The following is a 56982-nucleotide window of genomic DNA, read 5'->3' on the forward strand; positions in this document are numbered from 1 at the left end:
TCAGATAAGGGCCTGGTATGGAATTTGGAGAGGGGGCCCCATGCAATTTCTTTTTATTTTGGCATGAGGGGTTGCCTCCGAATCCATAATAGACCCAAAAGGCCTGGTATGGACCTGGGGAGGTCCACACTGTTTGTTTTTTTGTGCTTTTTTTTGCCGCCATTTTTTTTTACATTCAGTTGTCAGCGGAGAACCCCACTGACAGCTGATGACTCATCGATTGTTAAGGATGCAGTGACCGATTTCCCTGCCCCTTCCTTAGCAAACTGCTATATATAGTGTCACTTCTTTTTTTTTTAACGGATGTCAGCAGATATAAAAACGGATGTATAAGTTTACATCCGTATCCGTGACTGAAATGAACAAAAAAACAGAACGCCCGTGTGAAACCAGCCTAAATGATTATGTTGCAGTATAGAAATGAAAAAATTACCATTGTCCTGATGAATATTCTGAATTATTTGTCTTTTTCTGTCATCAGAACTCTCTTGAATGCCACATGCATGTGTCAGGAATATAAATGTGAGTGATCCCAGGTGTTAATCCTTAGAAAGAGAAAAGGTTTTTAAATTCTCAGTGGTCTTGGGATTAGTCCAGAAGCTAGCTCTCAAGAAATAGTTATCTAGTTGCTAAGCATCCAATGCTTGAGTTAAATGGGCTGCAAATGGGATTTATCAGCACAGTTGTTGCTCATGTATAGAAAATGACAAGCCACAAGAACAGTGTGACAATAGACTCTGATTTCGGATTGTGGAGCAAGACCTTTTTATAAAACCACAGGTATGTTCTCTCCACTGGCCTAGATTCACTATGAATATTGCAGCAACTAATTCAAATTTTCAGGCAAGCAAGGTTTACCAGTCTATAGTAAATTGTAATTTTATTTTTGAAAATTAGTGCTCAAGAGTGTTGAAGAAAGAGATTGTTTTTTTTTTTTCTTTCTTTCTTTCTTTCTTTTGGTTTGGTTTGATGAATTCCTCTTAGCCTTTTAGTCCAAAGGACCTGACCAACCAAAACTGGTAGATTCTTGCAGGTAGGATTTTCTCACGTTTCTTTTATGTTTTGGAGGACCCAGTTTTGAGATATCTGCACCCATTCTCTCCAATTATGTAATTATAATGGAAACAGGCTTTTCACCTACCACTAACCTTAAAAAAAAATAACAAGTGCACGAAAATGACTTATCAGTCACAGAAGCAGGTAACATACAGTAGGAGAGATTTGTAATTTAAATCTCTGTATCCGTAAACTGTACAAACTTTTAGCATGTGTGCCTAAAAGTAGATGAAAACCCTAACTGAATGACATTTAGTTTGCCAAAGCATTGTGTAGTGTAAAAAATACTGTTTTTTTTAATACTTTTTTTGTAAATTTTATTATTTTCATCCTTTGTTGAATTTCAGTGCTGCTGATCTCTTGTCATTTCTTGAGAAAGGGAGTTCCTAATGATGACAACAGTGGGCCATGCTTTCCTAATTTGCCTTGATTTGGCTGCTGGTAGTTTCCAGAAAAGCAAATGTGAAAAGGCGATAATGCAGGAACACAGCTGGTAGACTGAGAAAGAACATTGTCACCCCATAAAAGAAAGTGCCTGAGCAAATACTTTCATGTTAGGGCCATTAGGTATTTCTTAAAATAAATATTGAAAATTACTTTTGGAATTACATTGCAGCTTATATGAAACCTTAGTAGGTGAGTTGGTTAAACTTTCATTCTAATACAAATGAAAAATACAGTTGTGACATAGCAAATTAGGCTAATATCCTGCTGCTGGTGAGTCCTGGTGGGCATGCTGTGGAGGACACAGCAAAGAATGTTCCCCAGCATATTCTAAAGTTCCTAACAATGACAACTTCTTGCCAACAGCAGGATCACAAGTGTGACTTTTGTCTTAATCAGTTGGAGAATTGTTCATTGGAGTGTGTGTATTGTGACTGTATAATTCAAGTCTCTATGGTTGACAGTAGGGTGGGTGTACAATCATGGAAGTGGGTGAAGGTGGAATATAATCTTTTTTTATAAACAATTACCATTCGCTAGTATAACTTTTAATGCTATTTTTGGCATTATTACATTCAAAATATTACATTTTTAATATGAACACTATAATATACCTAATTCTTTTTCTTTATCAGGCTATTCCCAATATTTAAGGATATACTAACTTCCTTCACAGAAAACAGCTAATTGAAATGGCCGATATACCAATAGATATTGCTTTTTACATGGTCTTGGTAGTCTTTGGAATTTTGGGCAACTCATTGGTGCTTCTGACAATAATAAGCAATGCTGTAGAGAACAAGACCATGCCAGCTTCTGATATGATACTTATGAACCTCACTGTCATTCACCTTTTATTATCTGTCTTTCGTAATGTCCTGGTTGTTACATTCCAGATGGGGATAGATCTTCTCTTCTCCACCTCTTGGTGCCGGGTCTTCATGTTCCTTTGGACCCTGTTGAGGTCCATGAGTGTCTGGGGCACATTCTCCATGAGTGTATTCCATTATATCAGCATCAAGAGCCATTATTTGAAACTGAGAGCAAACTCTTTCATCACCACCATTAAAGCCCTAGCTGCACTATGGATATTCAACAGCTTGTATTATATACCAGCTTTGGTATATACTTCCCGTGGGGAATCTAACACCACATTTTCAGTACAACTGATAAGCACCAGTACCAGACCTGTGATGGGCTGTGTATGGAACTTCCCAAGCCCTAATGCAAACCTTTTGTTTGTCACCACATCATTGGTTATTCATGAAATCATACCTGTTATTCTTATGGTGGCTACCAATCTAGGTACCCTGTACACTTTGCAGCAGCATTCAAGGGCCATAGCTGCACAAAAAACTATTAATCGTGTGGCTTCTGAGAAGAAAGCAGCCTTGGTAATCACCACTTTGGTTCTTTTGTTTGTCATCTGTTGGGGAACCAACGTGGTGGCTGTTAACTTCTACAACTTTACAAAAGGGGCATCTGCTTCCACCTTCTTGTTGCCCATGGCTAACTTTGCTGCCTATATTTTTATGGGCTTTAGCCCTCTGGTGTTGTTGATTGGACATAGCAAGCTGCGTAGAAAACTGATTAGCCTGATATGTAAGCAGTTTAAACATCAAGTTAATCCAGTTGGCTCTTCACTTAAGTGTACTACAAATGTGACTACTGACAAGAGTTAGATAGACTTTTAGATAGACTAGTCCTTCTCATAAATGGATTATTGTATAAAGTTGTAAGTTATATAAAAAAAAAACACCAAAAGTCCAATCATATTTATTAACTGGCAATGGATAACACAGGGTAAATGATATTTCATGAATTATTTATATGTAATAAATTGTTTCTTGAGGCATGTTGAATGCAGACTATTTCAGACAATTTTTAATTTAACTTTTTTCATCCAAATTAAAAGATGAATCACATGCCTTCTGTGAGAAATGTTTGCTGTCAGTAAAGTAAAAATGTAGGTGATACCTTTTGTGTGACTAACTGAATATAAATAAATGTGCAAGCTTTCTTAAACACTTCATTTCTGTCTTCAAAGCATGCTTGGAATCCATGCCCGAAAAGGTAAAAGCTTGCGCCTCAAAATATATTTAGCTAGCCACATGAAATTTATCATGTACATTTTTACTTTCTTACTCCTGTCTAAGGCTAACACAGTTAAACACATTACTGCTCTAAGTGTCTCACCTTATGCATTGTGTGTTTCAATGCCATAGCAAGAGCAACTGCAATAAACTACCAATGTGACCAATCTGGGCCAAGCACAAGTCATAGTACATATTGGGAAAATTCCATAATTTCTTGGTTCTTGGAAGCATACTTAGCATGCTGTGTGTAACTAGATAAGCTGCTATTATGTAACCATGATAGAGATACATGAAACATTGAATGCATAGGTAAATATACTGTATAGTTGCATTACAAAGTGGAACGTTAGATTCAACCCTGTTTTGGTTTTCTGTGCTGTAATAAAGACAGTTCTCATGCTGACTATTCATATCAATGTTATACTAGTTTATTTTTATATTTGATCTTAAATATAGAATATTTTCTTTTACTGAATTGTATTGAGATTTTACAATAAAAAAAATAAAAAAACAAGAGGTAAAAGTGGTACATAAACAAAATGGAAACAAGAAGTATCAATTCACCTTGTATAAATATTGCTCCCCAAATGTAAATTAAGAACGGCAATGGTCTGATATTGTGAAATTACATAGGTAAAGCAGGACTCATTAAATACCTATTCGTAAACTTAAATTGAGCATTTGTAACAGAAGGATGTTTGTTCACAAAAGCTGCTTATAAGGACAATATCTAGGAAATCAAATCAATATCAGGCAGCCCATATCCTAATGCTTCTATAACTCAAATGAACAATATGAACAAGGGGCCTGGCACAAAAAAAAAGAATAATATATAGAATAGTTGATTGCAACTAAAATTACATTTATAATAATTTTTCTATAAATTGTTGTGATCATTTTTTTTACCTGTTCAAAAAATATTGAGTTGTAAAATGTTTGGATATACCAAACATACCAGAACCATGCAGCAAATAATCAAAAGCTACTCATCCTGATTGTTTCCTCTTTGCTCCAATCTTAAAACAAAAATTAAAGAAAGTAACAAAAAAATACCCACATGACTACAGTTTTTGTCAGACTAAAACATTCATGGGTACCTTCAGTTTTGACACAGAAGGCCATAAGGTCTTTATGTAATATATTGGGTTGTCTGTGGTGTCAATGTACATCAGGGCTTTATGTAAAGAAGTTAAATTATTATTATTATTATTATTCAGGATTTATATAGCGCCAACAGTTCGCACAGCGCTTTAAAACATGAGGGCAGACAGTACACTTACAATACAAATCAATACAGGAGGGACTAGAGGGCCCTGCTCGTTAGAGCTTACAATCTAGAAGATTATTTGAAGTGCTAACAGGTAATCTTATATAAAATGCTACCATATACTAAGAAACTAATTGTGTCAGAAAGCCTTGTGTTTTTCTTAATGTAGGTATAACCCTAGTCGTTTTTGTTTCTCTAGTTGTGGGGAGTCATGTATTTTTTAGTTGTCTATATTTCCATTGGGTAGGATTTCCCCTCACTTCTATGCTAAATACCAAAATGGGAAATGTCTCCAATGGCACACACACAACAAAAACACATTTTTCAACTGAACAGGGGAGGAGCAGAACATCTGTCAGATTTTATTGCTATCTTCATTACCCTTGAGAAGTTTCGCTTTCCATTGATTTCATTAGTATTTTGAAAAAGGCAAAAAAATAATTGAGTACTAGCAGCAAACATTCCTTGCATGCTCTTAATCATACAACAAGAAATGGTACATACGTTTGGGGGGGGGCACCCCTTGAGAGATTTCAAAGTATGTGCCCTTGACAGTGGTCCCTGGCACAGGATTGGAAATCTTCCCTGAGGAAGAGCAGACAGCAATAAAAATCCATGGTTACATTCTAACCTCCCTTACTCTATAAAAAAAAAGTTTAACTAGTTTATGTTACAGCAAGAGAACCATATGTTATTATAGCAAGATATACCTTTATAGATATAAAGCAATGATATTACCACTTATATTTGGAGATGCCAGACCTTTAAAATATGTAATTATATTTTACAATTGTGTTGTAAATGAAAACTTTTGGCAATATTGTTTAGCAATATCAGCGCTATGCTGTCTGTGGAGTTTTAATAATTTCTTACTGTTTGTTTGCATAGACTTTTGGGTATTCAAGTTTTCACCCATAATTGCCTTTTGTCCAATACAACCCTTCGGTATTACTGTTGAGGAAAGTAAACTATAATTTATAAATGTATTAATTATTATTATTTTGATAATTATAATTATTTATTATATAGTTATATATATTTTGCACACTGTATCAAATGGATTTATCATGACCTCCAGTGCTATCTAAAGTATCATATTACAGTATTTTTTAACATATGTTTTAGTGTATAAAGAACTTCTAAAACTAAGGCCTTACTACTTCAAAAGTGACTCCAAGGAATCTATGACATCAAAGTTGTTTCTGATGACCACTTAAAGTGGTTGTAAATCCATTTTGTTATCTTCCTAGAATTGTTATGTTCCATTCGGTTATATGCCCCAGTGCATGTTCTATGAAGCACCCTCGTCCTAGAATAGGGCTACAGGTAAATTTAGTTATGGTGGATGGTAGCCAGCCTGGCTAATTTGTAGTGTTCAGTGGTCAAATGGCTTCTGTGCTAATCCTGTTTAGCTGTGATTTCTACCTTTTGTCAGTAGATGGTGCTGTTGCCTTTGACATTAGTGTGATGAGCTACAGTGAGTTCAGGCTATGAATAAACATACCTTTCTCAGCAAATCAGACTAACAGCTTTGCATGCTGGAAAAGAGTATTTATTTGGGAGAAGTCAGGTGATATTAGTCTTCCCGCCCAGGGCTGCGGCCTAGGTGGACGTGTGTGAAACAGCTCCTGGCTGCTAGGCCTGAAGCCTTAGGCCTATCCAGGTTGTCTCCTGGCTACTAGGCCTTTCTGAGGTCTATTCGGGTGTTCAAATTTCTGTTGAGTAAAGCCTGCTAAAGATCTGGAAATGCTTTGGGTGGGATCGAGTTCTAAGGAAGCACCAGAGGTGGCTCTTCATGAGCTGGAGGCTATGAAGTGGCTGGGAGGACTTCAAGAGAGAGCTCATCCAAGGGAATCTGTGTATGACACTGTGAGTAAAGTTCAGTTACTAGAGGAGACAGCCTATCTTACAAAGTACAGATGTGCTGGTTCAGCTTAAAGGCTATTTTTCCTATACTGCTGTCTACCTTATCTCACCTATTTTTGCCTAAGGAGTCTGCCAATCTGCCTGTTGCTGATCGTTACTAAGGGTGCCCTGTGCCCTATCCCCTCTCTCCCACATTTTTCCTGTTTGAGAAATAAACTTCTCTCTTGTTTAAAGCAGACCTCCACCCTAAAGTGGAAGGTCCGCTCATCGGAACCCTCCCCCCTCCGGTGCCACAATTGGCACCTTTCAAGGGGAAGGTGGTGCAGATACCGGTATAATCCAGGTATCTGTACCCATTTCCGGGACAAGCTAGCTGCAGCTAGCCGCAGATGCCCCGCCCCCCACGTTGTGTTCTGGGAAGCAAACAGTTCCCAGGACACAGCGGGGACCAGTGGAGACGTGCAGTGCGACTCGCGCATGCACAGTGGGGAACCGGGCAGTGAAGCAGCAACGCTTCACTTCCCGATTCCCTGACAGAGGATGGTGGTGGGGGCAGCTGAGAGACAAGCGATTGCTCGTCATCTGCTGCCGACATCACTGGACCCTGGGACAGGTAAGTGTACATTTTTTTTAAAGTCAGCAACTGGAATATTTGTAGCTGCTGACTTATAATATTTTTTTTTGAGGTGCAGCTCCTCTTTAAGCATAAAAGTGACTGGTGCCCAACTTTCTTTCTTGTTCATCACCCACCATGCCTAGTAACCTGCACTCTGAGGAATTATGTCAGCCCTCCCTACCTCTGGTAGTCACCACCAGGCTTCTGTAAAATTGTGGTAGGCGATACATCTATAGAAAAAATATGCTGCTTTATACCTTATTTCAGAGTGCCACTCAGAGCTCAGGTGACCGGCCGCCAATCTCCTCCCCATCTAACAGCTACAGTGGGAGGGGCTGAAAATCCCCTGTTGACATCAGCCAGGAGGAGAGGAGAGGAGGAGAGAGGCAGACGGTCACCTGAGTGCTGAATGGCACTTTTAAATAAGGTATAAAGTGGTGTATTTTTTTATTTAGAACATACACAGGGGCACATAACTTAATAAAACATAGGGGAATGAATCGGGTTGAAACACATCAGTTTCTGTCTTAATTGACATGTTTGCTATGTAATAGGTTTTGTCTTAATTGACATGTTTGCTATGCAATGCTATGTATGTTTCATGTTTTAATATTTGCACCTCATGGGTATACCCCGTGCCGAGCTCATATCTTGACTTTCATGCTCTACTAGATGCTTATAACCAATAAAAACTTTTATCAAATCCAATATCTTCTTTGAATCTTTTGATAATCACACAGTTTGCTGTTAAAAAAAACCCTTTTGGGGGAAACTTCCCATATTATATTATCCGGGGTATGCAGCAACCTTATCTCTCTGTATATGTATCTTCCCTATGCTAAAAATCTAAGAAAATAAGTTATTGTAGCAGCAGGAGGGAAGGGGCGGGGAGCAGATCAGCAAAAACTAGCTGACAGGCAGGGAGGGAGGGGGAGAGGGGGAAAGAGCAGAGACAGCGGGATGACAGAAGCATGTAAACTGACCACAGTAATCATGGATCAGCAGTCTTGGTAAACATGGTCAGTTTACAGAAGGGTGGGTAGCACCAGGCAGGATCAGCCAGGTATTTTAGATGATAGAAAGGGACAAATTACAAAATACAGGTACTGTGCTATTATTTATGCTTTAAAGGAACGGGGATCCATTTTTTTATTTTTAATTTTTTTTAGGGTTACTACCACTTTAACTTCCAACCAAGATTTACAATGCATTGTTTCCTGAAGCGCTGTCTGCATTCAAGCAGCTTCCTAAGTAAGTGCTCCTTAGCTGCTTATTTAGCTTAACTGCTGGTGATTTACATATTGATTAAAATCAGAACATTGATTCTTAAAGATATTTTATAATGCTAACAAAATTTCAGGAAAGTTAGCCAATTAAATTGTGTCTACTCATTTGCCTTTTCCTCTTGACTGTTTGGAATACAAGTGCTGAAATATTCACTGTTGTTCATTTCCTTCTTAAAGAGCAGAATGTAGCATTTCGGGAAGAAAACAGCAGACAGAGCCCCCAGACAGCTGCTCAGAATAAAAACCATCTGAATGAGAGATTTGTAGTCAATGTCTGTGCTTACGTAAGTGGGTATAAAAATGATCCAGGCAAGAATCACAGTCAGCATGGCTATGGTGATATCTCTTGCCATGTGATACTGGTGGATGGGTTGTTCAGCCATGAAAGAACAAATAAAGGATAACAAGACCAGCAGCCCATTATAGGCAAACATCAAACCAAACTGGAGCAGTGGCTCACATTCACAACTAAGATAAATGGCCAGGGAACTCACGTCAAGTGATGCCAGCTTTACCGAGAAGGGCTGGGAGGACTTCACATACAAGGCACAGAAGAAAAACTGACCCAGGAAAGTACATATTAGGATGCTCCATCTTCCTGGATAAAGTAACCAATACAAACAGGATCCAGTAGACAAGGAATTAAACTGAAGCTGCATCGATTTGGTCAGTATTGGCCCAAGAAATATAGAGAAGCTCAAGGAAAGCATGGGCTGCTGTAGAAGACACATTTTGTCAGAAGGTTTTCCAATATAAAAGAAAATGGAGGAACACATACATACCAGACCTAGCAGAGTCATAAAGCTCTCAAATTTACCAGAAGCAGCAAGCAGAGGGGTGTTCCAATTCTGGAATAAGATCAAAGCCACTGTGACAATAATGACCATGATTAATCCCATAAATATAAGAAGGGCAATCACATAATAGTTCCTCCATGTTAGAAAAAAAAAGGCTGGATCTTGGCAGGCTTTGCTTCCTGACTTGGACCACTGGCCAGAAGGACATGGTGTACATTCTGTAAGAATTTGAAGAGGTGAACATAGTTACATGTCAGAAAAGATCAATGATGATTTTCAATAAAAAAGTTTTTAGCTAGAACACTTTAGACCCAACTGTACCTTAGCAGGGCCTTTCTTCTAACCACCCCTCCTGCTGTTGTCAGAGGACTGACTTTTGACCATTCTGAAAAATGGCCTAAATGTGTAAGTGGCCTGTGTAATATAAGCTGTTTTAGGATATGATAAACATTGGAACTCATTTCTGGACTTTGCATTACAGTATTTTGCCAGTAAAGATGGACTGGAGCCTTTACCAAGCACCAGTGTTTACTTGATTCCCATGGCCTGCTCAGGTACAGTAGGTACAATGTTTATACTTACGAATGTAAGGCCCCATTCACACCTAGCATTTTGCAGTGACTGGCAAGCTTTTTTGTCATTAGACAATCACGGCAAAATGCGCTACACACGTTTGGGTGCCATTCATTTTCAATGGTACCTACAACGCGATGGAATTTTTCTGCGAAAGTTGAATGACAAAAAAGCATGGCAATCACTGCAAAACATGCATAAATATGCACACAAAGCTCATCACCCACAATGGTGTGTGAGCTTCTTTGACACAAAAAATATGCTTAGGGTAGCCCTCTAGGCTTGGTTCACACCAATGCGTTTTTGCATACTTTTTGCAGAAACGCAGGACATTTTTTTTACCATGGCTTCCTATGGAACATGTTCACATCAATGCATTTTTGTACCTCTGAATAGGTGAAAAAAGTGAGCTGCGCTAAAAAAACACTAAAAAAATCTCTAATCACAAAAATTCATCAATAATCACAAGAGAAAATAGTGAGAAAAAGGGATACAAACAATTAGCTTGAAAAGTTAAAGATTTAAATAAATTGTATCAGTGAGTAATATCTTTTAAACATATAAGTGACAAAAAGATTTAGTCAGTGCCCATAATATAGTTAGCATAAATTACATATCCCTTATATATAAATCACATAAATTGTCAATATTAAAGAAAATAAACCAACACACCACCAATTTGTTGTAATAAATGAACAAAAAAACCAACAAAAAATTTTGAGAAAAAAATCAGAAAAAGTCCCAGAAATAATGATCCAAAGGATAGTGTTAATTCTTCCAAAGTGAAAATATGGAATTGACACCCACAATGCTCTGTGTTAAAGGGAATCCAAGCAATCACCTCCACCAGTGAGAAGGGAGGCCGCTTACCAGAATTATAGATCTCAGTGTCAATGAGATCAACAGGGCAAAAGCACAGGAGTTCTGGATGAACCGTCACATGAGCCACACAGCCTTTATCCTTGATGCAAAGCCTCCAGACAAGGAACGAGGATATCGTGTATCATATAAAAAATCAGAAAGGCACTCGCATAGCGTAAAACCTCTTATTTTAATGGAAATAAAAAAAATAAACAACATTGCACTCACATGTACACAGAAGAATACGATCGTATAATACAGAAAAATGAGCTGGCCGGCTCTCGTGTGCCGCCCGCACTTCCTGGTTGGGCGTAGAATGCGGTGACGTCAGCACGCCATACCTCCCTACGCGCGCTTCATCACGAACGGACGTGTTCACGGGATGCGGGACGGCGTTCTGACGCACCGCCTATATACCAAAACATAAAACAAGCAGCCTCGGTCTGAGCTCCATACCGTCTCCCAGTCCGCCATATTGCATAAGGGAAAGAGGACAAAGAATGCCCCTATTATCTCCTAATCCGCCATGTTACATGAGGGAAAGAGGACCAAAATTACCCTACTACCACAATAGGTTAAACCTCTGTCAATAACCAACAGAGTTAGCTGGGAACCAAGAGTTAGAGCTATGGGTCGCATACATTAATGAAACATATAAAAAACATGCTAAAATAAGTTCTCTTTCACCTAAAAAAATCTTTTTTCCTTTTCCCTTTTCAATTCATCAAATATATTATAGACCATATACATATAGAGGTTCAATCAAAATCTCATACATATATATATATGTCCAAAGGGGGAAAAAAAAGGAGAAAAAACTTTCCCTTAAGAAAATTTATTTTTGGTTAATTAAAAAAAAATTATATTTATTTAAATGATATATAAAAATAATACATAAAAAATTAAATATGAATCAACGCGAGCAGAACCATCTAAATAGGTAAGCAAGGGGCTTATACTGCAAAAAAAAATTTTTGGTTACCAGTTGTATATATAGGGATGCCACCATCATAAAAAAAGGGATGTAATAATAAACTTGGGTAAAAATCAACCTAGGTGGAAACAAAAAACCCCATAAAAATCGTTTAGCAAAGACTCATGGAACTCACACCAAGTTTATAGCAAAAAGAAGAAAAAAGCCTAAAATATACAGACTTTTCCAGAGAGTTATATATTGTATGTAAAAAAAAAATTCAAAGAAAAAGAAAAGGAAATATCATGCATTGTCAATAAACGCATTTACGTCCACTTCAATATTGAGGCCATGAGGGGTATAACTCTTTAGTTTGTGTATCCACATCATTTCAAGTTTCGAGATGCTTCTCACCATGTGGGTTCCCCTCCAATGGGGATTGAACTTATCAATCCCCAAAAAAATTGTGTTAGTGGGGTCCCTATTGTGCACCAAGAGATAATGTTTGGAAACCGAATGTTGGGTGTACCCCCTACGGATATTCCCAATGTGTTCATTCAGGCCACAAGGGCACTCCAGCAGGTAGACCACCGCCTCGGAAAAAAAAGGAGAAAAAACTTTTTTGTTGGTTTTTTTGTTCATTTATTACAACAAATTGGTGGTGTGTTGGTTTATTTTCTTTAATATTGACAATTTATGTGATTTATATATAAGGGATATGTAATTTATGCTAACTATATTATGGGCACTGACTAAATCTTTTTGTCACTTATATGTTTAAAAGATATTACTCACTGATACAATTTATTTAAATCTTTAACTTTTCAAGCTAATTGTTTGTATCCCTTTTTCTCACTATTTTCTCTTGTGATTATTGATGAATTTTTGTGATTAGAGATTTTTTTAGTGTTTTTTTAGCGCAGCTCACTTTTTTCACCTATTCAGTCTATTATCGGAGTATTACGATTAGGGTTGCTGCTTGTAGGGAATTTATTTATATATTTTTTTAAATTTTTTGAATAGCGCGGTTTACTCTTTATATCATTTTTGTACCTCTGCATTTTTTAAAAGGTCTAGGGACTTTTTAACCGGTTGAGATCCGCGCTATAGCCAAATGACGGCTACAGCGCGGACCTCCTTTGCCGGGACTATGTCTATTGACCCCGACCCCTTACCACATGATCAGCTGTCAGCCAATGACAGCTGATCATGTGATACAACGGAGCCGGCAATCGGCCATTATTCCTCCTCGCGCTGACAGCGCGAGGAGAAAAAAAAGAGCCGATCACCGGCGGACGTGATCAGGACATCAGTCCCGATCACGGCCAGCCCTGCCAGTGCCCACCTGCCCCCTGCCAGTGCCACCCATCAATAAATAAGTGCCCCCCATCAGTGCCACCCAGCAGTGCCCATAGTGCCACCCAGCAGTGCCCACAGTGCCACCCAGCAGTGCCTACAGTGCCACCCATCAGTGCCCACAGTGCCACCCATCAGTGCCCGCAATCTGCCTCAACAACGGTGCTGCACTCCAGTGCCACATATCCGTGCCCATCAGTGTCATCTACCAGTGCCCATCAGTGCCGCCCATCAGTGCCCAGCAGTGCCACCTATCAGAGCCACCTATCAGTGCCACCTATCAGTGCCCATCAGTCCCATCTATCAGTGGTACCTATCAGTGCCCCTTAGTGCCACCCATCTGTGCCACCCATTCGTGCCACCCATCCGTGCCACTCATTAGTGTTACAAGGTCTCAGGTGTGAATGGGGAATAGGTGTGTGGCAAATTTGGCATTATCGCTCTTACTCTCTCCTACTGGAAGTTTAACATGGCACCTCATGGCAAAGAACTCTTAGAGGATCTGAAAAAAAGAATTGTTGCTCTACCGAAAGATGAGCTAGACTATAAGAAGATTGCGAAGGCCCCAAAACTGAGCTGCAGCATGGTGGCCAAGACCATACAGCAGTTTAACAGGACAGGTTCCACTCAGAACAGGCCTCGCCATGGTCGACCAAAGAAGTTGAGTGCACGTGCTTAACGTCATATCCAGAGGTTGTCTTTGGGAAATAGATGTATGAGTGCTGCCAGCATTGCTTCAGAGATTGGCGGGGTGGGGTTCAGCCTGACAGTGCTCAAACCATACGCCGCAAACTGCATCACATGGTCTGTATGGCTGTCGTCCTAGAAGGAAGCCTCTTCTAAAGATGATGCACAAGAAAGCCTGCAAACAGTTTGCTGAAGACAAGCAGACCAAGGACATGAATTACTGGAACCATGTGGTCTGATGAGACCAAGATAAACTTATTTGGTTCAGATGGTGTCAAGCATGTGTGGTGGCAACCAGGTGAGGTGTACAAAGACAAGTGCGTCTTGCCTATAGTCAAGCATGGTGGTGGGAGTGTCATGGTCTGGGGCTGCATGAGTACTGCCGGCACTGGGGAGCTACAGTTCATTGAGGGAACCATGAATGCCATCATGTAACGGAAGGTGGAGGAGCGCAAGGTCTCTAACATCCACCAGCTCCGTGATGTCATCATGGAGGAGTGGAAGAGGACTTCAGTGGCAACCTGTGAAGCTCTGGTGAACTCCATGCCCAAGAGGGTTAAGGCAGTGCTGGGAAAGAATGGTGGCCACACAAAATATTGACACTTTGGGCCCAATTTGGATATTTTTGTACACTTAGGGGTGTACTCACTTTTGTTGCCAGCGGTTTAGACATTAATGGTGTTGTGTGTTGAGTTATTTTGAAGAGACAGCAAATTGACACTGTTATACAATCTGTACACTCACTACTTTACATTGTAGCAAAGTGTCATTTTTTTAAATTTCTTCAGAGTTGTCACATGAAAAGATATAATAAAATATTTACACAAATGTGAGGGGTGTACTCACTTTTTTGAGATACTGTGAAATTATTCTTTTACTTGTCTTTGCATATTTGTTATATATTCCAACATCTATTTATGCTAATAAACATGTTTTTTATACTCCAACCTCCACAAGTTAATAGCCTCATCCAAAGTCCCAATTTCTCTTTTCTTATTTAAAGGTCTTTATAAGGAAGTCATTAAATTTCTGCAATTGCTGGTTGATCTTCATCTCTTCCAGTGCGTTTGTTCCTGTGATCCCCTTGCTTCTGTGAATTCCTATTACCAAACTCAGCTTGTCTTGGACCTTCTCTTGCCTCCTGATCTGACCAAGGCTTGTTTAATGAATTTTCTCCCTCTGCTCTCCTATGCATGGCCGACGGCTATTCACCTGACTACACTTGCTCTGATCCCCACCTGGCAACTGACCTTGGCTTCCAACCAACTCCTCTCCAGTTCTCTGTGCTACTGTAGACTTGCTGCTTTTCACGGGTGCCATCTGTGTGCAGACACCATTCCAGTGCATCAGCTGTACTCCTGAGTGTTCCTCTGACAGGCATCCTAGTCATAACATCTCTGCAAGCCTTCCAGCAGGTGACTCATGCTACTTTGGGGTTGACACCTCCTGTTCCACCGTAAAGGGAGTCTGGAACTTAGCTGAAAGAGAAGCCCTCTCTCCAGCACCAGGTACGCGATAGCCTCCAGCACTCACTGGAGTACTGAGCTGTGCAGAGGGAGGGAGTGGCTGGCTCAGTCTCCCAGAAGATCACTGAGAGGCTGAGCCAGCTGGCGATTTAGGCTGTTGGGTGGATCCAGACTGTAATGCACAGATCCATTCAGTGCCTGGACTGTCTGAGTGACATCATCTAACAGCAGGCTTTAGCGTGCTGTTGACTAAAAACAGGTCACAGGAGTGCAGAAGGAAATGCACTCCTGTGATCTATAGGAGAAGTAGGGCCAGGAAAGCTTTGGCCATACTTCTCCTTTAAAGTGATTGTAAAGGCAAATTTTTTTTTGTTTTTGTTTTTTTAAATAACAAACATCTTATACTTACCTCCTCTGTGCATTTGGTTTTGCACAGAGCAGCCTGGATCCTCCTCTTCTCTGGTCCCTCTCCGCTGCTCCTAGCACGTCCCTCCTCTGAGTGCCCCTCAGCCAGCAGCTTGCTACAGGGGTCACCCAAGCCGAATCACAGCTCTGTGTATCCATTCAGATATGGAGCCCCGATCTGGCCCCACCCCTCTCTCCCCTGATTGGCTGACTGACTTTGATTGATAGCTGCAGGAGCCAATGGTGCAGCTGCTCTGTCTCAGCCAACCAGGAGGAGTGTCCTTGATGGCTGATGGGATCGTGGACATCGCTGGGGAGAGAAGGGGCTCAGGAAGATAATAAGGGGGGTGCTGGGGGGGCTGCTACGCACAAAAGGTTTTTTATCTTACTGCATAGAATGCAATAAGATAAAAAAACCTTCTGCCTTTACAGCTCCTTTAAAGTGTATTTCTAGGCAAAACCATTGGGGTTAGACTTTCTGTTAAGTTTTTATAGCTGGCTGAATCTCTACTGGGTATAGTCACTTGTACAGATGACCATGGTCACTGAGAAAGAACAAGAAGTGAGTGGAAATCTTCTAAAAAGGACACTTGTTCCAGGACAGCTGTTTGGAGGGGAACTAAATTCACTTTCAGAGATTTCTACTAATTCCTGTTGAATATCTGGGGCAAGAGGTTGCAAAAAAAAATTTTTTTTGGCTATACATACACTGTAATATTCTGACATTGTAAGAGTAATAAAAAAGGGCTGGATAGAGTGACAACCTGTGGAGTTTACAAAGGTTCCCTCAGGACAAGTAAGACATTCAAAGCAGGAGAAGTCTTTGATCAACTTGACCTGGCCTTCTGAACATTGCCGGGAACACGTAGACTCTGGGACCTGCATAAAAACACAGCATGAAAAAGAAGTCAAAACATTTATACTGATTTAAATGATCTTGTTTTCCTATTGATAATAATTATTTTGATAATTTTTTGTTGTAATAATAATATAATAATTTTATATAATAGTAATTAGCTAACATAACAGCACATTAAATATCAAACTATGGAAGGATAGTTTAAAGGAGATTTACAATTCCTGAAAGAGACAGGAGGCATCAGGAAAAGGTTATAGATAAACTCTTCTGGTTCCTGATAAAAAGCTTAAGCCCGGATCTAATGACGTCTCTATTAAAGGATCTGTCCATGTAAACAATGAGATTTAATCTCTTCAGCCCCGGAAAGGTTTTACCCCCTTCCTGACCAGAGTACTTTTTACAATTTGGCACTGCACTGCTTTAACTGGTAATTGCGCGGTCATGCAATGCTGTACCAAAACAAAATTTGTGTCCCTTTTTTCCCACAAACAGAGATTTCTTTTGGTGGTATTTGAGTATCTCAGCAAATTCCTTGGGGTGTCTACTTTCCAAAATGGGATCATTTAGGGGGGATATGTACTGCCCTGCCATTATAACACCTCAAGAAATTAGATAGGCAGCCATAAACTAAAAGCTGCGTAAATTCCAGAAAATGTACCCTAGTTTGTAAACGCTATAACTTTTGCGGAAACCAATAGATATCCGCTTATTTTTTTTTTTTTTACCCAAGACATGTGGCTGCATGCATATTGGGCTAAATGTATGACTACAATTGATTGTATTGCATTTTTTGTAATGAAAAGTAAAAAGTATTATTTTTTTCATTATTTTCGGTCTTTCTTAGTTTATAGCGGAAAAAATAAAAAACACAGAGGTGATCAAATACCACCAAAAGAAATCTCTGTTTGTGGGGAAAAAACGGACACAAATATTGTTTTGCTTAAAAATTGCGCACAACCATGCAGCGGCGACAAACTGGATCTATTTTTAAAAGCATTTAAAAGCCTTTACAGGTTGCCACTTTAGATTTACAGAGGAGGTCTACTGCTAAAATTATTGCCCTCAATCTGACATTCACAGTGATACCTCACATGCATGGTGCAATTGCTGTTTACATATGACATGAGAACAACGCTTGCGTTCACCTTTGTGTGCGAGCTTTATTTATTTATTGATTTATTTTGCCTTTTTATTAAATTTTTACACTGTTCCTTTCATTTTTTTTAATCATTTTTTTGTTATCCCAGGGAATGTAAATATCCCCTATGATAGCAATAGAGTAGTGACAGGTACTCTTTTTAAAAAATAAAATGGGGTATATTAGACTCTAGATCTAATATCTGGCAAAAAAGAAGTCATGAAATGCCTGTAGCTTCCGGTTTCTTAGGCCATAGAAATGATTGGAGCTATTCTGGTCTTCAATCAGCTCTATGGTCAGCTGGTGGAACCACCGGCTGCATTCTCACGTTCCCCTGGTGGGACAGGAGAGGCTGAGAAAACCATGGAAGATCGCGGGGGGGGGTCATTCCCTCCCACTGTTTGTAAAAGCAGTCTAGCGGCTAATTAGCTGCTGGGATTGCTTTTACATGAAAACCGGGCACTGGCTGAAAAGAAAACGATACCAAGATTATACCTAAACCTGCAGGCATCATTCTGGTATAACCACTCAAAGTCCAGCAACATACCAATACGTTGCTGGTCCTTGTTGGGCATATATTGTCATGTTCTTTTTTTTCATGCAGCCTGTGAATGAAAAAAGAGAAAGGTGGGTATGCCCACCAGTGGAATACTGCCCTGCATCCACCCACTTCTAATGATGAATAAACGTGCACCATTTTTTTTTAACTGTGGTGATGAAATCACCTCCTACAGAGCTGGAGTCGCTGATTTCAAACACTGTTGCTGTCAAGATAAATAAATCAGTGCTGTAGCTGAATGGCGTACTTGAAAAGCAAATAATGGTAACAATAAAACATTAACTCAGCAAAAAACAACAATCTGTGCCAAAAAAGAGTAAAAAATATATGCCAAAGCATGGGGGGTAATCCGTCCCTAATGTTAGGGGCTAATCACACCACCACCCCTGGCCCCATGCTTCGGCATATATGCTCTTTTTTTTAACTGTGGTGGTGAAATCACCTCCTACAGCGCTGGAGTTGCTGATTTACGTATCGTGAAAATTTCTATGGTGAACATATATTTATTTTCACATTGTATTTCAATTATGACTAGCCTACTTCTATTAATCTAAATGATCTTGAAGTTTGTAAACGAACTAGTGAGCTACAGAGGTGCTGAGAGGAGGAGTTTTAGGAGGCAGCGTCAGCACAGCAATTGGTATCATGGGATATATAGTCCTTATAAATTGAAGGTAAACAGCAGGGAAGAAGCTGCAAAGCATGCAGGGAATCCAAAACATTGTGGAAAGAGATGGAGATAGCAGACAGGTAGAATGCACAACATGAAAGAGAGTTTTCAAGTGAGCTAACATTGGATTGTCAAAAATAACTCGTGTTTGTATTGGTTGATATATACTATTTATATACTATAACTGGGGGGGGGGGGTAAAGTACAACTAAAGGCCAATCCTTTTTTTTCATTTTGGATAGCGTAAGAGAGGGTTAATTACCCTATCTGTTTTTTTTGTCATCTGTGTCACTTTGGGGAGATTTCCATTTGCTTCCTGTCCCATAGCCAACACAGGAAGTGATAGGATACCTCCAAGAGAATCCCACGGGGTCACCAGAACTAGTGTCCCCATTGGAAGATTTCCCCTCCAATACTGATCTAAGGACAACCCAAAATTTGGGATTTTCTTTTACTTTCACTTTCTACGATAATGGTATACATGACAGAGATGGTGAATCAGCCTGACGGGTGATTTAATCACTCTTTACTCTATCCAAAACAAAGATTTCCTTTAGTTGTAACTTAAGTGTTAAGGGAATTTTGTGAAGGTGTTAAAAGTATATGCGCAAACCTAGCCTCCCACCTTCTAGATCCTGTCCCAGCATTATTTTATTTTTTTACCTCGTTCCTGTAGAGAGAAACCGCTTTACAACTCTCTGTAACATCGTGAGGCTTTTCAAATTCTTGCAGGGGCTGCTGGAAGGTCAGTTCTTGTAACTATGCCCCCAGGACTATATCTCACAAGAGTCCATTCCCTATAATATGGGTAGCCCAGAAATACCAGGCTACCGTTTGCAAAAATAAAACAGTATTGTTTTTTCAAAACCAAGCAAACAAAACAGCTCCCCGCCAGAATACCAGTCTAACAGCAGGGTTTAGGGTTCCTGACTACTCAAGGGTACCTTAAAGGCCACAGGAGCTGAGCAAGCAATGCTTGTATCCCTATACAGTCCACACTTTTTCACAGCTGTGAACTACTCCACTTTACCTCACCGACAAATGCTGACTTCTTTCTGCTCCTTTTCAGGCCTTTCCTGCAGATGGGTTAACCCTTTTAGAGCCAAATTCACTGCAATCAGAGTTGGATGCTCTTTCCCACTCAAAGTGTCTCTGAGCCTCCGAATTCCAGGTCCCAATGATGACTTACCAATAATCCTGAGAGGACTACAGATCAGTTCTCTCCTCTCCAACTGGATTACCCCGGAACCCATCACCCTGCATAGATGAGAATTGCTGAGTATTCAAAAATGTCTCTTATTGCCCCCCCCCCCCCCCATAAAGGGGTCACAGGCCAAATAAAAATAAAACATACCTGGCTTTCGGGACCCATTCCTTCATCCCATACACTACACACAGTGTGAAGGCATACGCTAGGGATCTAAGACAGCTGCATTGGGAAAGAAATCAATTTATGCATTTGGAGAGGGACAGAGAGGGTGGGGGTAGATCTGCAGTCCAGTTAGCACAGGGTTGATAACTCTGGTTGGGACTTCAATGCATCAAAGAAACTGTGTTGTCAATATCAAAACAGGAAGTTAGGAGCTCACTGAGTATTTGGTGAATCAACATTTATCTGCAGAAGTTTGACACCACCCCTCCCCCTGCTTAAATCAGAGCTACAGCCTTCCAATCAGGAGGAAGCACACACTTTGCTGATTGGAGAGCTATAGGTCTGACACAACACCCACTAATTCAGAGCTAGAGCTCTCTAATCAGAAAGAAACAGAGTTTTGCTGATTGGAAAGCTATAGGTCTGATAAAAGCCCTGCCAAGGCTGAACTAGAGCCCTCCAATCAAGAGGAGGCATGAGCTTTCCTGACTAAAGAGTGGAGGAAGCACAAGTTTTGCTGAATAAAAAGCTATAGGTCAGACACAACCACTGCTGATTCAGAGCTAGAGCTCTCCAATCAGGAAGAAACAGAGCTTTGCTGATTGGAGAGCCATAGGTCTCATACAATCCCTGCAGATTCATAACTAGAGCTCTCCAATCAGAAAGAAACAGAACTTTGCTCATTAGAGAGCCATCGGTCTGATACAACCCCTGCTGATTCAAAGCTAAAGCTCTCCAATCAGAAAGAAACAGAGCTTTGCTCATTGGAGAGCCATAGATCTGAAACAACCCCTGTCCAGTGAGAACTAGAGCTCTCCAATCGGGAATAAACAGAGATTTACTGATTGGAGAGCTATAGGTATGACACAACCCCTGCTGAGTCAGAATTAGAGCTCTCCAATTATGAAGAAACAGAGCTTTGCTGAATGGAGACCCTTTAGATCCAGCTCAAGCTCTGCTGAGTCAGAGCTAGAGTCTTCTAATCAGGAAGAAACATGAGCTTTGCTGATTGGAGAGCTGTAGGACCTTTACAACCCCCAATAAATCAGATTAGGAGCTCTCCATTCAGGAGGAAGCATGAGCTTTTCTGATTACAGAGCTATAGGCGTGACTTAGCAGTGGGCATGTCAGATCTCTTCAAAGAGACCTCTGCTTTCACACAGAAAGCAAAGGTCCTGCTGGCAGGAGACAGTCATTTTTAGGCTTGTTTTGTGGCTTTCTAAGGAAAACAAGTTGTAAGACTTAGCACGTCTTTTTTTGATGCACTGGACATATTTACCGTATTTATCGGCGTATAACACGCACTTGTTTCCCCTTAAAATCAGGGGAAAATCGCAGGTGTGTGTTATACGCGATTTCAGCACAATTTTTTGGGCTCTGGGCAGCTGGCTTTCGGCCGCTCTCGGAACTTCTCGCGGCTTTCGGACGCTCTCGGAAATTCTCGGAGGCTTTCGGCCGCTCTCGGACCTTCTCGGCGGCTTTCGGACCTTCCGAGAGCGGCCGAAAGCTGCCGAGGTCCGAGAGCATCCGAAAGCCGCTGAGAAGTTCCGAGAGCGGCCGAAAGCCGCCGAGAAGGTCCGAGAGCGGCCGAAAGCCGCCAAAAACTTGCGGGTGCCGCCGAGATACACAGGACATCTCGGCGGCGCCATTTTTAAAAACATAAGTGCTCAATGCACTAAGACGGACAAGCTGCATGACAAGGCTGCAATGAGGACAGGCTGCAATGAGGACAGGCTGCATGACAAGGCTGCAATGAGGACAGGCTGCATGACAAGGCTGCAAATGACGCTGACGAGGCTTCAGATGGACACTGATAAGGCTGCATTGATGGGCATTTAAATGTAAGTTTTTTTTCCCTTAAATTTCCCTCCTAAAAGTTTTTTCCACAAAATTCCCTCCTAAACTTGGGGTGCGTGTTATACACCGGTGCATGTTATACGCCGATAAATACGGTAGTTGATTTAATGAATAGTTTGGCTGCGGTTTAATGTAGGGAATAAAATACTGGCCAGCTACTGCTCTTACTAATTCACAACCTTGTGCCTGGCACTGAAAACAAATATATGAGCCAATATTACCAATGAACATTGTCTGGTATACTTGTGGCAGTGCAAGCTTAGCAAAAGGTCATCCAAACGAACAGTCAGCAAACGGTCTACCCTTCAAAACAGAGTTTTCTCTTTATTGTCTATGGGCTCCTCTCCATACACACTCAAATGCAGAAGCTCAAGCAGCAATAACTCCAAGAATCACATTTCTCCTCTGAAAACCATATTTTTTTTGTTGTAAATATTAAGTCACAATTGCAGTAATGTAACAAAGCCTTGAATATTCACTTGGGGGATTTTTTGCATTAATATTTTAATAATCAGAATAAATATAGAATGTTATATGAGCGCGGAGAAAAATAAATGGTGTGTTGGTGCATCTGTCATTTTCTGCCTTGTTATGATTATTTTAGTTGCATTATTTTGCATTATTGATTCACTCTGGTGAGGATAGCATGCTTCACTAGCACAGTCATTTTACCTTGACAGACAGCAGGTTTATGACTTCAAGCTGTCCTGTTTTTCAGAAAGGAAAAAAAGCAGTACCAGCAATCAATTTATTCTGGAGTGCTACAGGGTCAGTCCACCAAAAAGTGATATGTAGAATATGGTAAGCTGCAGCTCAGCTTCAGAAAAAAAAAAATATTGCAGTTTACCTTTGCTTAACCACTTCAAGTCCGCACACTTTCACTCCCTTCCAGTCCAGGCCAATTTTCAGCTTTCCACACTGTCAAACTTTGAATGACAATTACTCAGGCACGCAACACTGTACTGAAATTACATTTTTAGATTTTTTTTAAACAGATAGAGATTTCTTTTGGTGATATATATTTTTTATTTTTTTTGCTATATAAATGAAAAAATACTGAACATTTTGAAAAAAAAATTCTTAGTTTCTGTTTTAAATATTTTGCAAATAAATTATCTTTCTTCATAAATTTAAGTTTAATGTATTCTGCCACATTTTTTGGTAAAAAATGCCCCCAGAAAACACTAAATCAGTGTTACTTAGTCGCTGTGAAAGTTAGAGTTTACAACCTATGGTATATAAATTTAAACATCTATTAGTCCTCATGTATTGACTGCCTCATTTCTTGGGGCTCTAAAAGGTCAGGACACTACAAATATCCCCCAAATGACCCCCCCCCCTCCCAAGCTATTTAGTAAGAGGCATGGTGAATCTTTTGAAACTCATTTTTTTGGTCCAATTTTTTGAAAAATTAAAAAAAAAGATTTTTTTCACAAAGTTGTTAATTCTCACATACAGCATAGGCATACTTAGAATTACACCTCAAAACTCCTTCAGAGTATTGGGGTACCATGCAATGAGGGAAAAAAGTATTTATACCCTGCTGATTTTTCTCATTCGCCCACTGAAAAAGAAATGATCAGTCTATAATTTTAATGGTAGCTTTATTTTAACAGTGAGAGACAGAATAACAACAAAAATACATATAAAAATGAATTTAAAAATAGTTATAAATTAATTTGCATTTTAATGAGTAAAATAAGTATTTGACCCCTTCCCAAAACATGACTTAATACTTGGTGGCAAAACCCTTGTTGGCAATCACAGAGGTCAGAAGTTTCTTTTAGTTGGCCACCAGGTTTGCACACATCTCAAGAGGGATTTTGTCCCACTCCTCTTTGCAGATCCTCTCCAAGTCATTGAGGTTTTGATGCTGACATTTGGTAACTCGAACGTTCAGCTCCCCCCACATATATGATGCCAAAGAGCTTGATTTTGGTCTTATCTGACCACAGCACTTTCACCCAGTTATCCTCCGTATTATTCAGATATTTATTAGCAAACTTCATGTGCTTTTTTGAGCAGGGGGACCTTTCGGGTGCGGCAGGATTTTAATTCTTCATGGTGCAGTGTGTTATCAATTGTTTTATTAGTGACTATGGTCCCAGCTGCCTTGAGATTATTGACAAGATTCTCATCTGTAGTTCTGGGCTGATTCCTCACCGTTCTCATGATCATTGAACATCCACGAGGTGAGATCTTGCATGGAGCCCCAGACCAAGGGAGATTGACAGTTATTTAGTGTTTCTTCCATTTGTGCATAACCACACCAACTGTTGTCACCCTCTCACCAAGCTGCCTGGCGATGGTCTTGCAGCCCATTCCAGGCTTGTGTAAGTCTACAATCTTGTCCCTGACATCTTTGGGCAGCTCTTTGGTTTTGGCCATGGTAAAGAGATTGGAATCTGATTGATTGATTGCTTCTGTGGACAGGTGTCTTTTATACAGGTAACAAGCTAAGATTAGGAACACTCTCTTTAAGAGCGTGCTCCTAATCTCAGCTTGTTACCTGTATAGAAGACACCTGGGAGACAGAAATCTTGCTGACTGATAGGGGATCAAATACTTATTTTACTCATTAAAATGCAAATCAATTTATAACTTGTTTGCAATGCGTTTTTTCTGGATATTTTTTTTTTTTTAAACAATAAGCTTTTATTGATGCTTAGAGATAACATTTGTACAATCATACTGACATTTGTACAGGAGTATCATATAAAAATATAACAATGTATAATTGAATTCAGTGGTAGAGTATTTTAATAGTAAAACCAACAAGATGGCTTTGTAATCAGCCGATCGTTACATCGATGATCTATTTAGATATATTCTGAATTTGTATAGAAAAATCGATTTAATTTGAAAAGAAGAATAAAATTTGTGGGCCTCTGAGGCGTGTCCTTAGAAATAAATATAATAACAGAAATGAAAGGAAAAAGAAGCAAAGAAGGATAAGTAAAAATGGGAGAGACATATTAACTATTCATGTTTCTCTATGTTTTAAAGGTCTATCGCTACGTGAGAGTGGCATAAGAATCAGAATATTTAAAGATGATCCATAAGAATCAGAATATTTAAAGATGATCCACTGCTGCCATATTTTATTGAAATTTTCTGTATTCCCCTGTGCTGTTGCCCTGATCTCCTCCATGCCTTTGAGGAGATGTATCTCTTCCAGCCTTTCTTTGATTGTGGGGGCGGTGGCACTTCTCCAGTGTCTTGGTATCACTGTTTTTGCTGCTGTGATTAAGAATCAAGGAGTTTTTGTATTTTCTCAAGGTGCAATTGGTGATATTTATAAGACAGCAAGCAGCGTCTAAATTAATTTTCGTTTCTGTGATGTGTTTTATGATCTTGATTACTTGGTTCCGCCAGATATGGTATAGAGTGCCTTCTTCCTGATCGCAGCGCCAATAATGTCCAGGAACTGTTGAAAACCATTTGTGTCATTTATTTGGTGTGATGTACCAATTTGTTAGGATTTTGAATGATGTTTATTGCAATCTCACACTGATTGCACATTTGTGTGCGAACACAGAAACTTGTAGCCATTGATCTCTTGTAAAGGATCTGTTTAGGGTTATTTCCCAGAAAGTTTTGTGTCTGTTAGGTTCCTGTAAATCATAGGACTGCAGCCAGGTATATGTTAAGGAGATGTTCTTAGTGGTCGTAGTAGCCAAGAAACATATAGATTCGAAGGGTGCTAAGGGTCTAATGAAATGTTTTTGTCTCTGAGTGTTCATGATGAAGTCATGTATTTGTTGATATTTCCTGGGGTGTAGGGATGTTTGTCCTAATTATTTTTGTAAATCTGGTTGAGATTTGATTTTATTGTTCTTTAAGCAATGTGCGACTAGAAATTTCTGTTGCTAAGAGATTGGATAGAGCCATCCATTCCCAAAGGGAAATTAAGATTTGTTGTAAGTGGGGTTAGTGGCCCTAGTGAGGAGGTGAGTGAGTGTCTCTGAGTAATTGTTTGTAGGTTTTTTAGTGTTGCCCCCTATGAGGGGATGTTGTTTCAATTGTTTCGGACACAGATTCCAAGGTATCCATGGAGTATGTGATATCGGGATAGGTCCTATTCTATTTTCCAATTCCACTCAATCTTTGTTGTTATTCTGTCTCTCAATGTTAAAATAAACCTACCATTATAATTATAGACTGATCATTTATTCGTCTGTGGGCAAATGTACAAAATATGCAGGGGATCAAATACCCTTTTCCTTCACTGTATGTGTGAGGCATTTTCACAGCCTAGCCACATAGAAGAGCCCAAAATCTATAGAGCACCTTCAGGCATTCTAGGCTCATAAATTACACATCTGATTTATGTACTATCTATCACATTTGTTGGAGACCTTGGAGCACCAGGACAGTAGAAACACCCACAAAATAACCCTCCAAGGTATTTTATGAAAGACATAGTGAGTCTTATGAAAATGTAATCTTTACCACATTTTACCATTTTTTTTAAATTTAAATCACCACTCACAAGATAAAAAGCATGAATCACATGAAAACAAGCTCCCGAGTCCCACAATACATCACAGTTTGCCGGACCAACCGACCACTGCTGGATAATTCACTCTGTCCGGAGATCTTAGAACGGCAAGACAGTTTGTACACACCCACCACTAGACCATGCCCCAATGCATTTTGAGGGACTTTCTTAAGAGGGGAAAGTGACTTGGTGGCTTGTTTTCATATGATTCATCCTTTTCATCTTGTGAGTAGTATTGTTCTTAATACAAACTTGCTTTTATGTGGAATTACACTCTTTTACTTATTCTTATGAAAACTGGTGCACTGTTCCAAGGGGTCAGAGAGTGTGTCCTGGAGGAGTGCTGACAGCTTGATTGATGTATGATGATGTATGTGCAGCACCTCCTAGATAGGTGCTAGGATTAATTCCCCATTGTATATAGTGGAGCTGCTGTTTTGTTGTAAATTTAGTTGTAATTAGTGTAGCCACATGTGATCAGTTAGATCTCTTCAGTATTTCAGCCTCTGCAGGTTTAATTGCTACTTCTGTTTCCTGGAAAACTGTGGATCTCTCTAGAACATAGGTGTGAAGCAAGGCAAATGAGCAGCACAAATATTTCTACAGCCCTGGTCAATCCCAGGGAGGGTGGCCCTGAAGGCTGCTGGGAGTCGGTATAAATACTCTGAGGCACAGATCAGTCTTGTCCTGGCTGTAGAGCCAGAAAAGTGTGATAAAGCTACCACTAAGGCTCTTTGTCGTAATGCATCAGTGCTACTATTTTATTGACACTCTGATGTAACCAATAAAGTACTCTTTAAAGGAATACAGTGTTGCCGGCTCTCTTCATGTTTGTGAGCCAGAAAACTGACCATGCCATGCTCTCATACTGTCAGGGCTGGGCTCAGCCCTTCCTTCTCTGAACTGGCCGCTCAGCTGTTGGCTAAATGCCAGCTCCTATCTCTCCACAGTGACTCACCTGTTGATGATATCCTGCTCGTCAGTCTTGCCTACTTGAGCCGTCCAGTTCAGAGGATCTCTGCCTTCGCCTTGGTCACATCTCTAGAGACGCTCTCCTATGTTCCTGTTAAAGACTTGCTTGGCTCACATTCCTTCTGGCTCCAGATCCTGCTTGCTGTTCTACTACACAGTTCTCTGGATCCCTGACATTTTGACTTGTCTGACTATCCGTTCCGGCTTCTGAACTCTGACTATGTTTTGACTATGTTTACCTTTTTTTATTATTATTAAACAGTATGATTTAACTGTAGTTCTGTCTCAGTCTGATTCATGGTTTCTGACACATACCCAGCATGGTCATTTTTAATAGGAAAGCAGAGGGCCTGGCAGAAACACCAGGTATTTCTCATTCTCACAAAGGTAGCAATACAAAGAGAACAGGAGACTTTTCCATATAAGTTCATGGTACATCAGGCACATTTCAGTAATATGAAATGTTGGTTTTACATATAAGCTTTGAAAATTTAATTCTCCAAATTCTGTCTGCTCCAGTGCTAGAAAATTCCCCATTGTCTCCTGATAGTCCCTCCCCCAAAAATGTACTTACTACTCCATACACCCATGCAGCCTCTTTGATGCAGGAGTCCAGTCCATACTCCAGTGTCAGAGCTTACTTGGGTAGAAGATGTTACCCTGTGATAGTGTTTTGGTCTGGAAAGTTGGTGTTCAGGCCTGAGCACTGTCCCATAGGGGAGATCCCATACTCATTATAGTAATAAAGCAAAAAGAGGGAATGTGGCTAAGAAGTGTGTATCTGTGGGTATACCTTACTTGGGGAGCTAGGTATCAGAAGACAAAATTTTTTTTTAATCAGTTTTAACCTGGTTGTATAGTCAGGTTTAAACAGGATCTACATCCATTGTTCTTGTAATTAAGCCTTTTTTGTTTTACAACACTATTTAAAGAAGCACATGCAGCCTACTTTATGAAACATGGTATTCTAGGGCCCCAGCTCATCAAAAGACTACCAAAGCAGCCTTAAAACTCCACTCCGGACAACTATTTTAGTTTGGATTGAGTGAGAAAGGGTTAGAAACCTATTGCAGTCTGTGTCCAAATGTGGGAGATTTATCTTTACTTTCTGTTTTTTGAGCGTCAAACGGAACAGGAAGAAAAGGAAATATTCTCCATGTCTTGTTTATTTAAGGGGTTCCAGACAGAACAAGAAGTGAGGAGGAAATTCCTGGGGGAGAACACAGACAGTAACTGCAGGTTGTGTGAGGTTTAGAACTTCTTTCAAGACTTTATTGTTCGAGATGGAATAGATTGGAAGCAGAATTAGAGCTGGAGCCCCCGATTAATGGTTGAAAGTCCAAATATTTGTATTTAATCACAATATGTCTGGAGGAAACAAACCAACATGCTTCAGGGGTTCTAAGAGACGCACTTTCATCAGGGCTCAATCTACTGGTGAAGCCCCTAACTTTGATGTTTATTCTAACATGAACCTGTCCTTTAAATATCCTAACACTTCTTTTTCTACCTAAAACTTAATGCTTTTCCTTGGGCTGGGCTTTTTAGGGCAGCTTTACATGAACTTTTAAACAATAGCTGACCCCCAGCTACCTCCAACTTTTTGCCTCTAAGGGTTATTGAACTCTTTGAACCCACAATGCATAGCGTTGACTTTATTTCCTGAATGCAATGAAAGGAATCTGAATAGGACATGTTACTTTTCTATATTCTGATAAATGTTATCAGGGCTGGACTGGGACAGAAATTTGGCCCTGGACTTCATTCAGACTGGCCCACTTTAATTTTGCAAACACGCACAAAAACAGTATGTAAACTATACACAATTGCGCAAAAAAATAAGATAAAATTATTCAGTTACTGTGACCAGTGCCATTAAATTATTCATCAGTTACCGTGGCCAGTGCCATTAAATTATACATCAGTTACCATGGCCAGTGCCATTAAATTATTCATCAGTTACCGTGGCCAGTGCCATTAAATTATTCATCAGTTACCGTGGCCAGTGCCATTAAATTATTCATCAGTTACCGTGGTCAGTGCCATTAAATTATTCATCAGTTACTGTGGCCAGTGCCATTCAATTATTCATCAGTTACCGTGGCCAGTGCCATTGAATTATACATCAGTTACCGTGGCCAGTGCCATTAAATTATTCATCAGTTACCGTGGCCAGAGCCATTAAATTATTCATCAGTTACCGTGGCCAGTGTCATTAAATTATTCATCAGTTACCGTGGCCAGTGCCATTAAATTATTCATCAGTTACCGTGGCCAGTGCCATTAAATTATACATCAGTTACCATGGCCAATGCCATTAAATTATTCATCAGTTACCGTGGCCAGTGCCATTAAATTATTCATCAGTTACTGTGGCCAGTGCCATTAAATTATTCAACAGTTACCGTGGCCAGTGCCATTAAATTATTAATCAGTTACCGTGGCCAGTGCCATTAAATTATACATCAGTTACCGTGGCCAGTGCCATTAAATTATTCATCAGTTACCGTGGCCAGTGCCATTAAATTATTCATCAGTTACCATGGCCAGTGCCATTAAATTATGCATCAGTTACCGTGGCCAGTGCCATTAAATTATTCATCAGTTACCGTGGCCAGTGCCATTAAATTAATAATTGACCAGTGGCATTAAATAATAATCAGTTACCGTGACCAGTGGCATTAATATTAATTTAATGCCACTGGTCAATTATTAACTTAATGTCACTGGCCACGGTAACTGATCAATAATTTAATGCCACTACTCACGGTAATTGATGATCAGTTACTGTGGCCAGTGACATTAAATTAATAATTGACCAGTGGCATTAAATTAATATTAATTCAATTAATTAATTAATGGCGGGGGGAGGGGGGAAGGGTACTGCCACTGGTCATGGTAACTGATGAATAATTATCAGTTACCTTGACCAGTGACATTAAATTATTCATCAGTTACCATGACCAGTGGCAGTACATTTACCCTTCCCCCCTCCCCCCGCCATGCTGCATATTACAGAAATCACAGACACTGACAGTAACAGCCAGACTCTCAATTTATTATTAATCGTGCTGCCATGCATCCTGCATCCCATATAGCATCCGATTAGCTTATTATTTAGTGCTTACTTGAATTACACTGATCGACTTTTCTTTGTCCCCTGACCCTGTCTGTGCTGCTGTCTGGAGTGGACTTGCTGTAAGGAATTTTCAGGTTCCTCCTCGGCGGCACAGGCAGCTAAGCTTGGGCAGCAGCTTACTATGCTTCGGCTCCTCCCATGTACCCGGGCCTCCGCCCTCCAGCCGTGAGTGACGTCATGGCGCTGGGACAAGGAGGCAGCCTGTAATGTTAGGGGAGTAAATGGCAGCGTCACGAGGGGGTGGTGCTTGTGTGCCAGGTGCAGGAGCGGAGCTGCCGCCGCCAGCCTTATTGTAACACAGGACAGACATGGAGAGTCCAGGGAGAGTGTAGTGATTCAAACACATAACACACTGTCTGACAACCGGCCCACCGATGGCCAGTAAAGGCCTGAATAATATACATGCATTCTTGATGGACAGTTGATAGAATTGTCTCCAGGAGATCAGATAGACTCTGCCTGCAAAGCTGCAATCTGCCTGACCAGTTAAATGTACCATTCATAGGGATTCCCGAGGGCAGATTTGTTCTACTGGTTAATAAATTAAGTCATAGTGGAAATAATTTCTATTAAAATACACCTGTCACTTAGAGACCCCCTCTTTAGGTCTCTAAATGTTTTGAACCAGTAAGCCCCAGCAATAGACAGTGTATATCCATTGCTTCAGCAACCTGTTTGTACTACCTATTCTCCATTCCAGCACTGCAGCATCAGAAAGCCTCTTTGGCATTCTAACTTTCCAGGAGGGTTGGATGCCTGTGTTTCCCACCGTGCACTGGTTTCCTCCTCTAAACCCCCCATGTCACTGCATTGACATAGGTCAGGGGTCTCCAAACTTTTCAAACAAAAGGCCACTTTATTGTCCTTCAAACTTTAGGAGGGCCAGATTGTGGCCAGCAGGGGCAGAAAATGTCAGGGCCCAGCATCAGTGAGAATAAATATGGCCTCAGGGTTGGTGGTCAATAGGAAGAAGAGTACCCCCCTATTAGTAGGAAGGAATAGTATCCCATCATTGGTATCGGTGGAAGATATAGTGCCCAATTGTTGTTGTCAGTGGGAGGAATAGTGCCTCTTATCAGTGGGAGGAATTGTGCCCCAAGGGGTGGATAAAGGCTAGCAAAGGGCCACATCTGGCCCTCGGGCCACAGTTTGGAGACCCCTGACATAAGGGGTCAGAGAAAGGAAGCAGTGCATGAGGGAGAATAAGTACAATACAATGAGGTATTTTATTTATTTGGGATTCCTCAGGCCTAATGACTAAATGGGAAACTAAAAAGTTATCCCCTGCAGTGGGGCTGCCCCTGAGCTGCAAGGGTTAATTGCTTGTTAAAGTCTAGGTAACATAGAAAAGGAGATCTGTTTACCTGATACTCCATTGTGCCACACTGCTAGACCAGTTCTTGCAACTTCTTCTACCTCTTGTTCCAGCAGTCTAAGGTCCTGACATCATCAAGACTAATGCAGGGCCCATAGCCCTGCACTGGACTTGATGGCACAGAAGGACAGTCCATCAGCAGAGCGAGGGGAGTGCTGTCATCTGGGAGCGGAGGCTCAAGTAAGTTAAAGTGCTTCTCCCCTAGACTAAACAAGTAGTTAACCCTTGCAGTGTGGGCACAGCCCCAGTGTAAGGGATATAGCGAGTTGATATCATCCAGAAATAATACATTTTCTCTTTCCAAAGTACAAAGTTATTCTTGGCATCCAATTAGAATATATATTTGATTTGACTTGAGTAAAGTGAAAATTGATTGGTTACTTTGGGTTGCTGCTTTTGGCACTGCCTTGTTAAGTAGCTTATAAGAGAATGAAAGTTTTTACAACTGCAGTTTAGAAATAGAAAACAAGAAACTAGGGTGCTATAAACAACACGGGTAACCTTTCTGTTTCATGATGTTCTTTGCTCAAAAATGTCACAATTCATGCCTAGTCAAGCTTTTGTACTTAGCTGGTCAGCGTCATCTTCAAACAGAATACTGCCACCCAACGGAGTTAGCTGAAACTGCTTTCCAATCACTACAGGAATGATCAAACATGGATAATTAAAGTGGTTGTATAGTCTTTTTTAGAAGTTTAACCTACAGATAAGCCTATAATAAGGCTTACCTGAAGGTAAAAAAAAATCTCCTAAACCTGTATGGTTTAGGAGATAATCCCTTCGCAATGCGCCGCTGACTACAGCGGCGCATACGCACAGGGGCTTCTTGGCTGAAAGTCCGGCAGACCCTGCCGGAAAGAGATTTCCCACGTGCATGCGCGGGAGTGAGGATATCACGGCTCCGGCCACTCACAGCACTGGAGTCGCGATACCCAGAAGACTCGGGCGAGATGTCGGGGCCTCGTTCTAAGGTAAGTATTTCATAATGAGCTAGTATGCGGTGCATACTAGCTCATTATGACTTTTCCCTTGCAGGTCAGAAAAAAAAAACGTCAGCGGGTTTACCACCGTTTAAAGTCTATGTGGTTGCCTGAAATTTAAATCTCATTTGCTCTATGTATCGAAGTGTAAATAAATAGGTTCAGCGTGAAGAAACTGACAGCACTGTTACAACCTTGTGGAAGAAAACAGTTTGGGGGGCATATCCAAATCTAAATTCTCACAATAGATGCATTAATGTGCATATGGTTGGCTCTGCTCAGCCACAAAGCATGCCTGACCCTTTAATGGGAACACAGTGATTGAGATGATTGGAGAACACTATATCTGATTCAGCATAGGCCATGTTGGACCTCTGCAGAAAGACCACTGCTTGCATGAAGAGAGTGAGGGTCCTTCTCTGCAGCATGCTGGCGGGGGACAGGTTTTTCCGCTCAGACTGTGGCTGTTTCTATGAAAACAAAGCACCTGTAAGGTCCTTGCACACAATACTGATGTACTGTATGAATGCTGGATCTTTTTGGCAGAAGATTCCTGCCCAAGTCACTACAAGTATGGTCCATATAGTGTGCACGTTTACATGCATATATGCTTACATTTCTTCCACAAGGCTGTAACAGTGCTGTCAATTCCTTGCGCACAATACTGATGTACTGTATGAATGCTGGATCTCTTTGGGAGAACATTCCTGCCCAAAAATGCAAGTATGGTCCATATAGTGTGCGCATTTAAATGCATACATGATTACACTCATAAAAAAATCTTCTCTCTCCCACTATACTTAATCAGAAATGTTAATAAAGCATAGATTTGCACATACGTGGGTAAAATACTGACAAGTAATGTCGTTTTTTGTCATTTATTTACTGATCTAAATGTGACACAAGCTTACTGTCTGTACAGGCCCATTGAAAACAATGGGCTTCAGTCAGATCAGTAAAAAAAAAGCCTGAATGCCTAAAAATGCAGTGCATGTGGTGCCCTAAGATTTAGCAAATTTTTACTTTTGGGACAATTACCTAGGCATCGTTAGGTAAAGCGGAACTAAACCCATCTATTTAACAATTTCTCAAAACAAATACATTTAAGGCATGCCATGAATGATAACTGTTATGCCCCATACACACGGTCGGACATTCCGACCACAAAATCCGTCGGATTTTTTCCGACTAATTTTGGCTGAAACTTGTCTTGCATACACATGGTCGCACAAAGTTGTCGGAAAATCCGATAGTTCGGAATGAGGTGACGTACAAAACTTATGACGGGACTACGTAGAGACCAGTAGCCAATAGCTTTCGTCTCCAAATGTTTTCTGAGCATGTGTGGCACTTTGTGTGTTGGAATTCTCTAGACACGATCTGAAAAAGTCCGATCGGATTTTGTTGTCGGAAAATTTTAGATCCAGCTCTCAAACTTTTTCCGTCGGAAATTCCAACAGAAAAAGTCTGATAGAGCCCACACACGATCGGATTTTCCGACAACGTAATCCGATTGGACCTTTTCCGTCAGAATTTCCAACTGTGTGTATGAGGCATTACAGTTGCTTGTACTCTCAACCAAACTATCAAGCCATTAAATAGCTGGTGTCATAACTCATCACATGTGCAGCACCATGGCAACTGTAGATCTAACAGAGGTTAAAGTGATTGTAAACCCTTACAAACCACTTTGACCTACAGGTAAGGCTAGATTAAGGCTTACCTGTAGGTCCAAGAAATATCTCCTAAACCTACACGGTTTAGGAGATATTTACTAAAAGACAGTGACAGCTGTCTACGGCGCATGCGATATGCGATATACCGTTAGTGGCGGCTCCCGTGGGCATGTGCGGGAGTGAGGTCATCGCTGCTCCGGCACTGTGAGTGGCCGCAGCAGCGATACCCGGAAGAAGATGGATGCTCCGGACTACAGGGGACAACGGTGACATCGCTGGCTCCTGTGTCAGGTAAGTGAAACATAATGGGCTACTATGCATCGCTTTACCTTTGCAGGGAGACAAAGAGGAAGAAAACCCCTCTTTAAGATGACAGATTCCTTGGCTAGAATAGAAGGGTTTAGTCCCACTTTAAAGGAAGTTGAAAAATAACAGCAGGATCAATAAGTAAAAAAACTAAGTTACAGGGGGAACCAGAAAAACAAAAACTGCTTTGTTAATGCTAATGATAGACTGCATCATATACAGTATGTCATTTTTTATTTTACTTTCAGTACCATTCTAACCCCTTCAGATCCGCGCTGTAGCCGTCAATAGATGTCCTCCCCTGCTCATGCGGCCTGAGTGTCCCCCGCAGGGTGCGGCGCTCCCTGTGATCAGTGAGTCTATGAGACTCGGCTGAACACAGATCCCTTACCACGTGATCAGCTGTCAGCCAATGACAGCTGATCATGTGATGTAAACAGAGCCAGTAATTGGCTATTTTTTCTCCTCACGGTGCCAGTGTGAGGAGAAAAAAAAGCCAATCACTGGCAGCTGCCAGAGGGACATCTGTCCTGATCAAGGAGAGCAGCCCCCGCCTCATCTGTGCCCACCTGTGCCACTTGCTAGTGCCACCTACCAATGCACAACAGTGCCTACCAGTGCCCACCAGCACCACCTACCAGTGCCCACAATGCCACCCATCAGTGCCCACACTGCCACCTATTAGTGCACATAGTGCCATCTATCAATGTTACCAATTAGTACCTCATCAACAGTGCTGCCCATCAGTGTCACCTAAAAGTGCCCATCAGTGCCATCTACCAGTGCCCATCAGTACCCATCAGTGCCACCTATCAGTGTCACCAATCAGTGCCCATTAGTCCAATCTATCTATCAGTGCCCTTCAGTGCCACCTATCAGGACCCATCAGTGCCATCTTATCTGTGCCTATCAGTGCCCATCAGTGCAGCCTATCAGTGCCCACCAATACAGCCTATCAGTACTCATCAGTGCAGCCTCATCAGCACATATCAATGAAGGAGAATAATTACCTGTTTGCAAAATGTTATAACAAACTATGAAACGTTTTTTTTCCCGTCTCTTTTTCTTTTTGTTTGTTTATCAAAAAATAAAAACCTCAGTAATGATAAAATACCACCAAAAGAAAGCTCTATTTGTGTGAAAAAATTGGGTACAGTGTAGCATGACCGTGCAATTGTCATTCAAAATGTGACAGCGCTGAAAGCTGAAAATTGGCCTGGGCAGGAGGGGGGTTTAAGTGCCTAGTAAGCAAGTGGTTAAATTGATGGATTTAGTTCTGTTAACTTTTATATATACAGACTGAGATTTGAAAACATAAATACGCTGAACACCATACACCCAGCACATGTATATATTTATAGGGGCACTTACCTTCATACTGTACCATATAATTTGAGATCTGTTGATGGTCAGCTTCTTCCAGAAAGTTCCCACAGTGTTGAATGGTTTATTTTTATTATATGTCCATGTTAGTATATCATAACCTATATTTATTCCCCCAGATGCATCAAAGGTGATATTAGCAAAAGTGAAGTTCTGACTCTTCAGTTCTTGCAGAAGCTTAAACACAAAAATAAAATATTATGTAGAAAAATGGCAAACAGAATAAAAGGTCTGTCTACCAAAAGCAATATCTCTGCTTGGAGAGATCACCAGTTTCAGGGATACCAGAGAACCTGAGTCCTTTCACCTTCAATGGTGATTACAAAGCTAAACAACTTCAACTGTAGTCTCCATATTGTCATATGTTTGTAATGCAACAGCTGTAAATGATACACTATATTGTCAAAAGTATTAGGACACCTCCCTTTACATGCACCTAAAGTTTAATGGCACCCCAGTCTTAGTCTGTAGGGTTCAATATTGAGTTGGCCCACCCTTTGCAGCTATAACAGCTTCAACTCTTCTGGGAAGGCTGTCCGCAAGGTTTAGGAGTGTGTCTATGGGAATGTTTGACCAGTCTACCAGAAGGGCATTTGTGAGGTCAGGCACTGATATGGATGAGAATACCTGGCTCGCAGTTTCCACTCTAATTCATCCCAAAGATATTCTCTTGGGGTGAGGTCAGGACTCTGTGCAGGCCAGTCAATTTCCTCCACCCTAAACTTGCTCATCCATGTCTTTATGGATCTTGCCTTCTGCACTGGTCCAAATCATTTGTTGGGGGAGGGATTATGGTGTGGGGTTGTTTTTCCTGGGTTAGGCTTGGCCCCTTAGTTTCAATGAAGGGAACTCTTAAGGCATCAGTATACTAAGACATTTTGGACAACTTCATGCTCCCAACTTTGTAGGAACAGTTTGGGGATGGCCCCTTCCCGTTCCAACATGACTGCACACCAGTGCACGAAGCAAAGTCCATAAAGAAATGAATGAGTGAGCTTGGGGTGGAGGAACTTGACTGGCCTGTACAGAGTCCTGACCTCAACTCAATAGAACACCTTTGGGATGAATTAGAACAGAGACTGCGAGCCAGGCCTTCTCCTCCAACATCAATGCCTGCCCTCACAAATGTGCTTCTGGAAGAATGGGCAAACATTCCCATTGACACACTCAGCCATTAAAGTTCATGTGTGTGTAAAGTATTTTCCCAATACTTTTGACAATATAGTGTATATGGGATAATGTTCCCTTAGTATACCCACACTGATCCCTTATGTATAAAAGCTTTATCTATAAGGGGCCTATAAGGTAAAGGCATCAGTGGGAGGACATGGGCATAATGTCTTTGTCACTGTTGATAGAGTACAATTTTAGTACGTACTTCACTAATTTTACATGAACACAGTATGGTGAAGTGGCAAAACCCAGAGTTTGCTGGCAGCCCAGGCTAGAGGGAGAAAGGCAAGGGACCTCACAGCAATTTTAGGGATATGATAATGCACCCCTTATTCTAAATTGTAAGGTTATCTATATTAACCATTGATATTCAGTGACCCTTATATGTTGTAGAGCAAGTCAAGTTACAGAGTTTACTGTTCTCTTTCTATTGTTTTCTTTGTGTTTCCTGGAGATCCTGCTAGTCTCCCTGCTTTCCTATTTCCAATTGATCACGCTGGGCATGACAGCACATCCATCTCAGCATTGTCAGTTTTCTGGCTGTGCTGGGAGAAAGCCTATCTGTCCTCCAATGGTCTGACTTGTGCTAGCACACCCTCATGTACAACTAGTCACTGGGAAGGTCGATGTACTGCGATTTCTCTATCTCTAGCTCTCTGATCTATATATACACACAAACATGTGTTACCTTTCATTTCTGCTTTTTACTGAATGGGTTGTTTTACAAGGTAAGGATTCACATTTATTTAAGGCTCTTAATAATGACTTGGAATGGAGCTTTATTCTTCATACTACATCAAAACGAATCTCTGTAAATCCTGACAATGCAGATTCTATTCTAAAAAGCTCCACCACTTTCACAGGGCTGTTAGCCCAAGGTATATGGTAGGTTGTCTGTTGGTGGGAGGGGCTTAAGTAAAAAAGGTATTTAACAGTTAAGCCTCATACACACGATCAGACTTTGTACAAACTTTCCCGTGGACTTTTGTACAAAGGGCGTTGGCTGACGTTTCAACGTACTGGCGACACTTCAAAAGAGGACGTTCAATTAGTCTGGTGCCACCCTTTGGTCAAATTCTGTATTGCTGTCTGATCTTTTGCTTTGGTTCTGAGTAGGGATGAGCCGAACACCCCCCGGTTCGGTTCGCACCAGAACTTTCGAACGGACCCCAAATTCATACGAACTTTAGAACCCCATTGAAGTCTATGGGACTCGAACGTTCGAAATGAAAAGTGCTAATTTTAACGGCTAATATGCAAGATACTGTCCTAAAAAGGGTTTGGGGACCTGGCTCCTGCCCCAGGGGACATGGGTCAATGCAAAAAAAAGTTTTAAAAACGGCCGTTTTGGCGGGAGCACTGATTTTAATGACGATTAAAGTGAAAAAAAAAGTGAAATATTCCTTTAAATATGGTGCCTGGGGGGTGTCTGTAGTATGCCTGTGAAGTGCCACGTGTTTACCGTGTTTAGAACAGTCCCTGCACAAAATGACATTAAACGGAAATAACACCATTTAAAACTGCTTGCGGTTTTAATGTTATATCTGGTTCCTGCAATATGGTTGAAAATCATTGAGAAAAATGGCATGGGTAGCCCTCCCTGCCCATTACCAGCCTATTTGGGTCTTGTACGCATATTAAGGGGAACCCTGTACCCATATTAAAAAAAGGAAATGCGTGTGGCCCCCAGGCCCTATATACTCAGAACAGCAGTATACAGGCGGTGCAAACAAGACAGGGACTGTGTAGGTTTGTTGTGTTAAGTTGAATCTGTTTGTAATTTTCAACTGGTACATTTTTAAAGTGTAGCTCCAGTCAAAAAAACTATTTTTAAGCTTTTTGGAAAACATAGGGAAGGGTTATCACCCCTGTATAATTTGTTTTGTCGTCCATCTTTTTTCATCTCACTTGCTGTTGTCTCCTTCCGTTTGCAAGTAGGAGATGTTTGTAAGTTGGATGTTTGAAAGTAGGGGCCTGCCCTATATGCTCTGCAGAAATGTGTTGGTTTTGCCACAACATTGTAAGCCCTCAAAGTGACTCTTGGTGGGCGCTGGAGCGCCCTGCTGTGAACGATTATATCAAGAATTGTAATTACATGCCATTGTTGAACAGTGGTAGAAAAATTGACCTTTGGTGGTTATGGTGCTGGTGTCACAACACTATAAGTCAACACCGTTACTCTGGGTGGGCACAGGAAGGGGCCCTCCTGTGAAATATTATATCAAGAATTGTAATTACATGTCCCTGTTAAACAGGGGCAAAAAAATTTGGCCTTAGGCACTGGTGCTGGTGCCACCACACTGCAACCTCTTCCATATACTCTAGTTTTATTGCAGGAATTAGCCCTGCTGCAAAGCATTGCATCAAAAATTGTAATTAAACGCCCCTGTTAAACAGGGGCAGAAAAATTGGGCCTTAGGCACTGGTGCTGGTGCCACCACACTGCAACCTCTGCCATATACTCTTCTTTTATTGCAGGAATTAGCCCTGCTGCAAAGCATTGCATCAAAAATTGTAATTAAACGCCCCTGTTAAACAGGGGCAGAAAAATTGGGCCTTAGGCACTGGTGCTGGTGCCACCACACTGCAACCTCTCCCATATACTCTTGTTTGATTGCAGGAATTAGCCCTGCTGCAAAGCATTGCATCAAAAATTGTACTTAAACGCCCCTGTTAAACAGGGGCAGAAAAATTGGGCCTTAGGCATCACCCAGAACCAGAAATGTTCTTCCAACATATCAGCGGAGGAGGAAGAGGATAGACAATCAACATAACAGGACAGTCACTCAGCATCAGCATAGGCAGTCTTGAAGGGATGTGATATTTCAAAAAAAATTATTCTGTTACATCAGCTTCAGGTGCTTGGTAGCTGTGGGTTATCCAAGACTGATTCATCTTGATGAAGGTCAGTCGATCAACTGATTCGGTGGACAGGCGCACCCTGTGATCGGTAACAAAGCCACCAGCAGCACTGAAGGTGCGTTCCGAAAGAACGCTGGATGCAGGACAGGCCAGTAGCTCAATTGCATACTGTGCAAGCTCTGGCCAGTGATCCATCCTCAAGACCCAGTAAGTCAGAGGATTTTCGGTGGGAATGGTGTCCAAGTCTGACCTTGCCCCTAGGTATTCCTGCACCATGTAAATCAGACGCTGGCGATGGGTGCTGGAACCGATCATACCTTGGGGCTGCGGACTAAAAAATTGTCTGAAAGCATCAGTCAGACGGCCACCTTCTCCACCGCTCCTTCTGACCGATGCCTCAGCAACACGTTGTCCAGGACCAGGAGTTTGTAACCTCCCAGTCTCTGGGAACGCGTTGCACAGACCTTTCTGCAAGGCCTCCCGGGGATGTCTCATCCTCTGCTCCCTCTGCGATGGCAAGATAAGGTCGGCAACCTTACCCTTGTACCGTGGATCAAGGAGAGTGGCCAGCCAGTAATGGTCCCTCTCCTTGATCCGAAGAATACGAGGATCCTTCCGCAGGCTTTGCAGGATCAGGGAGGCCATGCAGCGTAGGTTAGCTGAGGCATTCGGTCCGGAGTCCTCTGGGTCACTAAGGACCACATGATCCGCAGCTACCTCCTCCCAGCCACGTACAAGTCCACGTGTTTCTTGGGACTGTAAATCATCCCTACAAGACTGCTGCTGCTGCTGCTGATGCTGAGTGCTAGCCTCCACCTCCATGCTGACACAATCATCCTCCTCCTCCTCTTCCTCCTCCTCATCCTCTTCCTGTGTGATGGGTGGCACAGCAGGAACACTGTCTGGATAAAGGGGGCCTTGAGAGGCAAGGAAGTCCTCCTCTTCCTGCCTCTGTTCTGCCTCAAGTGCCCTGTCCATTATTCCACGCAGCGTATGCTCCAAGAGGTGGACAAGAGGTACAGTGTCACTGATGCATGCACTGTCACTGCTCACCATCTTTGTGGCCTCCTCAAACGGTGACAGGACAGTGCATGCATCCCTGATCATGCCCCACTGGCGTGGTGAGAAAAAACCGAGCTCCCCTGACCCTGTCCTGGTGCCGTAGTCGCACAGGTACTCATTGATGGCCCTCTGCTGCGTGTGCAGCCGCTGCAGCATGGCCAACGTTGAGTTCCACCTGGTGGGCATGTCACATATAAGGCGGTTCTTGGGCAGGTTCAACTCCTTTTGGAGCTCAGCCAGCCGAGCACAGGCATTAAATGATCGGCGGAAATGCACACAGACTTTCCTGGCCTGCTTCAGGACATCCTGTAAGCCGGGGTACCTGCCCAAGAACCGCTGCACCACCAGGTTAAGGACGTGAGCTACACAGGGTACATGGGTCAGTTGTCCCTGTCGGAGGGCGGAGAGGAGGTTGGTGCCATTGTCACAAACCACCATTCCTGGCTTAAGCTGGCGTGGCGTCAACCACCTCTCGGCCTGCCCCTGCAGAGCTGACAAAACATCCGCCCCAGTGTGGCTCCTGTCCCCCAAACAAACCAGCGCAATCACGGCATGGCATCGTTTTGCCTGCGTACTTGCGGAACGCCTACGAAGCACCGCTGGTTCTGAGGACAGAGCACTGGAAGAGGCCATGGAGGAAGAAGAAGAGGAGGGGGTGGAACAACCTCCAACACTACTGCACCTTGTCCTGCATCCTTCCCAGCTGCCAGAAGAGTGACCCAATGGGCCGTGAAAGACAGGTAACGTCCCTGTCCATGCCTGCTGGACCATGAGTCAGCGGTAATATGCACCTTACCGCTGACCGCCCTGTCCAGCGAGGCAAGGACATAGCCTTCCACATGCCGGAATCGCCTTCCGTGAGAAAAAGTGGCGTTTGGGGACCTGCCACTGAGGAACCGCACATTGTACAAACTCACGGAAGGGGGCCGAGTCTACCAACTGAAAAGGCAGCAGTTGAAGTGCTAGCAGTTTAGCCAAGCTAGCATTCAACCGCTGGGCATGTGGATGGCTGGGAGTGAACTTCTTTCGCCGGTCCAGCAGCTGGGGCAGGTCAACATATGTCTGGTCAAGCATGTGGTGCCCAAGCGGCTGATTTTTTGGCCACGCGAGATACGCTTGAGACATATGTTGCAAATAGCAGCGGTGCGATCTGATGCACTCGTCTCAAAAAAGGCCCACACCAAAGAACTTTTAGAATAACGCGCAGAGGCAGCGCCCTGCACAGGCGGAGCTCTGCGGTGTGATTCAGTCGGTGTGCTGCCCCTAAGCTGGCCCCCGGAGGGCATCCTGCCTCGTTGGACACGTGCCTCCTCCTCCTCCTCCTCCTCTCTCCTTCCAGGCACCCACGTGGAGTCAGTGCCCTCATCATCCCCTCCCTCTTCATCGCTGTAGTAAACCTGGCAGTATGCTGCAGCTTGTGGAACATGACTGCCAGATTGCTGTCCTTCTTGAGCATCCCCTCTCTCTGCGCTCACGCTACTGCCTTCCTCTAGCTGAGTGTCATCATCAGAGCCCACAAAACACTGGGCATCCTCCTGGAGCATGTACCCAACACTGTGCTCAAAGAGTTCAGGAGACTCCTCAGGAGGACGTGGTGGGTCTAGGGAAGGAGTCACTGATGATGACATTGAGAGGAGGGAAGACGATGCGTTGGCAGCTGCTTTGCTAGTACCCTGAGACTGGGTGAGAGAGGATGAGGAGGATGAAGAGGGCTTGGTCATCCACTCTACCAAGTCGTTGGCATGTTGCGGTTCAACATGTCCAGCTGCTGAAAAGAAGGACAAGCGTGTCCCATGGCCACGTGCTGATGACAATGCACCGCGTCCACGACCAGCACTGTTGTCTCTAGACACAGAGCCTGCTTGCCCTCTTTTATCGGCTCGCGCCTGTCTGCCTCTCCTTGCTGGCCTTCCAGACATGGTAATGGCCTGAAGGGAGTTGGGTAAAACAGCAGTGTAATGGAGTCACACAACACCCACTAAGCCCTGCAGATGGCTCTATTAGAGAACAGCAATAAACGGTAGATACAGGTGTATATTGTGCTGGAGTCACACAACACCCACTAACTCCTGCAGATGCCTTTATTATAGAACACCAGAGATAAAGGGGTATACTGTAATTGAGTCACACAACACCCACTAAGCCCTGCAGATGGCTTTATTAGAGAACAGCAATAAAGGGTAGATACAGGTGTATATTGTGCTGGAGGCACAAAAAACCCACTAACTCCTGCAGATGACTTTTTTATAGAACACTAGAGATAAAGGGGTATATACAGATGTATACTGTGCTGTGCTGGAGGCACACACAACTTCCAATAACTCCTGCAGATGGCAAGTGGGCTCAAATAGAGAAGAGCTATGTAGGTGGATATAGCGGTGTGTACTGGGTACAGAGCACGCAGACAGCATGCACAAGCTCCTAACACTACTGACTGCAAGCTCTATTATAAAAGATAGATCACTAGCTATATAGGTGAGGTGAATATAGCGGTGCATACTGCGGTCAGGGCACACAGACAACAACCACTACACAACAGCAAGATCGAAAATCGGCCGAAAATGATCGGTGTGTACTGTGTTGAAGGTACACAGAACACCCACTAACTGCTTCAGACGCCAACACACTACACTAGGCCGCCGCGCTGGCGGCCTTATATAGTGTGGGGCGTGTACTACATCCTGCCTGTGGCCAATCATGGCCTGTGGCCAATCATGGCTCTCCTCGCTGCTGGCGCTGTGATTGGCCAAGCATGCGGGGTCACAGTGCATTCTTGGCCAATCATGAGCCAGCAGTGCACTGCGATGACGCAGTGCATTGTGAGCCGTGAGCGCCACACGAATTTGGCGCGAACGGCCCATAACGTTCGGAATTCGCCGAACGGGCGAACAGCCGATGTTCGAGTCGAACGTATGTTCGACTCGAACACGAAGCTCATCCCTAGTTCTGAGCATGCGTGTTTGTACTTTGCTCCATCGGACTTATGTTGTCAAAAAGTTTGTCCGTTCGCACAGCCGACAAAAATCAGATGAAAGCCGAAAAAGTTTGTCCAATGGAGCGTACACACGGTCGGATTTTGCCTTAAAACAGCTAATTTGCATGTTTGTTGTCAAAAAGTCAGATCGTGTGTATGGGCCTTTACAGTGCAGAGACTGGTTAAACAGCCCAGAAAAGCCATTCTCAAGCAAGGTTCCATGGAACTCTAGTATTCCTTCAGAGGATGCTAGGGGTTCCTTGAGAAGTGGCAGATTGAAACCCATCTGCTGGTATTTGCATATTTCTGAGGCAATGTCATTTGACAAAGCATGTTGTATTTATTTTAATCTCTCAGATTGGTAGCCTTTAAAGCGGAGTTCCACCCAAAAATGGAACTTCCGCTTTACAGATTCCTCCCCCCCTCCGGTGTCACATTTGGCACCTTTCAGGGGGGGAGCAGATACCTGTATAATCCAGGTATTTGCTCCCACTTCCGGGCATAGATCAATGCAGGCTCCGCCCTGCATGTCCGGCCCATCCTCCACCCCCCCTCACTGTCTTCTGGGAGGCACACAGGTCCCAGAAAACAGCAGGGAGCAGTGAGGACACGCAGCGCGACTTGCACATGCGCAGTAGGGAACCAGGCTGTGAAGCCGCAAGGCTTCACTTCCTGATTTACTTACTGAAGATGGCGGGGCCTCCACCCGAGAGCCAAGGGACAGATCGGCTTTGGGTGAGGACATCGTAGGCACCCTGGACAGGTGAGTGTCCATATTTTAAAAGTCAGGAGCTGCAGTATTTGTGGCTGCTGACTTAAAAAAAAAAAAATTGGCGGAACTCAGCTTTAAATAAGTAACCACTGACCCCAGTGATTTTTTTTGTCTGTCAGTAAGGGTGCCATTATTCCCACTGACCACCAATGTAGGGGGCAATCTTCATACTGACCACCAGTGTGAGAACCAATCCTCCTATTGACCAGCATTGGTACAGTGGACTCTTCTCACTTATCCCCAGTTTAAAAGTAAATTCTTCCCACCTATCCCCAATGTAACAGGGCATACTTCCCCCTGATCTCCAATGTGACAGGACATTCTTTCCATTGACTATAAATGTAACAGGGCATTCTTTCCACTGACAAACAATGTAAGGGACATTCTTTCCCTACTGACCACAATATAAGGTGCATTCTTTCCCTACTGACCACCAATGTAAGGGGCAATTTTCCTCCCAATGACCACTAATGTAGAGGGCAGGTTTCCACTAACTACCAGTATATAAGTGGCTTTTCTACACTGACCACCAACGCACCAACATGAGCGAGCATTATACTGACTACCAACCTAAGAGGGCACGTTTACAATGACGACACTACATTTTTCACTGTCTTTGTTCTCCAGGTATCAATTTCACCAAGTATGCCACATTCCATAGTAATTCATTCATTGCTTATTTATTTGTTCACTTATTATTATATCTGCAGGTTACTAACCACACTAATGTAGCTTTAGATTTTTTAGACATAGAAATTATTTAAAGGGTCCTCCAGAGTAAAAGGTTTCAGATAGACTTGCGTATATAAATATAATATATATTTTTAATCAATTCACTACTTACCTGCCAAGGAAGTATATGATACACATCCTTGCACTGACCATCTAGACCACGCACGGTATTATGAATAGCTTGGCCAATGCAGTGGACTGCAATATACACTCGATATGCCAGGCCAAGTGCCATAGGGTCCTGTAGCATTGTTATATTGTCAGGCGTTAAAATTCTGCATGATTGACATTGTTCCAGAAGGTCTTTAGTCTGGAAAACATACTGCTTGCTGATATTTGGATTTGTTGTGCTACCATTGAAAAGAAGCTTATTTTCCTTTTGAATCAGGTGTAGAATATGCTGTACATAGTCTTTAAATCCAGGCAATGATTTACTTGTTGCAGAAAAACCAATGACTGTACCAATGGACTGCATACCTGGCATCTGCTGGAGAGATGTAGACTGGGACCAGGTTGTTGTGGCAATCCAGACCATTTTTAACTGGAAATCTATAGCAGCTTTAAAGAAGAGTTCAGCTTCCTCTACTGTGGAGAACACAATAGTGACATTAACTCCTGTGTTCTGAAGTTGAAGAATCAGGTTCTGCATAGATGTATTGAAATTTGGGTTGTTTTTATTTTCCGGTATGTAAGCTTGATAGGCAATGCCAATGCCAGCTTGGGCAGCCTCAGCATTGAACAGGAAGAGTCCTTGATTACCGTATTCATTTTTGCTAGCCACTGTGCCCACCCAGTTCCACTGAAACTCTTTTAGAAGGTTTACAATTCCCTGAGTCAGGGTTATATAACTAGGGATGGTATGTAGAAATGCTGGGTAGATGGCCTTGTCACTGAACCTTCCATTGGAAACCTGATAGCTTATCTGAAATACAGTACAAAGAGAAAACAAAAAAAACAAAAAGTTGACTGATATACGCTCATACAACCATACTAGGCTTTAGTCACTCTTCTACGCAGAAGATGAGAAGCAAATTCAGTCCTGGCGGTCTCACAAACTATGTCAGTATAGGTTATGGAGAATCACAACAGGGAGTACCCCTAAACCATAATGGGAAGCAAGTTTATTTATTTATTTATTGCTCCTTTATACCAGTGTACATATAATATGAAGGTAAATAAGATTCCAATTTGTTCTCTGAACCTCCTTTTTCTGTATGAGCAAATGCTAAATGTTGCTTACACTAAAGGCAGGAAAGTCCAACACTAGCCTGTTTACCTGTAGATATTTAGATGGGAGGCAAAGTAGTCCATTACAACTGGTCAGCATTTATCATTCACTATTCTGATCCAAATCCTGCTGACAACTTCCATGGCCCCTTTCAATAACAGAAAAGCAGTTTACCCTGCAATTCTATCCCACTCCCCTGCCTTGCCATTCAGGAAGTCTGTGCTATTCAACAGCCACTGGCTGATTTCTGAATTGAAAGACCCCCGGCTTAACCCAACCTTTCTTGGTGCCCAGATAGTCATGGCCACACCCCCTGTAGTCTTCTTTACTGCAGTAGGTGTCATAACTATAAGTATGGAACTCATCCTTGTATCCCACTGTGCATGTGAACATTGGGCAGCCTCCACTTCTGGGGTTGTGCATCAGTGACAATGTTCCTTCAGGCTGGGTTCATATACACTATATTACCAAAATTATTGGGAGGCCTGCCTTTACACTCACATGACATTTAATGGCATCCCACTCTTAGTCCATAGGGTTCAATATTGAGTTGGCCCACCCTTTGCAGCTATAACAGCTTCAACTCTTCTGGAAAGAGCAGCGCAGACTAAGACTGGGATGCCATTAACGTTCAGGTCTGTCCCAATACTTTTGGTAATATAGTGTATATGCTAATTTCATGCGGGTTTACCCACATACAATTCACATGACATGCTTTTGTGAACTGTTCTCAATGGAACTGGTTCACACAGGTCCGGGGCGGCCACGGTGTGAATTGCAAAAGGGTCCTGTGCTTCTTTTGGTCCAGTTCAGGTACGAATTCAGGCAAAAATTGGGACCTGAATTGCACCTGAACTGGTGTACAGAAACACACTGAACCCCGTGCTGTAAACCTGGCATCAGTGACAGTGGCTTTATTCCATCTCAAGTGCACTCTCATACACTTGCCAGTGGCCAAAGAAGGGGTCCTGGTTCACACTTCATCACTCCCGGCTTCTAGGCGACTCAGACTGTTATTCCTGGCACATGTCATTTTTTGTGAGTTCAATTTTATCCATTTAATAATTATTTCTGCTTAATATACTACACTATAGGGTTTTGCTCTCTTGTCTTTCCTTTTGTTTTTCTGGGATTCGAGAGAGCACCCACTCTAGCCCAAGAGCAGCACCCTCCTAGTTAGATCATTGCAAACAATTTTTTTGGGCTACCCACATTATTATATTTCAGGCTAGTGCTAGATCCTCACTTAATCTATTAACCTCGGGATCATATGTAGCATATGGCTGTTATTATTTTCTTTTATCATTGTTATTATTGAAACTTTGCCATGAGCTTTTTGATGCATTCGGAGCAGGGTAAATTATACTGGTGTTGAGTGCTGTGGTTTTTTTTTTTTCCTTTGGAACCCAATTTATTTAGTTGCGGCATCATAACCATGCCATTGTTGAGTGTAGGCATTTATTGTAGCACTCACCACATCTAATTAACCCAAATATAGATGCAGATTGCTGAAGACTGGCTGTAGTCCCAGCACCTAGGAGGTAGCAATGCATACATGAATTTGAGGTTCTATATTCTACTCCATCCCCAGGCTGGAAGAGCTCTTTGCTGGCAGCAGTCACAATGTTGCCATTTTGTAGAAGATTTTTAGTTACTTCCTGTGCAGTGCAGTAAGTTGTGCAGGGAGAGGAAGGCAATGTGGATTCTGGATTTAGGGTTTAGAAAACTGAACTGCATGTAAGCAGGTGCTTGTGGGGTGTCATTGAATGTATTTTTGCTGTGGTATTCATTGCACTGTGTATTTATACAGACAAATACAGGCTGCTCAGGATTCAAAGGGGTTAACTGTGTTTAGACAGATAGTAGGGATACGTATAGCATCTGTTGAACATAAACTCTCAGCTTATGCTGATGACTTATTATTTTATCTCTCCACACCTTGGGTATCATATCCACCTTGATGACTGAAGTTCATAGATTTGGTAGTTTATATAACCTCAAAATAAACTTTGAGAAGTCTGCACTCCTGCCCAGCCACGTCCCTCCAATTATGGTAATGACTCTGCAACACTCTTATCCGTTTATTTGGAATACTGATTTTTTATTTTATTTGGGGGTGCACATTACGTCAGATGCAAAACTTTTATATGATCTTAATTATAGTTCTTTTTTGATAGAAATAACAGAGGACCTGCAGAAATGGAAGGGTGAATGCTCTTAAAATGAGTATATTACCCAGAATAATCTATATCCTACACACGGTATTGATTACACTCCGACAGACCTTTTTTAAACGTTTGTGGTGTTTGTATGGAAAGATAGATGGCCTAGGCTGGCTTATGACATCCTATGTAGACGCAAATTGGAAGGGGGAGTGGGGTCACCAGATGTAACTTTGTATTACAAAGCTATGGCTTTAGTACGCATCTCGAATTGGTGCCATGATTCCTCCAATAAAATGTGGGTCTCTTTAGAAAAGACAATGGCAGGAATCTGGTGGGTGCCCCATGGATACTGACTTTATCTAGGGGTCTCTCAGATTGGACATCCCCTTTAACCTGGAATTCTTTATCTGTATGGGATAAATTGAATAAATCAGGTAAATATGCACCTCAGATATCCCCTCTGAGTCCCACTGGACTGGTGGAGAGGGCAAGGGCTCAACAGTGTCCCACCTAAATGCAAAATACGATGAAAACACGTTTTACAGAGAGACTCTGTACATTTAACTATTGTATACAGTATATGGCTCTTCTCTTAGCCAAGGTACCACCATAATGTTGACTGTCCACATGAACATAGCCCTGCCTGGTCCCGGGCATTGATGAGCATGCACACAAGAAAAGGTGCCCCCACGTTCAGGGCAAGTAGACCCCACCCACATACATGCTAGTGATTACAGCACCTTTAACATCATAACTCCCCTTTACAGTTTCACTGTGTAACACTGAGCTTACCTGGGGTAAAAGGAAGAAGCCGAATAGTTTTGCAGTTGCTGCAACCATTTCTGATGTTGATGGCCCAATTACAGCCACGACTTGTTGCTCAAAATTTGTATAGTTACAGACTACAGGGATAGAGCTATCTTCTCTCTCAGAAAGAAATCTCAAAGCTGCTTGTAGTGTGGCATCTGTATTAAAGCAGGTATCATATATCTCATATCCAAGACTGGTATTGGGCAGAATGGTACTGCTGTTGTTAATTTCCTCCACCGTAAACTTCATTGCCAATAACCCAATAAACTCATAGACATTGAAGCTGTTGAAAGAGGGATTGACACAACACAGGTTGGCTTTAACTGTGATAAAATAGGAACTGTGTCTTCAGTATAGGAAAGAGTTCTTTACAGTAAGAGTGGGTAAGCTGTGCTAGATCCAATTGAAAGAAGTAGTAATGGTAAAATCAGTCATGCTATTAACACAGGATGTTATCCTTATTAGTTTTTATTTGCATATATTAATTTATTGATAACGCAATTTGTAAGAAATTGATCTGCTGCTTCATGATTTTAAGTAGGAATATTTTTCAAATTTTGTGCCCAAGCTTGTGACCATGACACCATATATCTGTAACTGAAATATCTGTAACTAACTCAGTCTACTCTGTGTGAGGCATGCTAAAAGCAACCATGGAAAAATAACATTAGTTCTGGGTAAAGCTGGCGTTAATATAGAGATCATCCCTAAGGCCTCATGCACATAGGAGTTTTACAAGCATCCAACATAGATTTTTATGCCTTTAAACTCAGTTCAGTGTTAGCCTCTGTGGCTATGTGTGTTGGATGTTTAGATCAGTATTTTAAGAGAAGCGTTTAGAGGCATTAAAAAAAGTCCCAAAGCTGCTTGTATAGAGCAGCATATAAACTTAATTTACATGTGAATGCACATTTATTGTAATAGCTAGAATACATGAAAATTCTATCAATAGAGTGGGTTTATGCTAAAAGGCTTCTAAACGCCATACACCTGTAAATACACATAAATGCACATAAACACGATTAAAAAAAAATACAAGGCAATTTTTCTGCCAACTTTTCAGCACATTAGGTACATCAATTTGAACACCTATGTTTATGAGGCCTAAAGATTATCTCCACTTTTGTTGATAAAAAAAACAACCCCCTCTGGGTGATCTATGTACATTGCAGGTATTTTTAACAACCTTTGTTGCGGATTCCTACCTGTTGTCAATGTACAGAGTGAATCTGAACGGGAGTGATTTAATGAAGAAAATTGCAGGATCTGAATCCCTTTAGAAATTATTGACGCTTTGAGAGTAACTTATCAAAAATTAGACTTTTGTTGCAGAGGATGCCTAAAATCAGATTTGTACCTTGGTGAAGAATTCTGGAAAAATCAGTTTGCCAATCATACAAGCAGGAAATTACATTTCTGGGGGGCGTTCAATATAACAATTGTGTACAGAACGACTCCAATTTCCCATATTGCATTGAATTTTACAGAAAATTACAGTGCTGTACATTGAAAAGGAAACATCATTTTTAAAACATTCAATTACAATATGGCTTATGTAGAAATGTATATGCTATATTATCATTTTTTTTGTTTGCTATTTCTTTTTCCAATGAAAGTGGACTTAACCTTAAGAAGATCTTTTAGCCCATTTTGGGGTGAAGATCAATGGCCTATGATAAGGCCCCCGCTCCACTGATGCTCCCCTTTCTCACAATGTCACACCGCTCCTCCCTCCATTGCAGATGACACCAAAATACCCAGTGTCAACTGGTGTCAGAGCCTAAAGGGGGCAGTGATGTCACCGCCAGCATTATGTGACAGTATTCAGGCCTAGTGATTGGTCACTAAACTCGAGCACTGTTGTGTGGGAGGAGGAGGTCGCTCCCTTACCCAAAAGCATGAGTATTTTGTGCTGGCTGAGCTACAGGAAGGGATGACAGAGGATTGCTAGTGAGATAAGTACCAGTGGGTGGAGGGTGGTTTCACAGACACTGTCACTTTGCATTTTAAAAGGGGAAAAGTGGCAGTGTTTAAAGCTGAACTCCAGGAATGAGACAAAATCTACCTGTGCTGGGCTCCCCTGTAGTGCAGGGGTTACATGCTTTTTTAGTCTAGGGGTGCAGGAACAAGGTGTATTCTTTATCCCTGATTCTGACAGGGTCCCTCAATCCATACACCTAATAACCAATCCCCCACAATGTCCATGCTTCAGGCTGCGGTTGCAAGCTCGCCACCTCACATACAATGCAGATTTATCCCTTCAATCTGCTTGATGATGCCAAGGAACTGCCCACAGTTTGAGCCTGCTATAAAGTAGTAAGCAATACAATTGTATTTTCTTTACTTCTAGACTAAACAAACAGTTAAGCTGTGCAGTGGGGGGGGGGCAAATTTGCACATTTTGTCTCATTCCTGATTCCCGGAGTTCAGCTAAATTAAATCTGCCTGTAAGATTTCTGCTTTCTCAATCATCTTTAATGCCTTATGTAATAAATGTATTTTCTATGTAGCACCCTCTAGTTGTGTGCTAGATGTAAGGTAGGTTTATTAGTGTAAGAAAATTTAGTTTGGCTCAGGGCTAAGCCTGAGCTGTAAATCTGGGTCAGGATTCAGCGCCTCTGGTGCCTCCCCCTGGTCTAGAAGGTTGTAGAAACTTCTAGAGCTAGTGAGTGGAGGTTAGGAAGAGCTGTTTGGAATATTTATGAGGAACCCAGCCAATCCCCAGTAAAGGGTTAGCAGGGGACAGGTTCACCTCATAAATAGGCATGAGCCATGCCAGCAGGGACGGTTGGGTGGAAGATGGAGATATAGTGCTGTGGAGACTGTCGGTTGCCCTCTGGGGTACCCCCTAGTCTGGAGGGTGCCCTTGGGCCGGGGCTCGGGTGCTGGAGGGATCCTGTCACAACACAAGGAGGAAGCCCTTCTTGGAGGCATGGGAGCAAGTGGAAGACAGTGTAAGTAGATCAACACTACTGGGGACTTACAAGGGGGGAGACTGCAATACATAGCCAGTACTCCCTTAAGGCGGTGTTGTGTCAGGTTGTCATCCCTTCCCTGGGAGATCTCCTGCAGAGTCAGCTGGGAGGGCTGGTGTGAGTCAGTCTAGAGTCTGGAGTCACTGTGGAGAAGTCAGCCTGGAGGGCTAAAAGGTTCAGTTGCAGCCAGGTGGGATGGCAGTGTCTGAAGAGGTGGTGCTGGGACCGGTAGCCACAGGACGGAGATTGCAAGCTGATCACTAAGTACAGCTACACAACAAGGGGCTTTGAGTTCCTGCCTTCAAAAGGCCATTGCTAAATCTGACTGTGAGCCTGCCAGGTTCATTATCCAGCTGGAGTCTGCAAACAAGTAAAGTGCAGGAGGCGTGTCAAGGAGGCTTTATATAGACTGTGTTTAGGAAGATGTCCCTGAAGATGTTGCTAAAGTGTTGTTGCTGAAGTCAAGTGGGCATCCCATAATTTCCCATCCCCACCCAAGTTATTAACCCTCAATAAACCACAAAAACAAAGTCACTGGATTTTCTCTGTCTCTGGAGGGCCTGTGAAGATTCAGTGTGCCTGCTTCTGCAAGGTGTGGGATCCCAGTTCAACTGCAGCTCCCTAGGAGGTGCACTACATCTCCTATTCATCTTTATTGGTATATAGTGCTGTCAACTTCTATTTCTGTGGTGAAGGAAGTGAGGGAGAACACAGATAACAATGAAAAGAGGACAACTCCTTAGAATGGGAACACAGTAGCAATAGCTTGGCAGGGATTCAATTCCTCACTGTTATATCCAAAACCAAAAAGAACATTTTGGCTTTCATCATTATTGATTGTCAAAATGCAACTGCTAATGGCAGCTAGATAGTGTATAGGGTATAAATAGGTGAGTTTAGCTATACGAAACATGACCTCCTCATATCACACAAACACGGTATACCAAATTTCATACGCATGATAAATACACTATTTAAAGACTTTCGTATGTGAAATGAGTTGAAAAAGAAAAAGTCATCTTGAATTGGGATCACTGACAGGCCCTCAAAAAGCAGTCCACTATTCAGAATGTGCACGCTGGTTAGTTCCCCCAGGCCACCTGACTTCTACAGTTTTATTTGGTAGATTAATCTATTACACTAGGCTTTGTACAAACACTATTAATGCACCTGCATTTTTTTACTTTTTTCATTCGTTTTTGCATAGCTCCCAACTGTCCCTGATTTTGAGGGACTGTCCCTGATTTGGAGCAATGTCCCTGTGTCCCCCATTACTCCTCATTTGTCCCTCATTTGTATATAAAATGCACTTTTTATCTATCAAAAAGTGTTTTCCAGCGCTAAACATTTCATCTGATTTCTAAATTGCTGTATTTGTAAATTCCAAAAGCCAATATAAAGGAATAGCAGTGGTAAAAAAAAAAGCACTTGTGAGTTTAACCAATCTTGTTTTTTTATACAATTCTCCTTTTCAGGGGGTGTGGCAAGGGGTGTGTCCTATGCCTGCATACTTTTTCCTCATTCCCTCATTCCCATCTCAAAAAGTTGTGAGGTATGGTTTTTGTGCTTTTAAGGATCCCATTCAACTGATTGGCACATGGCTATTGTTAAAATGGATTCCCCCTCCATAAGAGTGACCTGGCAATGCATTAGGTAGTAAAGTCAGGATTGTAAATCATCTGTATCCAGTTCATGCGTATACTTCCAAAATATCCTTTTTCTAAAATAGAACAAATGATTCCAGTTTTAATGAACTGTAAAGCCTCATACACACGATAGGACGTAGTACAAACTTTCCCTTGGATTTTTGTACAAAGGGCGTCGGCCCTGAACTTGTATTGCATACACACAGCAGGACTTTTTCAGCCAACTTTCACCAAATCATGTGGTTTTTCTGCTCTTTACCGCCACCTTTGGTCAACGTCTGTATTGTTGTCTGATCTTTTGCATTGGTTCTGAGCATGCCTGTTAGTACTTTGTACAAAAGTCTGATGGTTTTCTGTACACACGATCAGACTTTGCTCCATCGGACTTTTGTTGCCAGAAAGTTTGTCCGTTCGCACAGCCAACAAAAGTCAGATGAAAACCAAAAAAGTTTGTCCGATGGAGTGTACACACGGTCAGATGTTGCTCCAAAACAGCTAATTTGCATGTTTGTTGTCAAAAAGTCTGATCGTGTGTATGGGCCTTAAAGGTTACCTTTACCCTTTAGCAGTACTGTCTGGAAGTCCTTTACTCAGCATGAACACCCGGCTCTCCCTTTTGTACCTCCAGCTTGTGAGTAAGTGAGATCCTGTTTTCATCATTGCCTAGTGAATACGGTGGATTGTGGGGCAAGGCTCCCTACCCTTTCTGATCACAGTAACCTAATAAGGAAGCACATCACACCTCTATAGGGTGTTACCCTAGTAAGCATACTTTGAAGCAAAACAGAAGAAGGAGTATGAAAGTATGTCACTTTTTCTGTACAGAATATAATATGAATGAGGCCATAAGTAATTAAGGGGGAGGAACATTTAATTTAGGCTTCTAACCTCATTGGCTTGGAAACAATTGTATCTCAAATAGCCTCTGTAAATAGATTCTAATCCTACTGAATGCAAAGGTCCAGAATGCCAGTCTTTCCCACCACATCCTAAAACCCTTATACTATATTATTTAAAGTTTAGTAAAGTAGAGTCCTATTCATTTTATCTATGTACTCCAGACCCACTTGGTTTTTTAAGCAGCACTACCTAACAAACAGTAAACTTGAAATGGTTGTGTTATATGTGCCCCTATCAGAGAAAATGAAAATCGTACCTTTTGCATTTGGTAGTTCCATTATTTCCCCAGCTGCTCAACATGTTGACTTCATTATGTATAGCGAACAGTCCGCCCAGTTTGAGGTCCCCAGGTAAGTTGAAAAATGTTTGAAAGGTCGAATCTCCCATCTTCAGTAAAGGACAAAATGGAGAATAACTGAGTAGTAATATAATAACTAAAGCACTAAGGGTGGACATTTCCACATGGAATTCAGGAATGACCACTAATTTGTGCCCTTGGTATAGTAGAAAATGCATGAAGTTTGATTAAAGAGTACATGGAAATGAGCTTCTGTTTGCACTTATAAATTTGTGTATGATGCTCTACTTTCCAGCTGGTCCTGTACAAACAGACACTGAATAAATATGTGATATGCTAATGATGAGCAAAGAGCCTAATTAAATGTGTACGTAAAGCCAAACCTTTGTTTTTTTGCAGATTTCAATAGATCAAGAAAGGGTAGGAAATGGGAAAAAGACACACTAATGTCATGTCACCCTTTACATAGACCAAAATGAATAGACTCATAAATGATTAGTTAAACCCACAAGCAATTTTTTAACCCTACTTTTCCTTTATGCTGGCTTTAAAAAAAAAAAAGCAATTAATTAGAGCATCCCTTCTCAACAATGGTTTTGTGGAAGCCTAGGGTTCCTCCTGACTGAGGTTGCTAGGGGGTTTCTTGAGCAGTGAGCGATGGCAAATCGATTTTTTGCCTACTGACCACTAATGTAAGGGGATACTTCTACAGTCACCATTAATATGGGGAAACCATAATTCTTGCTGTCAGCATTTCTTTACTATTATTATTTCTTTGATTTTAAGATTATTACTAAAAATGTTGTACAGATCAGGAGGGTGTAAAAAAATATCGGACCAGTCTATTAGATATAGTAGATGTACCATATAATTTATACTTATTTAAACATCTAAAATGTAGTGATCATG

The 56982-nt window shown here is 41.9% G+C and overlaps 2 protein-coding genes across 2 annotated transcripts; one reads left to right on the top strand and one right to left on the bottom strand.

The window, feature by feature from the left end:
* Positions 1-2192: 2192 nt before the first annotated feature.
* LOC143932987 (olfactory receptor class A-like protein 4) lies at positions 2193-3182 on the top strand. The gene has a single exon (XM_077455910.1). The coding sequence runs from the start codon at positions 2193-2195 to the stop codon at positions 3180-3182; it is 990 nt and encodes a 329-aa protein (XP_077312036.1).
* An 80-nt stretch (positions 3183-3262) lies between these two features.
* On the bottom strand, positions 3263-56293 carry LOC143934189 (taste receptor type 1 member 3-like). Its single transcript, XM_077457586.1, has 6 exons — positions 56032-56293; positions 50237-50537; positions 46164-46973; positions 36465-36653; positions 16454-16568; positions 3263-9646 (listed from the first exon to the last, which is right to left on the bottom strand). The coding sequence occupies exons 1-6, from the start codon at positions 56289-56291 to the stop codon at positions 8730-8732; spliced, it is 2592 nt and encodes an 863-aa protein (XP_077313712.1). The 5' UTR covers positions 56292-56293; the 3' UTR covers positions 3263-8729.
* Between the last annotated feature and the right edge of the window lie 689 nt (positions 56294-56982).

The sequence above is a fragment of the Lithobates pipiens genome, unplaced genomic scaffold, assembly GCF_037356315.1.
Source record: "Lithobates pipiens isolate NorthernLeopardFrog02 unplaced genomic scaffold, aLitPip1_a1.2 Scaffold_27, whole genome shotgun sequence".
Lineage (NCBI taxonomy): Eukaryota > Metazoa > Chordata > Amphibia > Anura > Ranidae > Lithobates > Lithobates pipiens.

Bases quoted from the DNA above. Each gene is read 5' to 3' on its own strand.
- LOC143932987 (XM_077455910.1), top strand. From the start codon at position 2,193: ATGGCCGATATACCAATAGATATTGCTTTTTACATGGTCTTGGTAGTC.
- LOC143934189 (XM_077457586.1), bottom strand. From the start codon at position 56,291: ATGCATTTTCTACTATACCAAGGGCACAAATTAGTGGTCATTCCTGAA. The intron at 50,538-56,031 runs GTACGATTTTCA...CTCTTTCAACAG, and splicing joins GGAACTACCAAATGCAAAAG to CTTCAATGTCTATGAGTTTA. The intron at 9,647-16,453 runs GTTGTCACTCTA...AAATTCTTACAG, and splicing joins AACCTTTGTAAACTCCACAG to AATGTACACCATGTCCTTCT.